This window comes from Bubalus kerabau, chromosome 6 (assembly GCF_029407905.1).
Source record: "Bubalus kerabau isolate K-KA32 ecotype Philippines breed swamp buffalo chromosome 6, PCC_UOA_SB_1v2, whole genome shotgun sequence".
NCBI lineage: Eukaryota > Metazoa > Chordata > Mammalia > Artiodactyla > Bovidae > Bubalus > Bubalus kerabau.
In genome coordinates this window covers 2935425-3007513 of record NC_073629.1, presented here as the reverse complement: position 1 = coordinate 3007513, position 72089 = coordinate 2935425, and the positions used below count along the sequence as shown (strand labels likewise).

At 39.8% G+C, this 72089-nt stretch overlaps 1 long non-coding RNA gene across 1 annotated transcript; it reads left to right on the top strand.

Annotated features, from left to right (window-relative positions):
- Nucleotides 1-30045: 30045 nt before the first annotated feature.
- LOC129655905 (uncharacterized) lies at nt 30046-63725 on the top strand. Its single transcript, XR_008716130.1, has 4 exons — nt 30046-30102; nt 58744-58873; nt 59419-59576; nt 62648-63725. It is a non-coding gene; the product is annotated as an uncharacterized LOC129655905 (long non-coding RNA).
- The last annotated feature ends 8364 nt before the right edge of the window (nt 63726-72089 follow it).

Below are 72089 nucleotides of genomic sequence, written 5' to 3'. Positions count from 1 at the left end.
ATCCAGTTAGTAAATGAGAATGAGAATAACAATGTCTCTGAGAAAGTTCTGGGAGAAAAGTGCTATCTGGACACAAAGTATTTATTCAGGAAAAAAAAATCCATCTAACACCAATGTGTGTGAAGTGTCCATTTACAGCGTTTTTGAGCAGGTGCACTGATAGGAGAAAAACACAAAGGGGGAAACAATCCACTCGTTTTGAATGGCCTAAGCTGTAGAGACAGCACAGGGCTTCAGCTGATGGTGGGATGGGGTGCTTGTGACAACTGCAGATGCTGAAAACATTAAGTCCAGGTGAAACCCATCCCTAGCTGTCACGACTTTCCTGGCTCAAGGGTTGGCATTAGCCAAAGCCAGGAAGAAACAGATCTGGTGGGATGTCCTGAGGGTGCTGTTTGACACCCTGTGTCCAGATGGCAGATGGACATTTACAGCAGAGCATGCTGCTGCAGATCAGATCAGGCAGCAAGGATGCAGTCTTGGAAGGAAAGGAACTCAGCACCTATCCTCTGTGATCCATAATGTGACTTTCCTCAAACTCATAAGTATGAGTGTATTTACATGACCTGGGCACACTAACCACTCACTGGACTTGAAATCATGTTATTACCAATGGCCCTGGAGCATGCCACACTGTAGACTTTATATTTGCTCTTGCAGCCTCACAGTGCAGAGAGAAAGGAAGGGGCTCACAATGTATAACAGCATTTGTGGTCCTCCCACTGAGAAGCAGGAAGGCATCAGAAGTCCTGGGAATACTTGATGGAAATCAAGCAGGTTGGAGAGGGAGTGACGTAGAGACAAAGACACTGTGAATGCAGAAGGCAGAAACTATCACTTAGAGTACAGGGTTAAACATTCAGGCTTGCATTCTGGCTTCTGACTTTAGCCATGTGACCTAAACGAGTCAATCTCTGGGATTGTCAGTTCTTACACCTCACATTCCTGCCTCAAAGAGTGAATGTACATTGAAGCACTTTGTGAACTACAAGTGCTATTTACACATAAGGTATTAGATTGTGGGGAAGATGGTGTTAAAACAGCTCAAGGTAGCAGACACCTGCCATCCCCATGTTTGCATGTCTAGCATCTGGGTCACCACCTGGCAGAGGGTGGGCACTTAATTATGCTTCAGGGACTAATGAAGCAAATCTTTGAACTGCAGGAGAGGAGACATAATGAGCTTGGTTGACCTGGAAGAGAGAATTACCAATGAGTCAAATTTGCCTCACATCTGGACAGATGAGAGATGAGGTTGAGGTCACTCTGATACGTGCAGCCCTAAAAAGCCAAATATACTCTGCTGCTCCTGCTGCTAAGTCGCTTCAGTCATGTCCGACTCTGTGCAACTCCATAGATGGCAGCCCACCAGGCTCCCCCATCCCTGGGGTTCTCCAGGCAAGAACACTGGAGTGGGTTGCCATTTCCTTCTCCAATGCATGAAAGTGAAAAGTGAAAGTGAAGTCGCTCAGTGGTGTCCGACTCTTCGCGACCCCATGGACTGCAGCCTACCAGGCTCCTTCGCCCATGGGATTTTCCAGGCAAGAGTACTGGAGTGGGGTGCCATTGTCTTCTCCAAAATATGCTCTAGATCAACATTTTTCTAAACTTTATCAGACAGGTATTTTTTTTAAAGGAAGAAAACCTTTTATGATCCAGAGAACTAACAAATTATTATTTTGTGCATGTTTTAAATAATGACTATATATGAAACTACTCTATATGCTTATTAATTTCTATACAATCATAAAACCAAAATATTTTCATAAGTGAAATCTAAATGAAGCTAAAATGCAATACAATTCAAATGGATATTACTTTATGTGATAGTTGTTGGTGTGTGAAACTAATTGGACTCTCTAAATGTGAATAAGGTACTGAGTGCTAAGGCATAATTCTTCTGAGTTTTTCATGCTTATGCTTTCATCTGCCATTTGATGATTCATTTCTGTCATTTTTAAAAATTCAAACCAGTGAGAAACATTTACCCTCTGACATCAAATATCATCTTTGTAATCAGTTCAGTTCAGTCACTCAGTCGTGTCCAACTCTGTGACCTCGTGGACTACAGCACACCAGGCCTCCCTGTCCATCACCAATTTCCAGAGTTGACTCAAACTCATGTCTGTTAGTTGATGATACCGTCCAACCATCTCATCCTCTGTCATCCCCTTCTTCCCTTCTTCTCCTGCCTTCAATCTACCCCAGCATCAGGGTCTTTGTAATACATCTTTCCTAAATTTATTTTCTTCTTGGTTTAGGGAAGATAAACTGTGTGTTTAGTCCCTCAGTTGTGCCCAATCTCTTTGTATTATTTAAAAATTATTTACTGAGTATCTATAGGCTACAGTTCAGGGGGTTGCAAGAGTCAGACATGACTTAGTAACTAAACCACCACTACCACTACTATGTTCCAGAGACTATCCTAGGAGCTCAAACTACATCACTGAACAAAACAAAACAAAACAAAAATAGCTTTGCTCTTGTGGAGCTTACATTGTAATGGGAGAGATAGTAACAAACAAGATTAATAAATATGAAAAATACATTGTGTGTTAAAAGCTAAGAAGTAGTATGAACAGAAAAAAATAAGCAAGGTACATGGACTGAGAATCAGGAGTGGGAAGGTGGGGCAATTTTAAACAGAATGGTGCCATTAGGACTCCTTGAGAAAGTTAAACTTGAGCAAAGATTTGAAAGAGGTGAAGAAAATTTGCAGGGAGAGGGAAGAGACAGTACTGAGGCTGTAAGTGCCTGTCAAAGGGGCTGGTCATGCCAGATGGGAGTGAGTAATGGGGGAAATTAGTCAGAGAGGTAACAGGGGAGCCAAATCTCCTGCACTCACATGAGCCATTGTGAGCACTCTGGCTTTTACTCTGTGAAGAATGGATCTCATTGGAGGACTATGAGTAAGTCGAGACATGAAATATCCAACCTGCCTTTAAGTGGTAGCACCTTGGCTTGTGTGTTAAGGTTAGACTGTGGAGAAAGGGCTGGATTAGAAGATTTTGCAAAGAGGTGTAAGAAAGACACCAGTGGTATAGGCCAGGATGGTAGCAGTTGAGGTAGTGCTAATGGTCAGTCTCCATCGTGTTTTAAAGAACCAAGGGATTTTCCTTTTGGTTTGAATGTGGAGAGAGAGAAAGGGTAGGACTAAGAGTTTTTGGGCTGAGAAACTGGATGGATTTAACTGCCTTTGACTGGAATAGGCAAAAGTAGGAAGTCAAGGTACCCCTGGAGTAACAAGCGCATTTGGCCTTGGAGTACGGAATGAAGCAGGGCAAAGGCTAGTAGAGTTTTGCCAAGAGAAGGCACTGGTCATAGCAAACATCCTCTTCCAACAACACAAGAGAAGACTCTACACATGGACATCACCAGATGTTCAACACAGAAATCAGATTGATTATATTCTTTGCAGCTAAAGATGGAGAAGCTCTATACAGTCAGCAAAAAACAAGACTGGGAGCTGACTGTGGTTCAAATCATGAACTCCTTATTGCCAAATTCAGACTTAAATTGAAGAAAATAGGGAAAACCACTCGACCATTCAGGTATGGCCTAAATCAAATCCCTTATGATTATACAGTGGAAGTGAGAAATAGATTTAAGGGATTAGACCTGATAGAGTGCCTGATGAATTATGGATGGAGGTTCATGTCATTGTACAGGAGACAGGGATCAAGACCATCCCCATGGAAAAGAAATGCAAAAAAGCAAAATGACTGTCTGAGGAGGTCTTACAAATAGCTGTGAAAATAAGAGAAGCAAAAAGCAAAGGAAAGATAAAAGATTCTGAATGCAGAGTTCCAAAGAATAGCAAGGAGAGATAAGAAAGGCTTCCTCAGCAATCAATGCAAAGAAATAGAGGAAAACAACAGAATGGGAAAGACTAGAGATCTCTTCAAGAAAACTAGAGGTACCAAGGGAACATTTCATGCAAAGATGGGTTCGATAAAGGACAGAAATGGTATGGACCTAACAGAAGCAGAAGAGACAGCAACAATACATGGGAGAACTGTACAAAAAATATCTTCACAACCCAGATAATCACGATGGTGTGATCACTTACCTAGAGCCAGACATCCTGGAATGTGAAGTTAACTGGGCCTTAGAAAGCATCACTACGAACAAAGCTAGTGGAGGTGATGGAATTCCAGTTGAGCTCTTTCAAATCCTGAAAGATGATGCTGTGAAAGTGCTGCACTCAATATGCCAGCAAATTTGGAAAACTCAGCAGTGGCCACAGGACTGGAAAAGGTCAGTTTTCATTCCAATCCCAGAGAAAGGCAATGGCAAAGAATGCTCAAACTACCGCACAACTGCACTCATCTCACATGCTAGTAAAGTAATGCTCAAAATTCTCCAAGCCAGGCTTCAGCAATACGTGAACCGTGAACTTCCAGATGTTCAAGCTGCTTTTAGAAAAGGCAGAGGAACCAGAGATCAAATTGCCAACATCTGCTAGATCTTGAAAAAAACAAGAGAGTTTCAGAAAAAATCTATTTCTGCTTTCTTGACTATGCCAAAGCCTTTGACTCTGTGGATCACAATAAACTGTGGAAAATTCTGAAAGAGATGGGAATACCAGACAACCTGACCTGCCTTTTGAGAAATCTGTATGCAGGTCAGGAAGCAACAGTTAGAACTGGACATGGAACAACAAACTGGTTCCAAAGAGGAAAAGGAGTGCATCAAGGATGCATATTGTCACCCTGCTTATTTAACTTATATGCAGAATACATCATGAGAAACACTGGGCTGGAAGAAGCACAAGCTGGAATCAAGATAGCCAGGAGAAATATCAATAACATCAGATATGCAGATGACACCACACTTATGGCAGAAAGTGAAGAAGAATTAAAGAACCTGTTGATGAAAGTGGAAGAGGAGAGTGGAAAAGTTGGCTTAAATCTCAACACTCAGAAAACGAAGATCATGGCATCTGGTCCCATCACTTCATGGGAAATAGATGGGGAGACAGTGGAAACAATGTCAGACTTTATTTTGGGGGGCTTCAAAATCACTCTAGATGGTGATTGCAGCCATGAAATTAAAAGATGCTTACTCCTTGGAAGGGAAGTTATGACCAACCTAGATAGCATATTGAAAAGCAGAGACATTACTTTGCCAACAAAGGTCCGTCTAGTCAAGGCTATGGTTTTTCCAGTGGTCATGTATGGATGTGAGAGTTTGACTGTGAAGAAAGCTGAGCGCTGAAGAATCAATGCTTTTGAACTGTGGTATTGGAGAAGACTTTTGAGAGTCCCTTGGACTGCAAGGAGATCCAACCGGTCCATCCTAAAGGAGATCGGTCCTGGGTTTTCATTGGAAGGACTGATGCTGAAGCTGAAACTCCAGTACTTTGGCCACCTCATGCGAAAAGTTGACTCATTGGAAAAGACCCTGATGCTGGGAGGGATTGGGGGCTGTAGGAGATGGGCACCTCAGAGGATGAGATGGCTGAATGGCATCACCGACTCGATGGACATGAGTTTGGGTAAACTCCGGGAGTTGGTGATGGACAGGGAGGCCTGGTGTGCTGCTACTCATGGGGTTGCAAAGACTCGGACACAATTGAGCAACTGAACTGAACTGAATTGAACTGACTGGAATAGGGAAAACTGCCTGGGGCCATTTTGTGGATATCAGTGTTCAGTTTGGACATGTTAAGTTTGGGAAGCCTTTCGGCAGTGTGATCATAATTTGCTGTCCAAACCAGGACATTTTTGAGACAAAGAAGACACTATTAATAACCATGCTGAAACAACAGGAATCGTCCAGAACTGTTCTGGTTAACCGAAGATATAAGGTCACTCTTTGGGATATCTAAGTAGAACATCAGTTGGGCTGATGTTCAGGCAAAAGATGTGGGCCAGAGGTATACAGTGCCTCTGGGTGTTGTCAGACTATATGTGATACTTAAAACCATGTGATTGAATGAGATCACTGAATGAATGAGAACATATGAAGAAGAGAAAATAACCAAGGAGCAGAGTCAGAGGCATTAACAGATTAAGGGTAGGCGACATTCTCTCTTTGAGAGTTGAAGGAGAAGAGGATGAACAAGCAAAGTCATTACATACAAGCCTACATGTGGGTACAGAGATCAAGGGGCAGGACTAGGTCATGAGGTTGTTTTTAGAAGGTTTTTCAAAAATGCTTAGAGTAATATTTATTTTTTAGATTAGTATCAAAATGTAAACAAAATTTAAAACTTCTCATAGAATCAGTTACACTGTTGAGAATACTCTTGGGTTCTGGTTTGAAAGACAGTGTCACATGAATTGAAGGCACACGTGGCATAAGATGTCTACTAGTGGTCCCAAGGCAATCGTTGGCTGCCTTCGTACATCGAGAAAACCTTGTGATCTTGCTGGATCCCGAAAATAATCCCTCAGTTGTGCAGGGCAAGCCAGTTCCATCTCACTTGACAGATGTGGGAACTGAAACAAAATTGAGTGAACTTCCTATTCTTAATTCTTTATGTGCAGATGTCTGCCTCCAGCAAATTAATTTTTATGTCTGTTATATTTTTCTTCTTCACACTAACCTTTCATCATACTCAGTTTATTTAAATAAAAAAAACACTGCAGGATTTTTAAGAATCTACTCTGCTTCCATTTTTTTTTTTTCTTTTTAAATTTCTTCGCTAGTACTCCATGTTAAGTCTATAGCTAAAGCTCCCACCCTCCAGACTCAGGAAACTGATTAGCCCCTCACCTCTGACCTCAGAATGATTCTCTTCCAAGGATCTCTTTCATGTGACCAATTTTCCTTGAATGGAAGCCACTTTCTCCTCAGAAGCAATGGTTCCCCAAATGCACCTGTTTTTAATGGATTACCTTAGAACTCAAGATATGGGTCCCCTTGTTGATGAAGAAAAGAGGATTCAGAATGAAAAGTTGAAAAGATTTTCCATGTTTTTACTACCCAGAGGAGTGCTGTGTCTTGGCTGAAGATGTTCTAGGTTGAGGAACAAGAGGCCTGGGTTCTCTGGGTTTGTGTCAACCAAGTTCCTTGGGGCCATCTTTCAATCCTCTGGTATGAAATTTAGAGCAATATACACCCTTATGGCATCCTGGAATTCTTTAAGAAATAATTTGAAAAAATCAAAGCTTATGAAATTTGATAACTGTGGCTTTGTAGTAGAGCCTAAAGTCAGGCAGGTTGATTCCTCCAGTTCCATTCTTCTTTCTCAAGATTGATTTGGCTATTCAAGGTTTTTTGTATTGCCATACAAATTGTGAAATTATTTGTTCTAGCTCTGTGAAGAATACCATTGTAGCTTGGTAGGGATTGCATTGAATCTATAAATTGCTTTGGGTAGTATACTCATTTTCACTATATTGATTCTTCCAATCCATGAAATGGTATATTTCTCCATCTATTAGTGTCCTCTTTGATTTCTTTCACCAGGGTTTTATAGTTTTCTATATATAGGTCTTTAGTTTCTTTAGGTAGATATATTCCTAAGTATTTTATTCTTTTCATTGCAATGGTAAATAGAATTGTTTCCTTAATTTCTCTTTCTATTTTCTCATTATTAGTGTATAGGAATGCAGGGATTTCTGTGTGTTGATTTTATATCCTGCAACTTTACTATATTCATTGATTAGTTCTAGTAATTTTCTGGTGGAGTCTTTAGGGTTTTCTATGTAGAGGATCATCTCATCTGCAAACAGTGAGAGTTTTACTTATTCTTTTCCAATTTGGATTCCTTTTATTTCTTTTTCTGCTCTGATTGCTGTGGCCAAAACTTCCAAAACTATGTTGAATAGTAGTGGTGAAAGTGGGTACCCTTGTCTTGTTCCTGACTTTAGGGGAAATGCTTTCAATTTTTCACCATTGAGGATAATGTTTGCTGTGGGTTTGTCATATATAGCTTTTATTATGTTGAGGTATGTTCCTTCTATTCCTACTTTCTAGAGAGTTTTTTATCATAAATGGATGTTGCATTTTGTCAAAGGCTTTCTCTGCGTCTACTGAGATTTGGATTCAAATTATTTGGAATTGAGATTTTAGTTTGCCTACTTACTTCTGTATATCCTTAGACAAATCCCATAATCTCTTAGTGCCTTAGTTTGTTTGCCTATAAAAATGAGTTTTTACAAGTAAAAATGGGTGTTTATAAATGAGACATCATAGAATGTAGGAAATAAGTGGGACAAGTGTGAAAAAACAATTAAAAATTATACAAATGTTACGGTTACTGTTGATATTATTTTTAATATGTTGAGCATAAATTAGTAGATTTGTTGTGGCTAGAGCTCAAAAAGTAGCTGGAGAAACAGAGGAGCAGAGTGCAAGGGTTTCTATTCTGTCATTTAGGAAATGTTAACCTAATAGCTCAATTCTTAGAGTCTGTACTTTTAATTTCCTTCTCTGCTGATAAACACAGGTATTTATTTATTTTCTGAGCTCAAGTAAAGTTCACTATTCATTACTTCTATTGTCTCCTTTGCCCTAATCCAGAACCTGGTTGATTTACCATTTGATTAGATAATGCCTTTCTTTGGAAAAAGGCAGCAAAAGAGACACAGATATAAAGAACAGACTATGGGACTATGTGGGAGAAGGTGAGGGTGGGATGACTTGAGAGAATAGCATTGAAACATGTATATTACCATATGTAAAATAGATGACCAGTGCAAGTTTGATGTATGAAGCAGGGCACTCAAAACTGGTGCTCTGGGACAACCCAGAGGGATGAGGTGGGAAGGGAGGTGGGAGTGGAGGTCAGGATAGGGGGACACATGTGTACCCGAGGTGATTCATGTCGATGTATGGTAAAAACCATCACAATATTGTAAAGCAATTATCCTCCAATTAAAATTAATTAATTAATTAAAAAAATTAAATGCACATAGATCAAACAGAAATAAATCAAATTTTAAAAGTCAGTCATTAAGGCAAAATGAAGCAAATGCCATAGCAATGGCTTCAATGATATGGCATGGTTGCTCACAACTGCAGGACTCCAGAAAAGTCTCACTGAGGAGATGATAGGGGCCATTATAGGAAACAGAGGGCAGAAGAATGGCATGTTAGGCTCAGGCAGACAGGTTGAAATAAGAAACTAAAAGTCAGAAGTCCAAAGAAACATGGCCTCTAGAGGTAAAGGACCCACATCCCAACGCAGAAGACATAAGAGATGCAGGTTCAATCCCTGGTCGGGAAGATCTCCTGGAGGAGGGCATGGCAACCCACTCTAGTATTCTTGCCTGGAAAATCCCCATGGATAGAGGAGCCTGGTAGGCTACAGTCCTTAGAGTCACAAAGAGTTGGACATGACTGAGGTGACTTAGCACAGATAGAGTACTGTGTGTATGTGCGTGAGAGAGAGAGAAAGAGAGAGAGAGAGAGAAAAGACAGGGATAGAAGAAGGAGAAAGGGCTAACTGGCAATATGCACAGTAAATAAATGAACACCAGAGGCAAGCTATCTTTCCCCTTCCACAGTTTGCTTTCTCCTGAGACTGATGATGCATTCACTTTTGCAAACTTCGTTCTGGTGCTGCCAGCTATATGCCAAGCACTGCACTGAATGCCAAGATTAAAAACAAGAATAAGACATCAGGGATAACAAGGTCATCCAAATCTCAATTTCAAGTACAAAGTTCTATCCTTTCAACTAATTTACTCAACCTTCTACCCCATTAAGATTACCAACCATTGGTACTACCAGTTTTTCTATTGTCCTTATCTTTATCATGTCATCATTTCCTCTTCACCAGGATTCCAGATTCTAGCACTGCTTTACAAAATATTTTAATTTCTCTCCCCACCCCTTATGGTAAACAACTGGCAAAGTTCCAACCTGGTTAAAATCAACCATCTATTTACTCTATGCCCACAGCAGAGAAGCTGAGCATTGAAGACAGAGAGACAGAGACAGAGAGATACAGAGAGAGAGAAAAAAGAGAGGGAGAAGAAAGCACGCATACAACTCTGCTTACTGAACTTCTTCAAATGTATGACCATAAATCTCAAAAGAATACATTAGCTAAGCAATCCATTTGTATTTTTCTAAATGTAGAAAGTCACCTTCCCATTCGCTGATGTGACTGTTTTAAACTTTCCTTCTTTCCCTCCAAACTCTGTCACTGTCCCCTACCTGATGATCTTTCTTCAGATACAGTTGGAGAAAAACAAGGTCCTCATTCGCCAATTCTTTCAAACCACTACATCTGTGGTCATACACCCTGCCTTCCAGCTTGTTGAAATGGAGGCAGTGCTCCTGCTTCTACTTAGGTTCATCTCTCCTGTCCATCTCTCCTTTGTTCTCATTCCCTATTACCTTCTCAAGAACTTTGAGAGAAAAAAGAATAGAGAATGATTTAAGTTTTCTAGTTTCAGTATGGATTGATGTGTTATTTTTCTAATAAGCCTTTCCCCACTTCAGTCAGTCAGTTCACTCGCTCAGTTGTGTTTGACTCTTTGCGACCCCATGGACTGCAGCACGCCAGACTTTCCTGTCCATCACCAACTCCCAGAGCTTGCTCAAACTCATGTCCATCAAGTAGGAGATGCCATCCAACCATCTCATTCTCTGTTGTCCTCTTTTCCTCCTGCCTTCAATCTTTCCCAGCATCAGGGTCTTTCCCCACTTGGGAGAGGCCTATGTGACTGGATAAGTGGTTTAGCCTCTGAGTCTCAGCTTTCTTACCTGATGGAGGATAAGAAATAGGGATAAAAACCCACCCCACCTACCTCACAGAGTCCTTGTGGGGCTGAGATGACCTCACAGAGTCCTTGTGGGGCTGAGATGTGTTGGAATTGGAAATACTCAGGAAACTGTGAAAACATTATAAAGGGAGATGAAGTGAAAAAGCAAAATGAGGGACCACATCCTCTGATTTGAGACAGAGTATAGAGGTATTCATCTCAGATGGCTTAAAGTAAGAAAGTTGAGTGAAAGGGCTATTTAAGGAGGTGTGGGCAAGGTTAAAACCACAGACAAGATAAATTGAGGCACCTGGAGATTACCCACAGTGGGAAGCTGTTACATCCCCAAGACTCAGGTGCAAAGGAACAAGACTCTGCTACTGGAGCTCAATGAGAGTCAGCAGGAAGGACCAGTAGCCCTAGAAGCAGGCAGTTCTTACTAGGTGACTGGGTGCTGCAGCAGGGTGGACAGGAGGACCTGGACTTCCCACTCTCTCATCTTGTGCTGCTGACCTCAGCAGAAGCCTGAGAAAAGGGAACCAGCTTCTGGGTCACAGAGCAGGGCAGAGGAGAGTGAAGAATGGACCTGGGGAGGCAGGCAGTTAGCAAACAGGGAATAACCAGCACAGAAACTATTATCTGAGGGAAGTGCTGTAGTTCGATAAGTAGACTACTATAGCAAAAACTCAAATTACAAATGGAAACATTGATAAGGATGAACTGGTCAACTTTCAGCCTTGCCATTATGTTCAGAGTATATTTTTTCCTGCCAATTGTGTGGCTAAGAGATGAGCCAGTAGCCCAGTAGGTCCCTAGGCTCAACTTGAAAGGCTGAGTTTCAGATTATCAGTTTAGTTCATGGATCTTGCCAGAAGTTTAGAGAAGAAAATAAAAGCATCTTTCCAACTTCCTGTTTTATTGCTCATCTTAAACCCATTCCTTTCTCTTTATTCCCATTCTTTTCTCTTTTTTTGAAACAGAGCTTAGTTATTGACTAATATTAGCACATAGACTGTATTTCATGCTCTCCCTGGAGATTTTCATCTTTTCTTGGTAACAGTCAATCAGAATGCTTCCCTCTCAATAATATTAACATCCAAGATGGTGAGATAAACAAGCTCATTAAGAAGCAAGTTGCTACATGAAGCAAACACCTTAGACTAATAAAGTTTGGCATCCTCTGTGGTACACCCAGGGAAACAATATTAGCAGCCTTGATAGCAGTCTTCATTTAAGAGAAAAGCTCAGGAGGCAGCCAGTTTATCCTGTAGAATTATTTAGGCAGCCTCATCCATTTATGACATCATGTGGAAATGCTAGGCTTACGTGCTCAGAGGTACAATGTTTAGAAGCCATGCTTATTGGAGAAATTTTTCATTCATTTAGGGGGACTTATCTCATTCATTTAACAAATATTTGCTGAGCACTATGACATGCACTGTGCTGGCTGCTGGGCGTACAAAAATGTATAAGATACCTTTCCAGAAAGGAGTTCATGTTCTGCTGGGTGGGACTGGCTGATGTGTGAATAGACCCAAGCTCTAGAAATTTAAATGCAATGACTGAGATGCCCAGAGCAAGCCTGGGTGAACACAGAGAGGGTATAACTAGCATAATTAGGGCTGGGATACTGGATATGAACAATTCTTTGGGCCATATGGCTTTCTTATTTATTTCAAGGAGAGGTTGAAATTTGGGTTCTGCGCATCCCCTACCTTTGAGACCACTGACAAAATCCACCCATTTGGAACCAAGTGATAACCAGTCTTGTGTTGTTTACTGAGTGCCTGTTATATGCCAGGCACCTCTCTATCACAGATAGGAAACAGATTCAGAAAGGGATTAGGTGACTTGCTATTAATAAGTTTCTGGTACAAGCATGATCACATTGATAGTAAATAATAGAATTGAGATTTAAACTCTAGTCACCCAATTCTCTTTTACCCAAGTTCTGCATTTCAGAATGACACTTTCTGAAGCCAGTTAAGGTCCTATTAGCAGAGAAGTGAGGCATGTTTGTTGGATGGGCGGTGGTGGGAGGATGTGGGACAGTGTTGCAGTTATTCTCTTGGTCACTCTCTTAGGAGGTAGAAGCTCCAGATCCCCTGAGAGGGTCATGAATACCAACTAGAGGAGAAAGACATCTTATCCCCTTATTCCTGAAGTTGACATCCCTATCTTCTTTCCAGGATGGCATCAGAGGGACAGACAGCTTCTCCTATCACACACTGCCTCTTCTTCCCTTTTTCTCCCTGCTGACACATATCATCTTTCACCAGCCTCTTCAGTTCAGAGTTATTCCTTGCAATTCACTAATGAAATTCCTGTTTCTTTTGTAATTGTATTTTAACATGGTTCATGCTCTGATACCAAACTTAAATCAAATTCTTTGCAGAAAGACTACCACAGGGTGACAAGCTCCTTTCTGCTAGTCTCATTACTGAAACATTTATTCAGGGCTTCTTGGATGACATGAATGGCTTCCTTTGAGTGCTGCAATGACTTAATATACTACAATCAAAGGATTTAATTTCCTCTGTGGTCTCCTTACTTTGATTTCCTACCTGGAGTTCTCCCTTATTTTAGATGCACAGCTGTGGTGAGGTGAGGGGCTTCTCTTGGGTATAGACCCTGGAGAGAACCTTGAAGCCTGGGGCATAGATCATAGAAGGAGCCTTCATGCCTGGGCTTGTACAGCTTGTTCAGATTCTGACTGACTGGTTTTCTCATTAGGGCACCTTCTCTCTCCAATGGCAGCTAAATATAAAATGAAGAATAAAGCTCTCAGAAAGTGGAGGGCATGATGAGAGCTTCAATCTTCTTGGGGACCCTGGTAAAGGACCCATATCCAAGATACTTTATGAATTTTTCTTCAACAGATATATGCTGGACTCATCAGGGACCCCAAACATGAAAACAGGGTCATGAGAATGAAATCAAGATAAAGACACAAGAATGATCTGGAGATGACCCAAGAAATATACATGTACATTATGAATGCTATGAATAAAACAGATGACTGATGACAGCGTACTATATAGCACCAAAAACTCTAACTTACTGTGGTGACCTGAGTGGGAAGGAAGTCCAAAAGAGAGGGTATGTGTAAATTCATGTTGCTGTACAGCAGAAACTAACACAACCTTGTAAAGCAACTATACTCCAATAAAAATTTAAAAGAAAAAAAATACAAAATTATGGACAGAGACTTTCCTATGGATATTTGTAATGGAGTAAAATATTTATTACTCAGGAGATGACCTTAGTAGGATATAGAAGTGGATTTTTCTTTTTGTTCCAGAATTGGCAATTGGGACTCAAAGAAGGTGATGTGGAAGATCGTGTCCATATATTCTAAGAGTTGGAGACAATTATAGCCATACACCTCTTAAGGCTTAACACAAGGCTTAATAAATGGCTTAATATTTGTCCTTGCTCTAATATTACATGTTACTGAGCAATTTGAACTCAACAACATATAAACATCAAACAAGTGTTTTTCTGATCATCTTCAAGTCTACTGTTTAGTCTCCCTTAGGTGGCACATTTGGTAAAGAATCCTCCTGGCAATGCAAGAGATATAAGAGAAGCAGGTTTGAGCCCTGGGTTGGAAAGATCCCCTGGAGTAGGAAATGGCAACCCACTCCAGTATTCTTGCCTGGAGAATTCCATGGACAGAGGAACCTGGGGGGCTATAGTCCATGGGGTCAGAAAGAGTAGGACGTGACAGAGCAGGCACATGCACACATGAGTGCACTGACCTCTTTAGCAAATCCCATAGTTGTCCAGACATCTTCAGTTATTAAAAAGCCCAGATTAGTTTAATTTAAGAAGCTCATCTCCTCTTTTTCCCTTTCTCCAACTCAGGCTTGATGTTTGGCCCCAATAACCTCGAGGAGAAGGGTCTTATTCTCTCTTCCTGTCCTAGTTCCAGCTTAATTGGGATTGAGAAATGAGAGGCAGGAATAAAAGAGAGGGCAAATGTCATCCTAGGTTGTTGGACATTGTATATAGAATGACCTTGGAGTCAGTGAGTATAGGGACAGATCAAGCCATGGAGAGATCCAGATTCAATTGAAGATCAATTAATTAAACCATCTGATTAACTTCTACAAATATAAGAATTTTATGGCCTAAAAGATTGAAAAAACCACACAGGAATGCACATAAATATTTTAAGGGCCAAGGAAATACAAATTTAGCTAGGTGAAGGAGCAGGTAGGTGGAAGCTTCAGATTTCCATGAGTCACCTGGTACCTGGATGGTGTAGGCTCAGTGGGTTATGTATCCTTGTCCCTAAGCTGATTGTCTTTCAGTCTTAACTATTGAGAGGGTATCCTTCAAAGTTGTTGGATGACCAAATAATTTTAGTAACGTGAAGGTACTTTTGCAGCCCCAAGATTTAGAATTATGTACACTAATGTTTGGGTTTCCCAAGTGGCACTAGTGATAAAGAACTCACTGCCAATGCAGGAGACATAGGGGACATGGGTTCGATCCCTGGGTTGGGAAGATCCCCCTGGAAGAGGGCATGACAATGCACTCCAGTATTCTTGTCTGGGAAATCTGATGGCAAGAGGAGCCTGGAAGGCTATAGTCCATAAGGTCACAAAGAGTTGGACACAACTGAAGTGACTTAGCACACATACACACTAATGTTTAAAATAATTAAATTTATAGTATAATATTTTATAAGGAATCTGTACACACTTATACAAAGGTACTTGCATTTTAAGAGAATTTGACCTATTAAAGTATCTGGTCTATTTGTGATTTTATTTCAAAATGGTAATTAAGTAATAAAGTTGAACTTGTAACTTTAAGTAAAAATCTTACTAAGTTTATCTATTTGCATTAGGACTATTTAGAAGTCTTACATTTACCTTTTTATAAGTATAATTTACTAAATTGGTAAGAGTTTTCTTTTCTTTTTTTGTCTTTCAGGGCTCTGTGTGTGTGTGTGTGTGTGTTTTTTCTCATTGATTTATTTTTATTTTTTTTTACTTTATAATATTGTATTGGTTTTGCCATACATCAACATGAATCGGCCACGGGTATACATGTGTTCCCCATCCTGAACCCCACCCCCACCCCCCGCCCCACCTTCCCTGTACCATCCCTCTGAGTCATCTCAGTGCACCAGCCCCAAGCATCCAGTATCATGCATCGAACCTGGACTGGCAACTCGTTTCATATATGATATTATACATGTTTCAATGCCAGTCTCCCAAATCATCCCACCCTCGCCCTCTCCCACAGAGTCCAAAAGACTGTTCTATACATCTGTGTCTCTTTTGCTATCTCACATACAGGGTTATTGTTAACATCTTTCTAAATTCCATATATATGCGTTAGTATACTGTATTGGTGTTTTTCTTTCTGGCTTACTTCACTCTGTATAATAGGCTCCAGTTTCATCCACCTCATTAGAACTGATTCAAATGTATTCTTTTTAATGGCTGAGTAATACTCCGTTGTGTATATGTACCACAGCTTTCTTATCCATTCATCTGCTGATGGACATCTAGGTTGCTTCCATTCCTGGCTATTATAAACAGTGCTGTGATGAACATTGGGGTACAAGTGTCTCTTTCAATTCTGGTTTCCTCAGTGTGTATGCCCAGCAGTGGGATTGCTAGGTTATAAGGCAGTTCTATTTCCAGTTTTTTAAGGAATCTCCACAGTGTTCTCCATAGTGGCTGTACTAGTTTGCATTCCCACCAACAGTGTAAGAGGGTTCCCTTTTCTCCACACCCTCTCCAGCATTTATTGCTTGTAGACTTTTGGATCACAGCCATTCTGACTGGCATGAAATGGTACCTCATTGTGGTTTTGATTTGCATTTCTCTGATAATGAGTGATGTTGCTCATCTTTTCATGTGTTTGTTAGCTATCTGTATGTCTTCTTTGGAGAAATGTGTATTTAGTACTTTGGCCCATTTTTTCACTGGGTCGTTTATTTTTCTGGAATTGAGCTGTAGGAGTTGCTTGTATATTTTTGAGATTAGTTGTTTGTCAGTTGCTTCATTTGCTATTATTTTCTCCCATTCTGAAGGCTGTCTTTTCACCTTGCTTATAGTTTCCTTTGTTGTGCAGAAGCTTTTGAGTTTAATTAGGTCCCATTTGTTTATTTTTGCCTTTTTTCCAATATTCTGGGAGGTGAGTCATAGAGGATCCTGCCGTGATATATGTTGGAGTGTGTTTTGCCTATGTTCTCCTCTAGGAGTTTTATAGTTTCTGGTCTTATGTTTAGATCTTTAATCCATTTTGAGTTTATTTTTGTGTATGGTGTTAGAAAGTGTTCTAGTTTCATTCTTTTACAAGTGGTTGACCAGTTTTCCCAGCACCACTTGTTAAACAGACTGTTTTTTCCATTGTATATTCTTGCCTCCTTTGTCAAAGATAAGGTGTCCATATGTGCGTGGATTTATCTCTGGGCTTTCTATTTTGTTCCATTGATCTATATTTCTGTCTTTGTGCCAGTACCATACTGTCTTGATGACTGTGGCTTTGTAGTAGAGCCTGAAGTCAGGCAAGTTGATTCCTCCAGTTCCATTCTTATTTCTCAAGATTGCTTTGGCTATTCAAGGTTTTTTGTATTTCCATACAAATTGTGAAATTATTTGTTCTAGCTCTGTGAAAGATACCGTTGGTAGCTTGATAGGGATTGCATTGAATCTATAGACTGCTTTGGGTAGTATACTCATTTTCATTATATTGATTCTTCTGATCCATGAACATGGTATATTTCTCCATCTATTAGTGTCCTCTTTGATTTCTTTCACCAGTGCTTTATAGTTTTCTATATATAGGTCTTTAGTTTCTTTAGGTAGATACATTCCTAAGTATTTTCTTCTTTTTGTTGTAATGGTGAATAGAATTGTTTCCTTAATTTCTCTTTCTATTTTCTCATTATTAGTGTATAGGAATGCAAGGGATTTCTGTGTGTTGATTTTATATCCTGCCACTTTACTATATTCATTGATTAGTTCTAGTAATTTTCTGGTGGAGTCTTTAGGGTTTTCTTTCTTTTTTTAAAAAAAAATTTTATTTTATTTTTAAACTTTACAATATTGTATTGGTTCTGCCATATATCGAAATGAATCCACCACAGGCATACATGTGTTCCCCATCCCAAGCCCTCCTCCCTCCTCCCTCCCCATACCATCCCTCCGGGTCGTCCCAGTGCACCAGCCCCAAGCATCCAGCATTGTGCATCAAACCTGGACTGGTGACTCATTTCATATATAATATTATATGTATATTTCAATGCCATTCTCCCAAATCATTTCACCCTCTCCTCTTTAGGGTTTTCTATGTAGAGGATCATGTCATCTGCAAAGAGTGAGAGTTTTACTTCTTCTTTTCCAATTTGGATTCCTTTTATTTCTTTTTTTGCTCTGATTGCTGTGGCCAAAACTTCCAAAACTATGTTGAATAGTAGTGGTGAGAGTGGGCACCTTTGTCTTGTTCCTGACTTTAGGGGAAATGCTTTCAATTTTTCACCATTGAGGATAATGTTTGCTGTGGGTTTGTGATATATAGCTTTTATTATGTTGGGGTATGTTCCTTCTAGTCCTGCTTTCTGGAGAGTTTTTGTCATAAATGGATGTTGAATTTTGTCAAAGGCTTTCTCTGCATCTATTGAGATAATCATATGGTTTTTATTTTTCAATTTGTTAATGTGGTGTATTACATTGATTAATTTGTGGATATTGAAGAATCCTTGCATCCCTGGGATAAAGCCCACTTGGTCATGGTGTATGATCTTTTTAATGTGTTGTTGGATTCTGATTGCTAGAATTTTGTTAAGGATTTTTGCATCTATGTTCATCAGTGATATTGGCCTGTAGTTTTCTTTTTTTGTGGCATCTTTGTCAGGTTTTGGTATGAGGGTGATGGTGGCCTCATAGAATGAGTTTGGAGGTTTACCTTCCTCTGCAATTTTCTGGAGGAGTTTGAGTAGGATAGGTGTTAGCTCTTCTCTCAATATTTGGTAGAATTCAGCTATGAAGCCGTCTGGACCTGGGCTTTCGTTTGCTGGAAGATTTCTGATTACAGTTTCAATTTCCGTGCTTGTGATGGGTCTGTTAAAATTTTCTATTTCTTCCTGGTTCAGTTTTGGAAAGTTGTAATTTTCTAAGAATTTCTCCATTTCTTCCACGTTGTCCATTTTATTGGCATATAATTGCTGATAGTAGTCTCTTATGATCCTTTGTATTTGTGTGTTGTCTGTTGTGATCTATCCATTTTCATTTCTAATTTTATTGATTTGATTTTTCTTCCTTTGTTTCTTGATGAGTCTGGATAATGGTTTGTCAATTTTATTTATCCTTTCAAAGAACCAGCTTTTGGCTTTGCTGATTTTTGCTATGGTCTCTTTTGTTTCTTTTGCATTTATTTCTGCCCTAATTTTTAAGATTTCTTTCCTTCTACTAACCCTGGGGTTCTTAATTTCTTCCTTTTCTAGTTGCCTTAGGTGTAGAGTTAGGTTATTTATTTGACTTTTTTTCTTGTTTCTTGAGGTATGCCTGTATTGCTATGAACTTTCCCCTTAGCACTGCTTTTATAGTGTCCCACAGGTTTTGTTGTGTTTTCATTTTCATTCATTTCTATGCATATTTTGATTTCTTTTTTGATTTCTTCTGTGATTTGTTGGTTATTTAGCAGCATGTTGTTCAGCCTCCATATGTTGGAATTTTTAATAGTTTTTCTCCTGTAATTGAGATCTAATCTTACTGCATTGTGGTCAGAAAAGATGCTTGGAATGATTTCAATTTTTTTGAATTTACCAAGGCTAGTTTTATGGCCCAGGATGTGATCTATCCTGTAGAAGGCTCCGTGTGTGCTTGCAAAAAAGGTGAAATTCATTGTTTTGGGGGTGAAATGTCCTATATAGATATCAATTAGGTCTAACTGGTCTATTGTATTGTTTAAAGTTTGTGTTTCCTTGTTAATTTTCTGTTTAGTTGATCTATCCATAGGTGTGAGTGGGGTATTAAAGTCTCCCACTATTATTGTGTTATTGTTAATTTCCCCTTTCATATTTGTTAGCAGTTGTATTACATATTGTGGTGCTCCTATGTTGGGTGCATATATATTTATAATTGTTATATCTTCTTCTTGGATTGATCCTTTGATCAGTATGTAGTGTCCTTCTTTGTCTCTTTTCACAGACTTTGTTTTAAAGTCTATTTTATCTGATATGAGTATTGCTACCCCTGCCTTTTTTTTTTTTTTTTGGTCCCTATTTGCATGGAAAATCTTTTTCCAGCCCTTCACTTTCAGTGTGTATGTGTCCCCCGTTTTGAGGTGGGTCTCTTGTAGACAACATATATAGGGGTCTTGTTTATGGATCCATTCGGTCAGTCTTTGTCTTTTGGTTGGGGCATTCAACTCATTTATGTTTAAGGTAATTATTGATATGTATGATCCCATTGCCATTTACTTTATTGTTTTGGGTTCGAGTTTATACACCCTTTTTGTGTTTCCTGTCTAGAGAATCTCCTTTAGCATTTGTTGGAGACCTGGTTTGATGGTGCTAAATTCTCTCAGCTTTTGCTTGTCTGTAAAGCTTTTGATCTCTCCTTCATATTTGAATGAGATCCTTGCTGGGTACAGTAATCTGGGCTGTAGGTTATTTTCTGTCATCACTTTAAGTATGTCTTGCCATTCTCTCCTGGCTTGAAGAGTTTCTATTGAAAGATCAGCTGTTATCCTTATGGGAATCCCCTTGTGTGTTATTTGTTGTTTTTCCCTTGCTGCTTTTAATATCCGTTCTTTGTGTTTGATCTTTGTTAACTTGATTAATATGTGTCTTGGGGTGTTTCGCCTTGGGCTTATCCTGTTTGGGACTCTCTGGGTTTCTTGGACTTGAGTGATTATTTCCTTCCCCATTTTAGGGAAGTTTTCAACTATTGTCTCCTCAAGTATTTTCTCATGGTCTTTCTTTTTGTCTTCTTCTTCTGGGACTCCTATGATTCGAATGCTGGGGCTTTAACACTGTCCCGGATGTCTCTGAGATTGTCCTCATTTCTTTTAATTAGTTTTTCTTTTTTCCTCTCTGTTTCATTTATTTCTACCATTCTATCTTCTGATTCACTAATCCTATCTTCTGCCTCTGTTATTCTACTATTTCTTGCCTCCAGAGTGTTTTTGATCTCATTTATTGCATTATTCATTATATATCGACTCCTTTTTATTTCTTCTAGGTCCTCGTTAAACCTTTCTTGCATCCTCTCAATCCTTGTCTCCAGACTATTTATCTGTGATTCCATTTTGATTTCAGGATTTTGGATCATTTTTCCTATCATTATTTGTAATTCTTTATCAGGTAGATTCCCTATCTCTTCCTCTTTTGTTTGGTTTGGTGGGCATTTACCCTGTTCCTTTACCTGCTGGGTATTCCTCTGTTTCTTCATCTTGTTTATATTGCTGAGTTTGGGGTGTCCTTTCTGTATTCTGGCAGTTTGTGGAGTTCTCTTTATTGTGGAGTTTCCTCACTGTGGGTGGGGTTGTATGGGTGACTTGTCAAGGTTTCCTGGTTAGGGAAGCTTGTGTCAGTGTTCTAGTAGGTAGAGCTGGATTTCTTCTCTCTGGAGTGCAATGAAGTGTCCAGTAATGAGTTATGAGATGTCTATAGTTTTGGAGTAACTTTGGGCAGCCTGTATATTGGAGCTCAGGGCTGTGTTCCTATGTTGCTGGAGAATTTGCATGGTATGTCTTGCTCTGGAACTTGTTGGCCCTTGGGTGGTGCTTGGTTTCAGTGTAGGTATGGAGGCATTTGATGAGCTCCTGTCAATTAATGTTTCCTGGAGTCAGGGTTTGGACTTAAGCCTCCTGCTTCTGGTTTTCAGTCTTATTTTTACAGTAAAAACTTCTCCTTCTATACAGCACCGTTGATAAAACATCTAGGTTAAAGATGAAAAGTTTCTCCACAGTGAGCGACACCCAGAGAGGTTCACAGAGTTACATAGAGAAGAGAAGAGGGAGGAGGGAGTTAAAGGTGACCTGAATGAGATGAGGTGGAATCAATAGAGGAGAGAGCAAGCTAGCCAGTAATCACTTCCTTATGTGAACTCCACAACTGGACTGCTCAGAGATGTTCATGGAATTATATAGAGAAGAGAAGAGGGAGGAAGGAGACAGAGGTGCCCAGGAGGATAAAGAGGGGGAATCAAAAGGAGAGAGACAGATCCAGCCAGTAATCAGTTCCCTAAGTGTTTTCCACTGTCTGGAACACACAGAAATTCACAGAGTTGGGTTGAGAAGAGAGGGGTTAGGGAGGAGACACAGGCGACCTAATGGAGAAAAAGGAGAGTCCAAAGGGGGAGAGAGCAGTCAAGCCAGTAATCTCACTCCCAACTAAAAATGGGTAGTGAAGATTGGGTTCTTAAACGCACAAAATTGATAACAAATGCCAAAAAGCAAAGATTAAAAATCTAGAGTTTGGAATTTCAAAAATACAATATTAAAGAAAAGAAGAAAAAAAATACAGAGGAAAAAAAGTCACAAAAATTATTTATATGTATATATATATATATATATATATGAAGTTTGCTTTTAAAAAATAGGGTCTTTTTTTGCAAAGTAATATAGGTTATAAAAGTGAAAATTAAAGGCATAATAGAAAACTTAAAAATTAAAAAAATTAAAAAAAAAGAATGATCGTAAAAATAGTAAAAATATATCTAGGACTTTCTCTGGTGTTGTTGTGGGCAGTGTGGGGTCAGTTCATTTTTGGATAGTTCCTTGGTCCGGCTTATATTTCTCAAGAACTATAGGTCCCTTCCTATGTAGTTGGTACTAACGACAGGGTTTTAATCTATTGCACCTGTAACTTCCAAGGTGGTTCCCTCTGTTTTAGCTTCTTCTGTTTGCTGGTCTCTTCAGTGTCTGATTTCCTCCCTGACACAAGGGGGCGGTGGTGGACACTTTGTTTTAGGCTCACTTGTTCAGTCGCGCTGTGGGGAGGGAGGGACGCTGCAAAAAAAAACACTGGCGTGTGCTCACAGTATCTCAGCCACACTGGGCCTGCCCCTGCTCATGGCACGTGTACCCTCCCTGCCCACACTGCTCAGGCTCTAGGTTGCTCCATTGAGAACCATTCCAGCTGCATGCACCTCCCAGGTCTAAGCCGCTCAAGTTCAGGCACTCGGGTAGTCCTCAGAGGCACAGACTCGGTTGGGCCTGCATTTTGTACGCTTCCCAGGTCTGATCAGCTCAGGTGATGAGGTGTTAGGCGAGCGCGGTCGTTGTGACTTTTCACCTCCCCCGTCCCTGCAGCTCGGTTTTCTGGGTGTACAACGAGCGCACCTTCTCAGGCGGATGTTGACCATCCAGAATCCCAAGAAGTCTTAGTTAGCAAAGAAGCCTGCTTACAGTTTTGTAGATAATGTCTCCCTGGGGCTGAGATTGCCCCCTTCCGGTTCTGGCTACCTGTCACCATAGGGGGATGGTCTGCAGCCGGCTATCTCTGTTCAGTCCTTTGTTCTGTGCACGGGCCTGGCAGTGTCTTAAGTTAGGGCTGGCTTTTCACATGGTAGTTATCCCACAGTCTGGTTTGCTAGCCCAGGTTAGTTCGCTCAGTTTGCGCTCGGGCATTCAGGCCAGATCCTTACTCTAAGCAATGCAGCCCGCGCCTCCCTGCCCAGCCCCCACTTGCTAGTGGCAGGTGCAGGCGTCTGTGCTGCTTCTCCACTGGGGGAGTTACCGTTGGGCTCATAATCTGTGGGTTTTAATTATTTATTTATTTTTCCTCCCTGTTATGTTGCCCTCTGTGCTTCCAAGGCTCACCACAGACTCGGCAGTGAGAGTGTTTGCTGGTGTTTGGAAACTTCTCTCTTTTTAAGACTCCCTTCCCGGTACAGAGCTCTGTCCCTACCTCTTTTGTCTCTCTCTCTCTCTCTTTTTTTTTTTTTTTTGGTCTTTTATATTTTTTCCTACCTCCTTTCGAAGACAATGAGCTGCTTTTCTGGGTGCCTGATGTCCTCTGCCGGCATTCAGAAGTTGTTTTGTGGAATTTACTCAGCGTTTAAATGTTCTTTTGATGAATTTGTTGGGGAGAAAGTGGTCTCCCCGTCCTATTCCTCCGCCATCTTAGGACTGCCTCGCCCGTAAGAGTTTTCAAGTACATGGAAAGGTATTTTTGTTTTGTTGAATCAGACACCTGAGGAACTTAGGGAAATAAAGTATATTTAATAATTTAATGTATAAATGCAACTTAAAATATTTGAAGGAATTGAACTAAGTTTGTAAATGTGTTAACTATAGCTTCTTAAAAAGCAATTGTTAATTATGGCTACAACTATAAATAGAATCATAAGATCTGTAGGCTAAACTTAAAAGCTTCAGAAAGAACTGGAGTTTTGAATAAATTGAATATTAACTTCAAAGTCAAAGAAACCTCTGAATAATCTTTTCTCTGCACCCAATTTCCCTTGTCAGCCACCTGTCAGAGGCCTCTTTTAGTTGCTGCTTCTCCTCTGGCTCACAATGACAGTCCACAAAAGTCCTGTGTGTGGCAGGCCTGAAGGCATCCTTTGGGGTCCCTGCATGAGATGGAGGGTGGATGGGGGGGCCCTACTACAACATGGAACAGTTCTCCAATATGGAACAGTTAACTCTCCCTTAATATCTTCCAAGAATCTTTTGCAATTTCTGGTTGCAGGGGGTACCTTACTGCAGCTCAGCCTTCTTAGTTGGGGTAAAAACAAGATGCCTCAAACCTTACTCAAACTTTCTGTAGCATCTGTATGGCTCACAGGAAATTCATGCATCCATGCTGTAATCAACAGTGGCAGCACAGGCTGTTCTACCATCACTTGACCTAACTTCATATTCATCACTCTCAGTCTTCTGCTCAGATAGTTTCAGTTGCTAATCAGCAAATCTGTCCCTTACAAAGATGTTCAATCTGGGGATAATATGCCATTTTTACCTTTCTACAGGTACCTATAATTTCAACAATTGGTTTCCTTGGGACTTCCTGCATAGTCTGGGGTAGAGAAAACCACCCACAAAAACACAAGCTTATGACTTAAGACTTCAGTGACTCCATCAATCTCTTTCTGCAATGCCCCGAGTTTTAAACTAGATTTTAAAAAGTGGATAGGTTCTGTATTGTTGGTTTGTATTAGAAAACAGTTTGGCTCCCTCTCAATCAGCCTGAGAGAGGTTTTTGGCTATCCTTGTAGGCTATATTTATAAGAAACCTTTTTGTCTAGTCTTGAGATCAGGTAGCCAATTTCTTGAGCTGCATGAAACATCCAGTCAGCACCCTATAATTCTGTTTATAGCCCCAGCTGTTAGTTTAAGTAAGCGTTATAAACAGGAGGTAAGATGACATGTAAGGTTCCAATCTGTCTTTTCCACGGATGACTGTCATTCCTTGGAAATCTGGAATGTTCTTATTAAGCATGACTGGAGTTATTGCTGCCCACTTAATTACACCATGTAGGTTTTGGGGGCTCTCGTGCAGGCACACCTGACAATCGGGCCCAGGATGGAAACCTGGCTGCCAGATCATGTTCAGGTTCACCCCAGCAGGATTTACTTTTCAAGTATCCCTGGAATTGCCTTACCACACAGAAGCAAGAGTTGAAACCTGCTGTTGTTACTGAATAATGTTCTCTCGCTTTGTTGAACCAGACCTCACTTGTGTTCAGAGTCACAGCTGGATACCTGGCTGTGATGATGTTATGCATAGGGATTCTGAGGAAGCTGCTTTATTTTTACTCAAGATGCTGTTTTGTACCTTCTAAGAGCAACAACTTTTGTACAGTCTCGCCTCTCTCCCCACCAACCCCCAGCCAGCCCACCCAGGACAATTAGGTACTGTTGGGAATGACAACAGTGACTATCACCATAAAAGCAAGTTGACTAATGGTATATGTATTTATTGAGCACAAATTCAATGTTAGTGCTGTCACAGGTGTTTTACAGGTGCCAACTCACTTGGTTTTTATAGCCATTCCACTTCCATGAGGTAGGTATTATTGTTACACCCATTTTGTAGATGAAGAAACTGAGGCATAGTGAGGTTGAGTAACTTACCCAAGCTCTCACAGCCAGGATTGGAGTCAGAATGAAATCTGAGCATTCTTTTTGATTTTAAATATTTTTAACTTCTTTATTGAACTTATTACAGTACTGCTTTTTCTATGTTTCAGGGTATTTTTGACCTCAAGTCATGTGGAATCTTAGCTTCCCAACGAGGGATTGAACCTGTACCCCTTACATTAGAAGACAAAGTCTTAACCACTAGACTGCCAGGGAAGTCCCTGGAATCCAAACATTCTGACTATCACATGCTCTAGATATAGCAATCCTCATACTTTGCCAATATACCTAAGTCTCAAAATTACTGGGCTTTCTCTAGTTAAAGTGTTTACAGGGAATCTACTTGGCCCAGACATCTTGAGAGGACCCCAAATGTTTAAATTGGAACTTGCCAATAAGAAAAAGAAGTCTTCCTCATTTTATCACCATAGTACTCCTGACAATAGACGATTCTCTCCAAAGGCACTGAGAATGTTATTTAATTAACCAAAATCTAATTTACCAACAATTTTGCCCCAAAGCTGTCTTAAATAGAAGCTCTCTTTCTCCATAGAAAGAGGAAATTCTGTGGTGAGGTCCCACATGAATTGCTGGTGAATTCGAAAGATTCAACCTATCTTCAGTTCTGAGTGCATTTAATAAATATCCGCCAACAGCATAAGACAGGAAGGCAGACCTTTAAATATGCTGTTTTATGGAAAGACAAAAGTCTAGGATGTTAGGTTGTTTTGGAGAGGGAAATGGCAACCCACTCCAGTATTCTTGCCTAGAGAATCCGTGGACAGAGGAGCCTGGTGGTCTGCTGTCTATGGGGTCTCACAGAGTCAGACATGACTGAAGCAACTTAGCATGCATGCATGCATTGGAAAAGGAAATGGCAACCCACTCCAATGTTCTTACTGGAGAATCCCAGGGACGGAGGAGCCTGGCGGGGTGCTGTCTATGGGGTCGCACAGAGTCAGACACGACTGAAGCAACTTAGCAGCAGCAGCAGCAGTGGGTGGTTTAGTTCATCTAAAACAATTCTTTCTCTAATATTCCATGTAAGTAAGCTGAGAGTTTTGTAAAGTTAATTCGTTTAAGTGCAACCTCAAGTCATTGAAGCTAATTTGTCACTTTCACTTAAGTCTTTTCACCATGTTTGTGAACAGGAGTTAAGAAATGTGAGCCAATAGCTTGTCGAAATTCAAGAGAGCTTTCATGAGTTGTGTTTGGATCTACAGCAGTCAAGAGCCATTGTTGAGGCTGACATTATTAGTAAAATCTTCACAGGATGGTCAGAAAGACTTGAATGGACACAAGGATGGGAACTAGATTCAAGAGAGTGCTAAGCAATTTTAGATAGTAATCAGTGTTGAGCATGGTGGTTGTTTAACCAGGGAGAAACTTACTGTTACTCCTGACAAGAAATATGGTAACTGGATGCATGACGCTTGTGTTGACATGTGAGTGGGGTAGAATGGTGCAGTCTCTGAACCTGGACTCCTAGATTCTTTTTTTTTTTTTTTTCTTTTTTTTAAAAAAATTGAGATAAAATTGACATATAATACTGTGTAAGTTTAAGATATACAAAATATTGATTGAATATTTATATATTTGCAAATGACCATCACCAGAGCATTAGCTAACACTTCTATCATATCACATAATTATTATGTCATTTTTTGCCGTAAGAAGAATTAAGATCTAGTCTCTTAGCAACTTTGAAGTTTATAGTATAGTTTTGCTAACTATAATTTCTATGCTATCCATTAGATCTCCACGATGGACTGCTAGATTTGAATCCTGGCCCTTCCTCTTAGTAGCTGTGTGATTTGGGGCAAATCTCTTAACCTCTCTGCCTCCATTTCCTTATTTGTAAACTGTAGATAGTCTTTTAGGGTTGTTGGGAGGATTTAATATTAATGCATATAAAGTACTTACAACAGTGTCTGGCACACAGTAAATAATATGCAAATATGTAGTTATTATTATTGTTAAAGATAGTTTAAAAAAAGTCACCGTGGTTGTTGTTGTTTGTTTAGTTGCTAAGTCTGACTCTTCTGTGACCCTGTGGACTGTACCTGCCAGGCTCCTCTGCTCATGGAATTTCCCAGGCAAGAATACTGGAGTGGATTTCCATTCCTTTCTCCAGGGGATCTCCCAACACAGGGATTGAACCCGTATATCCTGCAGTAGCATGTGATTTCTTTATCATTGAGCCACCAGAGAAACCCATCTCTGCACTATTGCCTTTGAAAATCTCTAGCAGTGGCATGGATCCTGATCTACCGAGTATTTTGGAATAGTCCATCTGATAATTCTAGACATCCACTCTAACTTATGTTCTAATGGCCAGTCCTGCTCTGGGATTTTAGACTTTTGGAGCTTCTCTTTCATGAGGCTTGAAGGTGAGACTTAGAGACAAACACTTCTCAAATAGATTCAATTACTCAAGGTTATGGCACCCTCTAGTGTATGCTGAATGTTGATGTTTTCAAGTTCTCCGCATCTCAGAAAATCTGAGCCACCAGAATCAGAAATCTCTTGGTGCTGGGAAAATCAGCAGCTCATGGGTGCTGGGAAAATCAGGCTGTTGGAGTTGACCTCTCCGGATCAATTTTGAGACTTCAATGTATATCTAAGCTCCTGGACTCTTCACCGTTAGCAACTGCAATGGAGGATGAAAGCCTCTCTAGTCATGATAGCCTTTGTTCTCTCAAGTCCTTTCCCTGTGTTGTTGACAATGTGGGAGAGGGACACCATGATCATGAGTCAGCCTATGAAGGACATGCTGACAGGCAAATTCCAGACAAATGCTGCAACTAAACAAAGTCCAGACATTGGTCTAGTAAAGATGTAACTGCATTTAAGTAGGAAACATGAGTGAGGATGACTCCCTAGGTGTTTAGAAAGGAAGAGACCAAGGGAAGTGCTTCTCTTTCAGGACAAGATAAAAGGTTACACACAGGAGGCAACATTTCAGAAGCTGCTTGGATGACTGAACAGAGAATCTTTTGCTCTGGAGTGGGTGGGATTTGGGGAAGGCAGAGGCTGAGGTGTGCCTGGGCTGAGACAAAGATCTGTGTCCTGCTTTTAAATTATGAACATAGTCTTTCCTGAATACCTTCTTTACTGTGCTGGTCCTCATGGCCTTAGAGGTGACAGGAAATTGAGAGTGTAGTAGGCAGTGGAAGAGGCAGAATGACTGAGCACAGGCACATCTGCCTGTGGGCTGAGCAGAGTTCTTGAGTGGGGGCCTGGATCCCTTCTGGCTTGGACATTTTCCCTGGATGGTTTCCTTCTTGTAAATGGGATGTGGTTCCCTCCCCCACATGCATCCGGGTACGAGGTGCAGTGACTTCTGCTTTATCTGGCCACCTTGACTGAGGATGGTGTTGCCAGTAAGTCCACCCTTCCATATTTAACAGTGCTCACTAAAACTATGAGAAAAACTGTGTGTATGTGTGTTAGGAGAGGATGAATGTCAAAGCTTACCATACAGCATCAGTTCTAAAATGTAGAGGGTTTTATTCACATTTTCCCAACTCTGAAATTGAGATGCTTCTTATATTTAAAATTGTGTTTCATAATTGCTGATAGTTTTATTTCTTTAGTAGTATATAAAGTAATAATAAAATTGAAATTATAATCATTGACATCCTGATGATTATAATTGATGAAATGTGGTAGCAACGAAACAATTTTTTCACCTAAGACCAACCCTCTTCCAGAATTCTGCTTTTCCCAAGACCACCTCAAAACTTCCAAATGCAAAATTTACTCTTCAGATTTATTGCATCTCAGATCAAAAGCATTGGTATTTTTAGTGGATGTCATTGTGATCTGTGCAGGCCACCCCTCCAGGGGACACATTGTTGGTCAACAGCTCTCAGATGAAGAGAACTTCCTGAGACTTAATCCCTATCCTGGGTCCAGGCTTCATCCAATGGCTTGTTGGTATGGAGATACGAAGGTTTAGACTGTTCCCTCAACTGGGAATAATTTTGAAGGGCCATCCAACTCCAGAGCCTCCTATAAGATTGACTGAACTCTTTGTTGCAACTGCTTTGCAGTTCAACTTTTCTCTTTGCGCAGTTGTGCTTCCTTTACTTACTTACAGGTGTTAATTCCAAGAGTATTTCCCTGTATCCTCAGCTCTGTAACAGAGCCTGCTTTTCAGGGAACCAACCTGTTGGTATTAGGGGAAGTTCAAGAAACTCTAATACGGGGTTTTGAGGCTGGATCTCCTGCTGATGGGCCATCAGTGAGTTGCTGATGGCTCACAGCCTTCACCTGAGTGCCTCCTGAAGACTTACCTTCAGCTGATTAACATGAGGCCAGACTTGCCCAGGATTAATATGAGGTCACACTGCTGCCAGTGACTGCTCAATGTTAGGTAAGTGCCTAGCCCCCTTTACGCATGTATTTGTGCTTTAATAAACAGTTAAAATATACATTATTTCTAGGATGTTCACACCTTATAGAAGCAAGGTGGAAGCTGAATTATGTTCAGCATCATCACCAAAAGAAGAGATCTGAGAAGTTGATATACTGGGAGTGGGGGCAGGGGCAGGGGAAATCCCACAAAAGAGAATTAGAAAGTTTAGAGGCAAGATTTTGGATGTCACTGAACTTCGTTCCAATTCCTCAGGCCTTCTCGGGTTTCTCTAGTCCCTAGAGCACTAAGCAAAGGGCTGATTTTGGCAGCTATCATTGACATATGCAAACAGGCTAAAAGCTTTCCCCTGGCTTTCCCAAATGTGTTAACAAAGCTGACTTAAGAGCAGCAATTCATTTTTTACCAACTTTTTAAAGCTTGATTGTGTGTATGATGTTAAAGATGATAGCATGTTGATGAGCCAAGATACTAGGCTTGAGTGTGAGTTGGAGAGAGAAGAGGTACCTAGAGAAAGCACTCTATAGAGCATTCTACTGTGGTAAATTCTCTCTCCCCTTCTTATCATTGTCTTCATCCTCTTGTGAGAAACCTGTCATATATCTTAGCTTTTGTTCCATCAAGGGCTGGTTACTGTTCTTCCTCACCATCTTCAAGATTCCTGGTTTCTCCAACTTAAAAAGTGACACATATATGACAGCAATTATCAGTGGTCAAAGTCGAAGTGTCAGCCTTTTGAAAACAAGAGTTTCAGTCCCCTCTGGAGGGGCTTTGCATCAACTCAGAGATTCTGCAATTTCCCTCCTGCATCCAGAACTGGCCTGGGCATCACCTGAACTTTCATTTATGTTATCTTCATGGATATTGACCATCTCATAAATTTATTTCTAAAAAGTGTATCTCTAAGAAAACTTCCAGCACATTTTTTAGGATTCAAGTATAAGGCCAGAAAATGATAGGCTAGTGCCCTCTTTTTGAGCCCAGGTCCTAGAGGCAGCTGCTTCTATGTGAAAATCAGAACAAAGTGTATTATTAGTGGGCTCTATGATCTCCCTTGCTCTCACAAGAGCAGCCATCAGAATCCCTAAAGTTCACTTTGAAAATGGTTAACTCACTAGAGCATATTTCTAATGAAGAGCTCAACATTATATTTGTTAAAGAAGAAAAAGAAAATGATAGAAAGTTCCTTTTCTATATAAAGTCATTGTCTCAAATGCATCTGACTGGGAAAAATATCACACAAATGCTGTCATACCATCATACCTGCAATATTTCTTCCAAAGCACTCTTATCACTTATCTTAAGCTTAATCACCCAATCTCACCACTGAATTCCTATGATATCCATCATGCCTTCTGTGTTTCTCTTCCATGAAAGGCCAGGAGAGCTGGGAATTAAAAAAAAAAAAAAAACAGACTTGGTGTTTTGAGTTTGATTCCATGAGTAGAAATTTTCTTGGTCTTTCATTCAAATATTTTAAAACCAGTGTGTAAACAGAATTATTTACTACAATCTAGACAAGATATAACAGTGGCAATATAGTGGCAAGAGCATGTCTTAGGCATCAGGAAGCCTGGGTCTTGTTCTGGATCTTCTTTTCATGAGTAATGTGATCTTCAGTCTTCACTCCATTAGACCTTAGCTTTCCCTCTCTGGAAAAAAAACAAAACAACCTTTTTCTACCCTATCTCACATTTTTTTGAGAATTTCATGAGAATGTGAAAGTGATTTATAAACTGGAAAGCTCTAACCAAATGAAGGGAGACTGTTAATATGTTGATGCTTGTCCCACCAGCCCCTTGCTCCTTCACTATCATTTCTGCCTCCATCACTTCTTAGGGAGAAAAAATGATTATGGCTAAGAGGGAAAGGGAACACTGGAAAATCCTAATCTTAATCTTTTTGCCCTTTTACATTCAAGGTCATTCATCAATATGAAATTTTGATCTTTAAACAGGATAGTCCCAGGAGAAAGGAAATATTTCTTTTGTCCTTAATTCTGCTTGTTAGAGAGCACAGACTTCCACATAACAATCGAAATTTAGGAATCCATATTCTCAGAATCGTATTTTTCCCTAAACAGCCTAAACATTCATTAACACAGGCCTCCTGTTCTCCATGATTGGGAAGACTCAGAATGAGGCTTATGTTATGTAATTGCTAAATGATAGTCTCTGAAACTTCCAGGGCCATGAATCCCTTATGTTTCAGGATACTACATGCTATCATGATGTAACATTTATTTTAATGCCCCAGAGATGCACTGAGTAACAGTGTAGCAAATCAACCCCATCTTTCTGCTCACCTGAAACTCTTAGGCAATTTAAACCACGTTTGGTGTTTATAATTATTTTGTGATTCAATTTGCAGAGCTGAAACAATTATTAGGTATGTAGGTAATATATAAAGCTTAAAAAGAGATTTTGATTTTTTTTAAATACATACATACCCACTTGGTCACTAGTAGAAGGAGGAATATTTACCTGACTCTGCTTGACTACTTCTTTTGGCTTCAGGAGAGTAAAGAGACAGGATATTCTACATATATGCATCTCAGGAGCAAAAACTCATTGTAGAGATAGATGCTCACTTTGGTTATTAGGACTTGTAAGGATTTTACCCATTGAAGACTATACTTGAGTTTCCAAAGACTTAGATCAACTGAAATCCATTCCAGAACAGCCTCTGATAGGAGCTGCCTTCAGAAATGATTGAATCTTTCAGTAGCTTCTCTTGCTGAGATAGTGGAGTAACCAGATAAAAGTGCCCTGGATCAATAAGTGCTCACACTAAAAAAATTTTTCTTTGTTGGAGGATAGTTGATTTACACGAAGAAGGCAATGGCACCCCACTCAAGTACTCTTGCCTGGAAAATCCCATGGACGGAGGAGCCTGGAAGGCTGCAGTCCATGGGGTTGCTGAGGGTCAGACACGACTGAGTGACTTCACTTTCACTTTTCACTTTCATGCACTGGAGAAGGAAATGGCAACCCACTCCAGTGTTCTTGCCTGGAGAATTCCAGGGATGGGGGAGCCTGGTGGGCTGCCGTCCATGGGGCCGCACAGAGTCGGACACGACTGAAGTGACTTACCAGCAGCAGCAGTTGATTTACAATGTTGTATTATTTTCAGGTTTACAGACAAGTGAATAAGTTCTGCATATACATATATCCATTCATTCTTAGATTCTTTTTGCATATAATCTGGGCTTCCCAGGTGTTGCTAGTGGTAAAGAAGCTGCCTGCCAATGCAGGAAACGTGGGTTTGATCCCAGGGTTTGGAAGATCTCCTGGAGGAAAGCATGGCAACCCACTCCAGGATTCTTGCCTGGAGAATCCAATGGACAGAGGAGCCTGGTAGGCTACAGTCCATGGGGTCACAAAGGGTTGGACACGACTAAAAAGACTTAGCATGATCATATAGGCCATTACAGACTGTTGAGTAGAGTTCCCTGTGCTATACAGTAGGTCCTTATTAGGTATCTATTTTATAGATAGATATGTATATGCCAATTCCAGTCTCCCAATTTGTCCCTCCACCTTTACCCCTGGTAACCATAAGTCTGTTTTCTACATCTGTGATTATTTCTACTTTGAGTGTTCACACCAAGGGCCATTGTTCTATAGAAATTGCCTGGTACCACAGAACTCTGCATGAGCAGGAAATACATCTTTGTTGCTTTAATCCTCTGAGATTTTTTTAGAGGGTGGAGGGTTGTTTGTTATAGCAGCATAACCGTATTAGTCTACTCAGACTGCCATAACAAAATATCATATTCTGATTATCTTAAGAGAAATGTATTCTCTCACAGTTCTGGAGACCAGGAAGTTCCAGATCAAGGTGATGGTTGATTCAGTTTTTGGTAAGAGCTCTCTTCTTAGCTCATAGGTGGCATCCTTTCCTCTGTGCCCTCAGAGAGAGGGAGGGGCAGGGATTTCTGATCTCTTCTTATAAGGACACTAATCTGACCATAAAGACCTCATTTTCATGAATTCATCTATACTAAATCACCTTCTAAAATCTCCATTTCCAAATACAATCTGGGCTTCAACACATGAATCTTGGGAAAACCAGTTTAGTCCAAAACAATAATCTAGCCTGTGCTGATTAATTTAGTAATGATTTTAAGATTTCTTAGCATCTTAATATCTCTTTTATATACAATATAAATTTGGGAATATAAAAATGTCAACATAAGTTTTATCTCTGCAAATATTACCGTGTCTTTTTTGGCTATGCTGGAAATGACCTCAGTGGAACTTGAATCTTCTAGTTCTTGAGCTTCTAGTTCAAGAAAGCATGTCACTGACTATCTCCTAAGGCTTCCTAAAGTTCCTGGGTCCTTCAGGACCCAGAAGGTTACTATAATATTTTCTCCTCTTGGGTTCTATGCTGAGTGGGGAAAACTGGGACATTCATGTTTACTCAGTTCACACTCTCTTCCTCTCCTTCTCTCAGTAATCAACTAGGATGGGTAAAGTGGATTTCCACTTTCTTTTACTGTCTAGCAGAATTTCCCACTCTTCTTTCCAAGAAGGCTTTGTTTTTCTCTCTTTCTCTGGGAAATAAGGGAAGAGGCAGGGAGGGAAACTGACTTATTGATAAGGGGAAATAGAAGTATGATATCCATGTTCCCACTTTGTGTTTAATAGAATTATTTTATCAATAGTATATTCACTGCTAAGTGATGAGGTACATGAAGAGAGGAATTGGGTCTATTTTTCTCACATCACTCCTTGGAAGAAAAGCCATGACAAACCTAGACACCATACTAAAAAAGAGAGACATTACTTTGTTGACAAAGGTCCATATAGTCGAAGCTAGGGGTTTTCCAGTAGTCATATATCGATGTGAGAGTTGAACCATAAAGAGGACTGAGCACTGAAGAACTGATGCTTTTGAACTGTGGTGTTGGAAATGACTCCTGAGAGTCCCTTGGGCAGCAAGATCAAACCAGTCAATTCTAAAGGAAATCAACCCTGAAAATTCACTGGAAGGACTGATGCTGAAACTGAAGCTCCAATAATTTGGTCACCTGATTCAAAGAGCTGACTGATTGGAAAAGACCCCAGTGTTTGGAAAAATTGAGGGCAGGAGGGGAAGAGGGCAACAGAGAATGTTTGGTTGGCATCACTGACTCAATGGACATGAGTTTGAGCAAACTCCAGGAGATAGTGAAGGAAAGGGAAGCCTGGTGTGGTGCACTCCATGGGGTTGCAAAAAGATGGATCCAACTGAACAGCAATAATCCCTAGACTAGCACATTGCCTAACACAGAAAAGGAGAGCCATATTCATCCTTCAGAATGGAGATGATTTGATACCAAGCAGATGTTCTTGACCTCATGCTTCTCTCTCTCTCCTTTCCAATGCCTCCTTCATACTTCTCCAAAGCTTGGCTCCAATGCTACTTCCTCCATGAGCTCAATAGTTAGAATGAATAACACATGAATTAGTGTGATAACACTCTGTTCAGTTGCTCAGCCATGTCCGACTCTTTGCGACCCCGTGGACTGGCATGCTGCAGCATTCTAGGCTTCCCTGTCCATTACCAACTCCCAGAACTTGCCCAAAATCATGTCCATTGAGTCAGTGATGCCATCCAACCATCTCATCCTCTGTCGTTCCATGTGATAGCACTATCTTGACTTAATTGTTTCTGTGATTATGTCCCTTACTAGTTGCGGAGAGCAGACTGCTGTATTATTAAACTTTGTGTATCCCTCACTCTCCTTACTATTCTCAATTATGCCTTGTTTGTTGATTTTAGTAGGTGTTTAGTGAACATTTGTTGAATTAAAATGAGTTCTCACTCTCGTTCTCTCTCTCTCTTTTTAACTTCCTAGGAATAGATTCTATAGAATTCCACACTATTTCTACATCAATTTGTGTGTGTGTCTTTGTTCATCAGCAGTATCTTCGATCTGTTTGCCTATCTGACACCTGAGGTTGTCTAGCATAGTTTTAGTATGGGAAGGGCTCAGCAAATGCTTTGTGCTGACAAATGGATAATGAAGCACACAGGGACAAGAAACTGGCCTGGGGTCCCACCGTGGCAAGGTAGAGGTTGAACTTCTTGTGTAGAGTTTAATTCTGGTTCCATGCCTTCTTCTCATTTATCATTCTTCAGCTCAGCAATCAATTTCTTAACTTAGCTGAACAGAGAATAATGCTAACGAGGGCAAAGCTGTAAAACTGGTTCTGTAAGAATGCTTGGCCTGGCTCTGTTTACAGCCATAGGCTGGAGTACCAGTGATAGCCACAGCTATCTTGGAAATGCAATATCCAATTACAAGGGGTTCAGGCAACAAAGTGACACCTCCAAATGCATACACTATGCATGTGCCCACAGCATTACTTTTGTAAAAGAAGCAATCTTCTTTCTACTAAATTTATTTAATTCCCAAGAAGAGCATTGGCTGAAAATCCATCCAACTTCCTATTGATTGATCTTGGAGTGCCTGAATCCCTACTGTACAGTTGAAGTCTGGTCTTCATATTCATATCTGTGCTATCAAGAGTCTCTGATTTGTCTCCATGAAAATGGTGACACCATTCACCAAACTACCCTTCACCCTGACTCCAGAATTTTCCCTGAAAAACAAGTGAGCAAAAGATTTCATGCACCTGATTATGAAAGTAATTCTATTCATGGTAGAAAATGCAGGACCTCAGAGTTGGAAGAAATTGCTAAGGGTGCTTAATTTGATCTCTCACTTTACACTATGGAACCTACTTTATGACTATTCTTTCCAATGGGGATTTTCCATTGAGAGAAAACTCTCCACTCCCTGAGATAGCCAGGCAGTACTTTCCATCTTTGGGAAAGTATTCAAGATACAATTAAGAAGAAAATATAAGTGTGTGGTCCAGTTAATGCAAAGGTTCTAAAATAGGAAGGAGGTGGCCTTCCAGAGAAAAAGAAGCAAGATCAATGGGACTGCAGAGTTGGGGTTAAGGCAAGGCAAGAGAGGCAGGCTGGGGATAGAACATACAATCATAATCCAGGGTTAGGAGATAGAAGGTTATTCAAGTTGCAGAGAAAGTCACTGGAAGGAAGATTTTAGGTAGGAGGGTAACAGGATCTGAGCTATGCATTGGAAAGATCATTATGACAGCCCTATAGAACGTGGACATGGGAGGGGGACATGGCCTGTTTGGAAATGGGGAGACCTGTTAAGAGGCTACTGTAACCTGTTAGGAGGCTGAGTAACCGGGCGAGAGATGATGGTGATTTGGATCAGGGCTACAGGATGAAGACAGATATGGGTTCCAGATGTATTTTGGAGAGAGAGCAGAAGGGATTTCCAATATATTGAAAGTGGAAACTTTGGGTCTGAGCAGCTGTGTGAAAGATGGTATACTTTGGTGAGATGGCAAAGACAGGGTGAAGAGCAGAGTTGGGTGGGGGTAGGATGCCCTGATGTTTTAATCATTATCCCGGCCAAATCTTGCATAATAACCTCCTCGTCTTCAGCTTCCCGGCCTCCACCCCTACTCCAGGGGGAAATCCTTGTTCCACCCGCTTTGCTCATGGAAGCATCTCTCTTCAGCCTTTCCACTACTGAATTTGATCCTTTACTGAATTAAGGAGCCACCACTGCTGTTCATTTCTAGAGCCTCTAAAGTGGGGTTTGTGCAGAGCAAGTGTGTCCCCTCTTGGAACATAGGGTGACCACTGTTTCTGGAAACCCCACAGACACCCTCCCACTTGCTGCTCCAGATAAACACACCATGGGATAATTAAAATAACAAGGTAACCCTGCAAACACTTGTGCCCCCCCCCAGGGTATACTTTCATTTCGTGACATCATAAGACAAGACAGATAAGGCAATAGGTGCCCACAGTTAAGTTTAGGTTACTGTTTACACTAACACTAATCAGAATTCTGGAGCCTGTAGGCCTAGTGTAACCCTTTTATATAGAATACTCCCCAATTTTCCATGAATATCTCATCCTGTGTATGCTACTCTAATCCCTTCCAAACTTTGGCCCAGTAATTCCCCTTATGAAAAATAGTCATAGTAGCTAATATGCTTTGAGTGTTCATTCCGATGCTAAGCATGTTACATGGATTATCAATTCATTTCCATGAAAAGTCATGAAGATCAAGTACCGTTCTTTTCACCATTTTACAACGAACGTGACTGGAGCTTAGAAAAGTTAAGTTACTTGCTCAAGGTCAAACAGCTGGGGGGTCACGGAGCCAGAACTTGGACCCCATTCTGTCCTCAAAGCCACAGAAAAGTTGTTAAACATAAAGATATTCATTGCTACATTATTTATAGTGATGAAGAATGGAAGTAAAACATCTGATAATCTGGGAAGGGTGAACTAAATTATGTAAAACGTATGATAGAATAGTTTTCAGCATTTAAAATCATGAGTTGGAAGTAAATATTATATTGTAATATGAAGTAAATATTATGAAAGTGAGAGTGAAGTCGCTCAGTCATGTTTGACTCTTTGTGACCCCATGGACTGTAGCCTACCAGACTTCTCTGTCCATGGAATTTTCCAGGCAAGGATACTGGAGTGGGTTGCCATTTCCTTCTCCAGGGGATCTTCCTGACCTAGGGATTGAACCCAGGTCTCCTGCATTGTAGGCAGACACTTTACCCCTCTGAGCCACCAGGGAAGCCCTTATGAAATAAAATATTATGAAGAAAATCTATTATATCATAACTTAAAAAACAATTTATATAACCATACTTAGTGTTGGGCAACATTTAAAAAATATCTGTCCTCATATGTACACTTTGATAAAGGAAAGGCATACACTGAAATCTCAATAGTGCTTTATCCCCAGGGTGATTGGATTATGGGTGATTTTAGTTTGTCTTTTCTATATTTTCCACAATTTATATAGGGGCTTCCTTGGTAGCTCAGATGGTAAAGAATCTGCCTACAATGAAGGAGACCCTGGTTTGATTCCTGGGTCAAGAAGATCCCCTGGAGAAGGGATAGGCTACCCACTCCAGTATTCTTGGGCTTCCCGGATGGCTCAGCTGGTAAAGAATCCAGCTGCAATGTGAGAGACCTAGGTTCAATCCCTGGGTTGGGAAGATGCTCTGGAGAAGGGAATAGCTACCAACTCCAGTATTCTGGCCTGGAAAACTCCATGGACTGTGTAGTCTATGGGGTTGCAAAGAGTCGGAAATGACTGAATGACTTTTATATATTTTCCATAGTTTATATAATCACCATCAATATGAGTACCTACCACGTACAAGGGCAACAAATACATCATTTAATTCTCATATCAACACTATGATTTGACGTTAACAGGTAACTTGCCACAGTCCACAAGTAAGAGGTGACATAATTTTAAATTATATTTTAAATTAAATTTCATATTTAAATTAAAATTTTAATTTTAATTTAGACTGAAATCAGAGCACAAGACATGAACTGTTATTATATGCTGTCTCTAAATTACGTTTATGGTCAGGACAATAAAACCACAAATGAGAAATGACACCAATGGGAGCTAACTAACCGTATAAAGAGAATGGTTGTGACACCTGGGTCGATTGGGACTTGCAATAACAAAAGTTGACTTGAGCTGGCCTTGAAAAATGGATTAATCTTTAATATTCCTTGAATAATTTAAAACATGATAAATCCTTCTTAGATATAATTTTTGTCAAGCTTTTGGCTGTTGAGGTGGAATGGGGTACTCCAGAAGAAATCTGAGGATCTTTTTGTTGGGGGCACAGGGCTTGGTCTTAACACAAGTTCAGTCTTTGACTAAAATTCATTATGGTGGCTTTTTTGTGGCAGTTTAGAGATGAATCAAAATCATATTCCACAAAGTCATTGACAAAACACCACAGGAGTGTGGAGGGTTCTAAGCTTTATTTAAATTAAACAGCAAATGTAAACATAGTTTCAAAATCAGGCTAAAAGTCCTCAACATTGTGACTCCAGTGGATAAAAATGTCTTAGATGTGGCTGAAAAAGTACTGCCTATACATAGAGTTTTGGGGAAAGTTATAAAGAAAATTTTATCTGTAAATATTCTTTGAGTTGTAAGTTATTTTTTTAATAATTATGAAAATGACTCATCCTACCAGTCCAGAAAGAATGGATAACTATTGCTGTCTTTTCCCACTTTATAGTCATATATGTCTATGCTGGTCATTTATCTAGAATTATACAGTTTCTACTTCCAGGTGAAATCTCTATGTTTGCCCACAGAATGCAGCATTATGCTCTGCTTAGCTGAGCTGTGTAATTCCTCAGCCAGGAATCATCAACATAAGAATCTAACATGTGCAGTGTATCATAAATACTTAAAAATGTGTATTGAGGAGATGAATGAATGAGGCACGTTTATAAAACATTTCATATACACCTTCACCCCTTCACACAGGCCATGGCCAGGGTTGCCAGTAGGTCAGTGGATGGTGATTCTGTGTCTTATGGTGCAAAATATCCTTCTACCTTTCTGGTTGCCTTTTATTATTTATCATGTTTACAGGTGGCTTGTTTGGTTAAGACAAAGCCTGTGCCAAAATACCCAATCTAGGAAGATACTGTTTGTTTTTGAATTTATTACTTATAGATAATGACTGAACTGGAACTGGTGCTCACTTCTCTAAGGCTGCAGCTCAATTACTCTTGGATAGATATCCATGGTGTTGCCCTGAAGAAAGTGTGAAGCAAGTGGTCTGGGGTCTATTCTTTAATCATGCTCTTGCCCTTCTTATATATGATAGTAAGTGTCATTCACAGAACTCCAGGGAGGGTGGCAAGGCCACCTGGGATTTTCCAGAAACCATATTTATGTTTTTTTCCTCCCCTCTGCAAGTCTTGTTTTTCCCTCTTTTTGCTCAACAGCTGTCTCCAGAGATGAAAGGGTTAGCTACTTCCTTAAAGTTCTGTTTAAAATTTTGTATAATAACAAGACATTGTACTCAAATAAAGTTTGAAGATCATCATTACCCATGCTTCTTTATCTTGCATCAGCAGTACATCCCATTCAATGAGTAATTTATGTATACTAACTCTTTTGTCACAACAAATCCTATTACGTATATGTAGTATTATTATCACCTCTGTCTTACAGATGAGGAAACCAATGTACAAAAAGATTAAACTCTAGGGGTCACATAGTAAGTGATGGAGCCCAGATTTGAATCCAGGTAGGCTAGTTGTAGTAGAGAAGGCAATGGCACCCCACTCCAGTACTCTTGCCTGGAAAGTCCCGTGGGCGGAGGAGCCTGGTAGGCTGCAGTCCATGGGGTCCCAAAGAGTCGGATACGACTGAGCGACTTAACTTTCATTTTTCACTTTCATGCATTGGAGAAGGAAATGGCAACCCACTCCAGTGTTCTTGCCTGGAGAAACCCAGGGAGGGGGGAGACTGGTGGGCTGCTGTCTATGGGGTTGCACAGAGTTGGACACGACTGAAGTAACTTAGCAGCAGTAGCAGCAGGCTAGTTGTAGAACCTTCACTTTTAACTTCCATGTTACACTGCCTCTTTTAGAGTTTTATTATAACATCTATGAGGATTATCCAAGTAAGTTTAGTTTCAGGTATGATATCTTTCTGTTGGTTAGCTAATGTGGAGTTGGCTGATTGGACTTGGCATAACTCCAACAGCAGCCTAACTGGGAAGTCACAGACAGGAAGACACATGAATAGGCATCTTGATTCTCTAGTTCTGAATTTATTTTCAGGAGAATAAGAAAAATAGACTTACATGTTAACCCTGCTGTCTCTTTTCTTTCCACAGTGAAGATCTGCTAGTAATCTTCTTTTTTAATTTGTCTCCCCCATTATTAGAAGTAGATCAGCCTTTCCAAGTGAGAAGTGTCCTGCCCCTCCTGGCTTGGATGGGTCTCATTCTGTTTGAAATACCTTCCTTTGATGTTTCAAGGTTGCCATATCCTCACTACATCCATGTTCAAAGGAGCTTGCTCAACAGTCTGCTTTGGCCTCTCCATTTTAAAACTCTCATGATGCATAGCTAGACACACTGACTTTAAAAAGTTTTGACATTGAGAATAAACAAGTGAGATGTGGATGAAATGTTAGGCCAAATAAAAATTCTTATTTAGAACCTTCTAAATAAAATTCTAATTTGCACATTTACCAACTTAAAATGGAAAGCTTGATCATGTGGCCAGAATGATATCTCAGAATCCAACAAAACTACAAAATGCCCATGCATAGACTTGGATTGATTGGCTTATGCCACTTCAATGAAAGTGCATTAAAAGGAAAACAAACAAAAAAGCAGAACAACAATATTACGGCCTTTCTTTGTTCCAGGTATTTCTACACTCAGTCTCCTCTTATTGTCATAATAATCAGATTTCATGCATGCTAAGTTGCTTCAGTTGTGTCCAACTCTTTGCAACTCTATGAACTATAGCACGCCAGGCTCCTCTGTCCTTGAGATTCTCCCAGGCAAGAATATTGAAGTGCGTTGACATGCTCTCTTCCAGGGGATCTTTTCAACCCAGGAATTGAACCTGTGTCTAAAGTCTCCTGCATTGGTAGGTGGGTTCTTTAAGCCCAATAATCAGATTAGGTAGGTATTACTGTCAACATATTACAGATGAAGAAAGTAACAATTATTGTTTAAGCAGCTGTTCAGACTTACAAACTTAGCTGAGGACAGGCAAGATTTGAACCTGGGTTTTTGACCTCTATTATAGTAATCTCTTGCATTCATAATTGTTCGAACAGTGTGCAAGCAAGTACCAAATTTTTCAAGTGGGTTTACTTAAAATGCTCTCCAATCAGATAGCATTTTTAGATGCAATTATTTTCCATGAAGAGTAGATTAATCAAATATAATCACTGGATAATCTACCTGATTAATCTTATCCTTCCCAACTTTAGATAAGCTTTGGTGGAACTCTCTTTGCCCATCAAACTGACTTTCATGATTAAATACAATGCCAGTGAACCGCTCTGCTTCAGAGAATCTATATTTGCTGAGCTCCTGATCTAGTGGAACATCTATGCTGCCTAGTTTTTTCTACCCTGTATAGTGGGATTCATGCCAGAAAGCCTTTGAGGCCTATTCTAATTAGCTTTCTTTGGAGACAATTATCTTGCCAATGTCTCCTTCTTTCATCAGTAATCCCAGTCCAGTCTCATCTTTGTCTAGTGCCTAATTTCCACTTGCCTATTCTAGTAACCTCCCTAATGGTCTCTATAAACTTTCATGCTATTACTTTTGTCCAAAAACTCCCATCCCCAATCCCAAATCATATGCTATACATATTGGAAAAGATTAAATTCCTTGCTCTGTATTTAATACTCAAATTTCTTGCTTTAAGAAAATTTTCTAGACGTATTGCTTTCTATTCTTGCTCAGGATACTTGTTCTAAGCAAACTGTTCTTTTTCTTTTCCCAGCACATGTCTTATAATGCCTTTCTCTCTGCCCCTTGCTACATGCTGGGCCTAAAGTGACTTCATCCCCTTCTTTGCTTGATGTCATCTTACAGCTTCCTGGCCCACTTTAGATTCTGCCCTCTTTGTGAGACCTTTCTTAGGCTTTGCAAGTCCAACTGCTCTTTTCTTCATTTTGGCTTCCCTAGCATTTTGAGTTTCTTACTACTATGCATTTGATAGTTTCAGCCTTAAATTATAGCTGTTTGTAAATATATGGCTCTATCTATATTCTATAACTTTCCTAAGGGAAGGACCTTTTCTTAATCATAGTTGTATCCTCTGCAAAGCTTAGCACAGCATCTTGCTATTATTATGTGTTAAGTAAATGCTTAATGACTTAAGTACATTCTAATAAATTTAGTTTCTGAGTGTGTGACATAGGTTATGAAACCATTAAAACTAGATGTTTAAGAAGGAAGAACTAAAATTATTTTTAGATTCTGCTGTCATATTGACAGAATGGTATGTTTGATCAGATGCCTTCTTTAATGTTACTCCTGAAACATCCAATATATTCATGCAAAGGAATTCACTGTAATCTGCTTCTTATTCTAGATGTCACACATTGCCCTTTACTTGATGATTATTTCAGCAGCCTTTGGATAAAAGCAGAATAATTTGCTCTAACCTGCATCCATTGCTGTGCTTTGCTTTGATCTTATTGGTTTGTAAAAAATATGATTTGTTCTCTCACAATAATAGAGTTGTCTTCTTGTTATTCAGTTGCTCAATCACATCCAACTCTTTGCAACTTCATGGACTGCAGCATGTCAGGCTTCCCTGTCCTTCACTGTCTCCTGGAGTTTGCTCAAACTCATATCCATTGAGTCGGTGATGCCATCCAAACATCTTATCCTCTGTTGTCCCCTTTTCCTTCTGCCTCCAAACTTTCCCAGTATCAGGGTCTTTTTCTAATGAGTGGACTCTTTCTATCAGGTGGCCAAAGTTTTGGAGCTTCAGCTTCAGCATGAGTCTTTCAAATGAATATTCAGGGTTGATTTCTTTATAATTGACTGCTTTTATCTCCTTGCAGTCCAAGGAATTCTCAAGAGTCTTCTCCAACACTACAGTTTGAAAGCACCAATTCTTTGGCGCTCAGCCTTCTTTATGGTCCAACTCTCACATCCATACATGACCACTGGAGAAACCATAGCTTTGACTCTATGGACCTTTGTCAACAAAGGAATGTCTCTGGTTTTTAATATAACTGTCTAAGTTTGTCATAGATTTTCTTCCAAGGAGCAACTGTCTTTAATTTCATGGTTGCAGTTACAGACTGCAGTGATTTTGGAGTCGAAGAAAATAAAGTCTCTCACTGTTTACATTGTTTCTCCATCTATTTGCCATGAAGTGATGGGACTGGATGTTATGATCTTAGTCTTCTGAATGTTGAGTTTTAAGCCAACTTTTTCACTCTTTTCATTCACCCTCATCAAGAGATTTTTTAGTTACTCTTCACTTTCTGCCATAAGGGTGGTGTCATCTGCATATCTAAGGTTATTGATATTTCTCCTGGCAATCTTGATTCCAGCTTGTGCTTCATCCAGCCCAGCATTTTGCATGATGTACTCTGCATAGAAGTTAAATAAGCAGGGTGACAATATACAGCCTTAATGTAGTCCTTTCCCAATTTTGAACCAGTCCATTGTTCCATGCTCGGTTCTAACTGTTGCTTCTTGATTTGCATATAGGTTTCTCAGGAGGCAAGTGAGGTAGTCTGGTATTCCCATCTCTTTAAGAATGAGCTACACAGTCAAAAGCTTTAGTATAATCAATGAAGCAGATATTTTTCTGGAATTCTCTTGCTTTTTCTATGATCCAGTGGATGTTGACAGTTTGATCTCTGGTTCCTCTGCCTTTTCTAAATTGAGCTTATATATCTGGAAGTTCTCAAGTCACATATCGTTGAAGCCTAGCTTGAAGAATTTTGAGGATTACCTTGCTAGCATATGAAATGAGTGCGATTGTGCTGTAGTTTGAATATTCTTTGGCATTACCCTTCTTTGGGATTGGAATGAAAACTGACTTTTTCCAGTCCTGTGGCCATTGCTGAGTTTTCCCAATTTGCTGGCATATTGAGTGCAGCACTTTAACAGCATCATCTTTGAGGATTGAAATAGCTCAGCTGGAATTCTGTCATCTCCACTAGCTTTGTTTGTAGTGATGCTTCCTAAGGCCCACTTGAATTTTCACTCCAGGATGTCTGGCTGTAGGTGATAGACCACAGCATCATGATTATCTGGGTCATTAAGATCTTTTATGTATATGGTCCTTCTGTGTATTCTTGGCACCTCTTCTTAATATTCTTCTGCTTCTGTTAGGTCCATACCATTTCTATCTTTTTTTTTTTTTTTTTTTAATTTTATTTTATTTTTAAACTTTACATAACTGTATTAGATTTGCCAAATATCAAAATGAATCCGCCACAGGTTTACATGTGTTCCCCATCCTGAACCCTCCTCCCTCCTCCCTCCCCATTCCATCCCTCTGGGTCGTCCCAGTGCACCAGCCCCAAGCATCCAGTATCGTGCATCGAACCTGGACTGGCAACTCGTTTCATACATGATATTTTACATGTTTCAATGCCATTCTCCCAAATCTTCCCACCCTCTCCCTCTCCCACAGAGTCCATAAGACTGTTCTATACCATCTTTGCATGAAATGTTCCCTGAAGAGATCTCTAGTCTTTCCCATTGTATTGTTTTCTTCTATTTCTTTGCAATATTCATTTAGGAATGAAGTGAAAGTCACTTGGTCGTATCCATCTCTTTGCAACCGCATGAACTATACAGTCCATGGAATTATCCAGGCTAGAATACTGGAGTGGGTAGCATTTCCCTTCTCCAGGAGATCTTCCCAACCCAGGAATCAAACCTAGGAAGGCTTTCTTATCTTTCTTTGCTCCTCTTTGTAACTCTGCCTTCAGATGGGTATATCTTTCCTGTTCTTTGCCTTTCACTTCTCTTCTTTTTTCAGCTATTTGTAATGCCTCCTCAGATGACTATTTTGCCTTTTTGTGTTTCTTGTTCTTGGAGATAGTTTTGATCACTGCCTCCTGTACAATGCTGAGAACCTTCGTCCATATTTCTTCAGGCACTCTATCTATCAGACTAATCACTTGAATTTACTTGTCACTTTCACTGTATAATTGTAAAGGATTTGTTTTAGGTCATACCTGAATGCCCTAGTGGTTTTTTCTACTTTTTTCAATTAAAGTCTGAATTTTGCAATAATCTGACTGGAATTCAGATCATGAACTATCTCCTGGAGCTTGCTCAAATTATATCCATTAGTTGATGATGCTATCTAACCATTTCATCCTCTGCCACCTGCTTCTATTTTTGCCTTCAATATTTCCCAGCATCGGGATCTTTTGCCAATGAGTCATCTCTTGGGATCAGGTGGCTAAAGTATTGGAGCTTCAGCATCAGTCTTTCCAATGAATATTCAGGGTTGATTTATTTTGGGATTGATTGGTTTGATCTCCTTGCAATCCAAGGGACTCTCAAGAGTCTTCTCCAGCACCACAATTTGAAAGCATCAATTCTTCAGTGCTCAGCCTTCTTTATGGTCCAACTCTCACATCTGTACATGACTACTAAAAAAGACATAGTGTTGATTATACAGACATTTGTCAGCCAGGAGAAATATCAATAACCTCAGACCTCAGATACACAGATGACACCATCCTTATGGCAGAAAGTGAAGAAGAACTAAAGAGCCTCTTGATGAAAGTGAAAGAGGAGAGTGAAAAAGTTGGCTTAAAACTCAACATTCAGAAAACAAAGATCATGGCATCTGGTCCCATCACTTCATGGCAAATAGATGGGGAAACAATGGAAACAGTGAAAGACTATTTTTAGGGGCTCCAAAATCACTGCAGATGGTAACTGCAGCCATGAAATTAAAAGAAGAAAAGCTATGACCAACCTAGATAGCATATTAATAAGAAGAGACATTACTTTGCCAATAAAGCTTCGTCTAGTCAAAGCTATGGCTTTTCCAGTAGTCATGTATGTACGTGAGAGTTGGACCATAAAGAAAGCTTAACGCTGATGAATCGATGCTTTTAAACTTTGGTGTTGGAGAAGACTCTTGAGAGTCCCTTGGACTGCAAGGAGATCCAACCAGTCCATCCCAAAGGAAATCAGTCCTGAATATTCATTGGAAGGACTGGTGCTGAAGCTGAAACTCCAATACTTTGGACACCTGATGCAAAGAACTCATTGGAAAAGACCCTGATGCTGGGGAAAATGAAGGTGGGAGGAGAAGGGAACGACAGAAGATGAGATGGTTGGATGGCATCACCAATGCAATGGACATGAGTTTGGGTAGTCTCTGGGAGTTGGTGATGGACAGGGAAACCTGGCATGCTCCAGTCCATGGGGGTCACAAAGAGCAGGGTATGACTGAGTAACTGAAATGAACTGAACTGAACTTGTCAGCAAAGTGATGTCTCTGCTTTTTAATATGCTGTTTAGGTTTTTCATGGCTTTCCTTCCAAGGTGCTAACGTCTTTTAATTTTGTGGCTCCTGTCACTGTCTGCAGTGATTTTGGAGCCCAAGAAAATAAATCTGTCACTGTTTCCACTCCCCCCCCCCATATATTTGTCATGAAGTGAAGGGACTGGATGCCATGATCTTAATTTTTTGAATGTTGTGTTTTAAGCCAATTTTTTCATTCTCTTCTTTCATCCTCATCAAGAGTCTCTTTGGTTCCTTTTCAGTTTCTGCCATCAGAGAGGTATCATCTGCTTATCTGAGGTTGTTGATATTTCTCTGGGCAATCTTGATTCCACCTTGTTATTCATCCAGCCATGGTTTCTCCTTGATATTCTCAATAAAGTGAGAGAATCCTATTATATAAACCATCAGTGAGCTACAATTTATGTCACCAAGTTGATTACCTCAATGCTCACCTTTTGCTTTTTTCCAAAATTTTTAATTTTTTTATATTTTTTAGTTACTAAAAAGAAAGCTTGTACAAATGATAATGTATATATCATTTATACACATTTATTATATATTTTGTATATGGTACATATATCAGCAATGGGAAAACTCCAAAGGACGACAAACTTTGAAAGATAGTAATAGCATTTTTAGTGCAAAATGATCTTAAATTGAATGTGAAAATGCTATGCAAATCATTTATAAAATTAATTTATAGTCTTTTTGCCAAATTGTGCCAGACTGAAGTCAAGAGAAAAGTGTCCTTCAGTAAGGCATGTATTATGTTTGCATTATGTAACTCACCAGTTTGGTCCTAGGCTAATGAATGAAGAGGCACATGGACAAGTTGAAATGTGTTCTGAGAACAATAGTGAAAATGACACAGCTCTTACAAATATGAAAAAGAGGTTACCAAAGTGGATTAAAGAGCAATGAAAGGGCTTCCCTTGAGCAAAGTTTTCAAAGTTGTACCTCTGTTGGCAACCAGCTTCCTTCTCCAGCCCAGTAGTCGGATATGTCTTTCCAACATCAGGTACTCACCAACAGGTGGTGAGCCATCATCTCCCCTGCACAGTCCCTCTTGGATTGGACATTGACCTCTTCTCTATTGAGACTTCACACACTAAACCCTACCCTTCCCCTTCTTTTGTCTGTGATCATGTGACACTTGCTTGTGACTATTATCTCTGTCTCGGTGGGCTTTCATCTTTTGTGCATTGGTGATTAGAATCAGGTAAAGGTTATTTACCCTGCACTCTGAAAAGTACACATACACCCCCCACCCCGCCAAAGCTTTACATGTAATTTTTGGAGTTCACAGACTCCCTGATCCCAGTCCATGGTATCTAAGCTTATAATTTCTTCTCTATACTATAAACTCTAATTGAGCACAGATTTTACTTTAATCATATTTGTATTCCCATGAACATGGCATGTCATAAATATCAATATTGGTGACAGCTTGATGAGCTAACAAGAATAAGAAATTTGGGCAATTATTTTGGAGAAGAAGAAGGGAAGATCTGCTTAATTAGTTATAAGAATTTCTATTACATTAGCTTTTATGGCTGTTGGTCTCTAGTATCATTGAGTATACATAAAGGAGAAAAAGGATTACTTCTACTAATTTAATTTGACATTTGAGCCAGCTATGAAAGAAGCCTTCCAGTAGAAAAGTTGGTGCCTTCATGTTGACGTAGGTTTAAAAAGCAGGTGAACTTCTCTGGATTGCTTTTAGAGCAGAGTTCTACATGGTGGAACAGAGGAGCATGAAGGCAAGGGAGCTGGGTGACTGAAGGACCAACCTGGGGATTCCACCATGGATATTACCTTCACATACTTGGGCTCTGCAAAGCACCAAACTTCAGAATGGACTCTCTGTCCCTGAGAGCTTAAAGCCCTAATCTGAATCCAAACACCAGGCTGAATAGGTTCCCAAATCAAATGCACACTATGTAACCACAAATACAGTGGAGGCATGGGGAGAAATCCACTTGGAGGGGTGAGGTAGGGGCTAGATTTACAGGAGTTTGATGACAGGGACTTGGAAGTTTGGTCCTGGCAACAAGGAAAAGAAGATAACAGGGAATAATAGGAAGAAAAAGGCATCTGCTGCAGTCACAACTTGGTAAATTTCCACTTGCAATTAACTTCTCCAGCTCAAAGTCTATCCTCAAGGTTAGGAGGAAAGAAAATCATTCCAAACACCCAAGTTAAAAAATTATTTTTTTTAAAGGAGAAAGAGGATTACTCCTACTAGTTTAATTTAACATTTGAGCCAACTATAAAGGAAGCTGTCCAGTGGTAAGGATTTTGCCAATGTTGTTCCAGGGCTTACATTTTCCCAGAAGCATTGTACTGTGTATAATGCAACCAAAGAATGAGTGGGGTCTCAAAGAGAGAATGTTGTTGGCAACTCTTTCCTTGTTTTTCCTTCTCATTTCCTCTCTAGTTTTTTCTTCCTCTCTTCACCATCTTTTTATTTCTTCCCCTTCCAAGTGCTTTTTTGTTACTTTTCTAAGTGTGTGGTTAATTGGAAATAGAAACAAGCTGGTGCTTCTGCCAATTGTATGGCTCAGGGAAAGTCACTTCATCTCTTTAGTCATGTTTTATCATCTGCCCAGTAAGGGCACTGAACTATTCTAAGTTGTGATTGTCTCTGTGTGTGTTAGTTGCTTAGTCATGATTGACTCTTTGCAACCCTTTGGACTGTAGCCTGCCAGGCTCCTCTGTCCATGGGATTTTTCAGGCAAGAGTACCGGAGTGGGGTGCCATTTCCTTCTCCATGTGATGGTCTGTGGATGGCTAGTACTTACCTTCCCTTTCTCTCTTCTCATTTCTCTTATCTCACCTTTTGGGCCCAGCAGGGCTAACATATTTTTATGACTATTAGGGTATAACTTTAGTAATAATAATAACTATGCTAGGTTGTATTTTCCAAAGATGGCCACCACCATACACCACACCCACATGATCTCATTATACACCATGCCATTGATATCCTCATATTAGGTGGTGATGTCTATGTCCCTTTCCCTTGAATTTTGGAGGAACTTGTGACTGCTTTGACCAGAAGACAAAGAAAGTAATGCTGTGCCAGTTTCTGGGCCAACATCTTCAGAAACTCTCAATTTCCAATTCCTGTCTTTTGGGATACTGAGTCATGAAAGCCAGCCACCATGCTGGGAGAAACCAAGTACCCACTCAGAGAGGCCCTGTGTGGGTGTTCAGACCAATAGCTCCTGCTGAGTTCCCAGCCAATACCCAGCATAAACCGCCAGACCTGTGAGTGAAGAGGTCTTCAGATGATTCCAGCTTCCAGCTACTGAGTCACCCTTCACTTCCCAACCAAGGCTTCAGACATTGTGGAGTAGAGATAAGCTGTCTACATGACACATTTTCAAGTCCCTGATCCACAGAATCCAGAAGCATAATAAAATGGTTCTTGCTATATATCATTAAGTAAAGTGGTTTGTTAACACAACAGTGAATAACCAGAATGGTAACTAACCTTTACTGAATGTTTGCTGTGTGCCTAACACTATTCTAAAGGCTTAATTTAACCCTCAGAGCAATCTGATGAGGTAGGTACAGCTATTGCTGTCCTTCACTAAAGGGAAATTGCAGCATAGAGAAACTGAATAACTTGTTCATATTTACCCAGCTGGTAATCCAACAGAGGTGGTCAGCTCTGGGGTCCTATACACTTAATCATTATACTATTATACCACTCAAATACAGGATATTTTAGAAGATGCAAATATATTTCAACCATGGTTTTTATCTAGAGAAAATCATGGGATCAGATTGATGATCAGCCAAATAAAAAAGTTAGGGAAAGGGCTTCATAGATGTTAACTCATTTAAATATCAAAGGAATGCTGCCAGAGAGGCATGGTTATCTTCCTTCTCTTATAGATGAAGAAAGAAGATCCAAATAGGTTATAGATAACCTGCTGCTTTACACAGACAGGTGACTGGGGGAAGAGGCGTGTCGAAGTCTAAAGGCTGGCTTTTCCTGTTAAACTTCCCACCTTCCCACTAGGTCACATAAGGCGATAAGGACTGGAAAGATGAAGAAATAGGAGAATAACATAAAGAGTACATTCTTTCTTATTATAAAAGTCTTAATATTAATTAATTACTATAATGAAAATGAAACATCAGGTGACTAAGCTCCTTGAGGGATGACATTGTGCCTCACCTTTGATACCATAATTCCATAGAAGCATTTAATCAGTATTTGCTGGATGTATAAATGTGACTATTTTGTAGTTGTTCTATGCTAATGTAGATTCCTATTATTCATATTCATTATTTGTTTATTATTTATCATTCAAATTTGTTACCATTAAATTATTCAAACATTATTTGCCACATCTTAATAGTCTAACCCTGTTAGGAAACAGTTTTCAACAAGAAAAACAAGGTTCCTGCTCTCATGAAACTTAAAGTTTAGTTGACAAGCAAACAAAAAGTTGTTCTTGTGAGGAGCCTGGTAGGCTACACTCCATGGGGTCACAAAGAACAAGGGGTCTTTGTGACCATGTGATCATTGGACTGAGAGACTTCGCTTTTTCATTATAATATACACAAATTATATTTATAAAATATGATACTGACATTTAAGTTGAAGACTGAATGTCTACGAGATGCCTATGTAAAGTCTAGAAGGCAAAAAGCTCTAGGCACTGAAAACAACTCATGTGAAAACATCTTTAAGGGATGTAGGAAAGCTAGGGCTCTTAGAATTGGACACAAACTCAGAATGTTTGAGGAGCAGTAAGAAAGCAAGTGGGATGGAAAAAAACTGGGAGGAGTGGTATCAGGGTCAGAAGGATAGCAGGGGCTGGATCCTGCAGAGGCTGGATTTTATTCCGAGGATGGATATGGAGCCACTGGTGACTTCAAGCCAAGAGTGATGTGATTCGATTTACATTTAATAAAGTCACCAGATGCCGTGTGGAGAATGTATTGAAGGCGCCCAGGTGGAAACAGGAAGACCTGTCTTGAGGTCATTTTAGAGAATAGGCAAGAGAAACCGTGTTTGGGAGAGGGTGATGGCAGCAGTGATAGAGAGAGACAGAGGCTAGATACTGTTGAGAAGCAACCTCAATATAATCTGCAATTTTATTGGTTATGCGGGAATGAAAGGAATCCTGGAAGGCTTCTGGTTTGGGGTGAAGTACTTATGGGGATGAGGGTGCTATTGAATGAGGTAGAAAAGATGGTACCAATGAAGAGCAAGTTGGAGGAGAAAATAAGAGACATATGGTAAAAACATGCTCAAGAGACTAAACGAGTACTTAATGACAATGGCTGTCATTTAACTAAAGTATGATCATGTGTATGATAAACTATAGTCCTTAGAATGACCCCACGGGGCATTATTTAGCATCCACATTTTATTAATGACCTTACTGAGGCTGAGATTAAGGAAAGCATGAGAGACCACTCAGGTAAGAAGAGGAGAAGCCAGGATCAGAACTCATATTGCCTGACAGAAAGATTTTCATTAAACCACGTTCGTGAGTGCCTGCTCAGTCGCTTCAGTGGTGTCTGGGTCTTTGCGACCCTATGGACTGTAGCCCTTCAGGCTCCTCTGTCTGTCCTATTCACTGGGCATTAAACTACACTGCCTCCCAAGACCAGCATACACAGAGAGAGAGAGAGAGAGCGCGCTGGATTTGCTGTTTGTTGCTGTTCGTTCTGTGTAATCATTTGTAGTTCTGAACGATTATTCCAAGAGAAAAGTAAAGTGAAAGTTGCTCAGTTGTGTCTGACTCTTTGTGACCCCATGGACTATACAGTCCATGAAATTCTCCAGACAGGAATACTGGAGTGGGCAGCCTTTCCCTTCTCCAGGGGATCTTTCCAACTCAGGGATCAAACCCAGGTCTCCAGCATTGCAGGTGGATTCTTTACCAGTTGAGTCACAAGGGAAACCCATTCCAAGAGAGGTCATGTTCCATAAAGCTCAACCAAATCTGCTGGACACCAACTAATCACAAGCTTTGTGGAAGACTTCTTGGGGAATACACACGAAAAGGAGACAGGCCCTGCCCTCAAGGCACTGTAGAAGTGACAGAAGTTTCTTGAGCAAAAGAGTGAAATGCCTTAGCGTAAAGGAGGGAAATCCTAAAGGCAGGTGAGAGGAGTAGGGATTAGAAGACTTCTGAGAGGGAGGAGCATTTGAACTGGGTCTTGAAGGATGGGTGGAGGTTGAAGGAAAAATGGCACTCCAAACCAAAGAGACTGGCAAGGGCAGACGGGCATCAGCAAGTCACTGGTACACAGGAGCAGTGGACAGTCATGGCAAAGCCTGAGCACCATGGAGAGAAGCCCTCCGCCAGCTCAATCATTGTCTTCTTGGGTGACTTCTACAGGTTATTTAATCTTTTTGAGTCTCAGTATACTTTTCTGTAAAATATTGATAATAAGAGCATCTACTTCATAGGGTTCTTATGAACTATAAGTTGAAGGGCTTAACACAAGCCCTAATTCATAGGAGTGTTACAATTCACCTGTGGATAATTGTAGGGGAAGGAAAGTCAGAAAGCTGGAACCAAATCTTGGAGGGCCTTAAGTGCCATATTAAACATTTCAACTTTATCTGTAGCCCACAGAAATTCCATCAAAAGTTTATGAGCCAGGACTGACATGAGTACAGTTAGCCTTTTTATTAGCAGATTCTACATCTGTGGATTCAGCCAATTGAAGGTGATGGAAAATATTTTGGGGAAAAATTCCATAAAGTTCCAAAAAATAAAACTTGAATTTGCTCCAACTATTTACATAGCATTTACAGACTATTTACAGCTTTTTATATAGCATTTATATTGTGTTAGGTATTACAGGTAATCTAGACATGATTTAGAGCATATGGGAGGATGTGGCTAAGTTATATACAAGTATTACATCATTTTATACAAGGGGCTTGAGCATCCATGGGTTTTGCTATCCATGGGGAATCCCAGAACCAACCCACCACCTCTCCCTTCCCCCCTACCCCCAAGATACCAAGGGAGGACTGTAATCTTCCAAAGATAATTCCGGCTTATATATGTAAAGAGATAGGAAGCAAGTGACCTATTAGAATGCAAACAAGTTGCCTAAGTGTACAAAAGGTGTGAATGTCTATTTTATACCTTGTATTTTCTTTCCTTCACAAATGTTATAAATATAAATTCAAGTGAGTCAAAGGCTGACTTAACATGTTCTAAAGGTCTGTGACTAGATATGTTTACTAAGGAATATATTTTAATTTTTCTAGAAATATTTCAACAGTGGAAATCTATGTAGTATAGAAGATTCACAGTAAGACTGGGATTCATTGAATAAGACAAATTCCTATTCAAATGTTTTTCCAAAGTAGAAATAAGAAAATAAGTCACTCTCTTGTTCAGAAATGAGGACAAAATGATATTAACAGGGCCAAATAGAAAATGTCTTTCTTGGTTTCACTGAACAAGCAGATTAACTCAGTAATGATCCCCCAACCCACGCAAAAAACTTTACCTCAGGTTGCCCTTAAAAGGAGTTAAACACAAAGATGAACAAAGTAATAAACATTTTCTTTTGAACTTAAGAAAATTTGTTTCTTTTGCCACAGTTGTTCTTTCAAAGAATTAATTTTTTAACCTGAGTTAGTGAGGTTATCTGTTCATAAGTATTTTGTGAGCAACTTCAGTAATAGCTTAAGGAAAATTGAGTTAGCAAAAATTAAGTAAACTGATTTAAGAAAACAATATTTGATATATGCAAAGAAATACACAAAAGCTGTTTGCTTTCTTTGGGTGTCACAGAGTCGAAGTAAGTGTTCTGAGTTCGAGAATTTATAGAATCACCAAAGCTGAGAAAGTTGTGAACAGAGGAAAGAATTACTGCCAAGACGTGTACCTGTTTGACCTAATGACAATGATTAGACTTAATATAGCACCTGAAATGAATGTTTATTTTCATTATTGTAACAGGTTTTGTTTTAAATCAAGCATTTACTGTCTTCTGTTACGTGCATCCTCACAATTTAGTCTCCTGTGCAGAAAAAAATCTGTGGCTTGATACATTCATCAGGCTGAGACCTAACCTTGGGTGAAAAATGAATCTTATACCTCATAAAATTCTACCAGTAATTTCTTGGTTTAATTTGAATGCAAAACATGCAAATTGTTCCAAGAGGACTGCCTTTGAACAACTGTATTGATATGTGGTGCCTGATTTGAAAGACTTCACCACTGCTTGAAATCACTGACTTTTATTGCCTTGATGAATATAAAGTCCCAACGGTGGTGACTTCTTTGCAGTCTGCTTATTTAGCACATACCTACACTTAAAAAAAAAATGTTTTCCTGTTTATTTGTCCTCTGTTATCACAGTAAGAATAATAACCTCTGTTTTACCACTCCATTTCTGTGTCTGCGATCTTAAAAAGCCTGATGGATCAATATGAGGCTTTTAATGTACTTTTTCTGCCTTTCTCATTATAGGTTTGCAGTCAGAATACTAAAATGTCATTGAGACACAGTCTCTTTCTAGTGTTTGGTTCCCAGGAAGTGCCTCCAAGGAAAATGAGGGTCCACACATGGTGTCTTTCAAGAAATAAAGCCATGGAGTTTCAGTTCCAACAATTCTATGGGACTCTTCTTCTCAGGCATTAGAGATTGTTAAGCAGATGTTTGTAGCATCCTCCTTGTGCATTCTAAAGTACTGTCTTTATTTGAATGTCTAATTCTCACTGTGAGGTGAGTAGATCAATAAACAAGTGTATTCCAGTGCACATAAGTGGTATTCTGGCAAATGGTCAACAACCGTTTCTGGGGGGCAGGGGATAGCCTTGATTTGTAGCATTTACTGATTTCTGAAAGTGAAAGTGGAGACTGAAAAATTTGGCTTAAAGCTCAGCATTCAGAAAATGAAGATCATGGCATCTGGTCCCATCACTTCATGGGAAATAGATGGGGAAACAGTAGAAACAGTGTCAGACTTTATTTTGGGGGGCTCCAAAATCACTGCAGATGGTGACTGCAGCCATGAAATTAAAAGATGCTTACTCCTTGGATGAAAAGTTATGATCAACCTAGATGGCATATTGAAAAGCAGAGACATTACTTTGCCAACAAAGGTCCGTCTAGTCAAGGCTATGGTTTTTCCTGTGGTCATGTATGGATGTGAGAGTTGGACTGTGAAGAAAGCTGAGCGCCGAAGAATTGATGCTTTTGAACTGTGGTGTTGGAGAAGACTCTTGAGAGTCCCTTGGACTGCAAGGAGATCCAACCAGTCCATTCTGAAGGAGATCAGCCCTGGGATTTCTTTGGAAGGAATGATGCTGAAGCTGAGACTCCAGTACTTTGGCCACCTCATGCGAAGAATTGATTCATTAGAAAAGACTCTCATGCTGGGAGGGATTGGGGGCAGGAGGAGAAGGAGACGACAGAGGATGAGATGGCTGGATGGCATCACTGACTTGATGGATGTGAGTCTGAGTGAATTCCGGGAGTTGGTGATGGACAGGGAGGCCTGGCGTGCTGCGATTCATGGGGTCGCAAAGAGTCAGACACGACTGAGCGACTGAACTGAACTGAACTGAACTGAAGGTATAAATAATGCCACCAAGACCAGTTTCAAGCTACCAAATTATACCGTTGAATATGGAATTGGAAAAAAGATGCATAGCAGTACATAATTATGTAGCATGGTACAAATACAGTAGATATGAAAAAACCTCATTAGTATGGATAATAGTAAAATGTAGCAAAATGAGTAGGAAGTGATGGGGGCTGACTTTTTATTATCTTTGTTTTTAATAATATTCTTTTAGTTGTAAGTTTGCATAACTTTTACTAGTAACTGTGTTTAACAGTAGGTTTGCAAAATTCCTTATGGGTCTGACAAGCTGATTTCAATGAGCTGATGCACATGCTTTTCTGATCAAAAATTACCTTTTCCTAAATAAATGATCACTTCTACAATGCCTCTGGCCCTTAGTGGAAAAATCCCTGCAGCCATTTCCTGGAAAGTTGGTTATATTTACAGAAAGCAAAGTCAGTTGTGGTAGCAGGCGAGGCTCATGATTCAGAGCACACCATCTGGGCTCAGCGCTGGGAAGGCTTCAGGCAGAACGGCTATAACTGAGTTAGCACTGTTGTGTAGTTGCTCAGTTGTGTCCAACTCTTTGCATCCCCATGGACTGTAGCCTGCCAGGCTCCTCTGACCATGGAATTTTCCAGGCAAGCATACTGGAATGAGTTGCCATGCCCTCCTCCAGAGGATCTTCCAGATGCAGGGATCAAACCCGGGTCTCTGGCTTGGCAGGCAGATTCTTTACCACTGAGCCACCAGGGAAGCCTCAGCTAGCACTAGTGTTCTTTTTTAAGAAAACAAGGACATTGTGTAATAGGGTTCAACAATTCTGCCTTGCAATTAAACTTGATGACATGAAATAGATTCAGTATGCCTATACCAATTACTTAACCTATTCTTTTAATGAAGATAGGGGAGGGAATTGGACTTTAGATAAGTAGTAAGTTTTTCACATTATTCTTGCTTTGAGTATATTGGTACCATTTGTTGAGGCAAACTATCTTTGGTAATGTGCTCATTCATGCATTCATTCTTCACATACTTATTGGCTCCCTGTGGCAGGCAAGGTGAGGCATGAGGCATAGTTTGTTTAAGGAAAAACAAACCAGTCTCCTTTGCCCTGGGAATCACAGTCTAGTGAAGAGATAGTTATATATATAAATCAAAATTCAGCAAATTATCATTTTATTACAGAAATTAATTAAGTGAGCCATAGGGATGAACAACTGATTGGGACTCTTCATAAACTTGCTGCTTGGATGAAGGACTGGGGCCCCCCTGCTTGAACAATGTGACCCTGGAGGACTGACTGTGGAGAATCCAAGTAAGTCTCAATGTTCTTGGGATGGAACACAGTGCACATCCAACCTGGAACTCACCAAAGCAAGAATCTACTGGGAGCTGGAAACTGTGTTCCTTGTGGGGGTTAGAAAGATGAATAGGAACAATTCCTGGCTTTCAAAGTTTATGACAAAGAAGTAAGACATGGGTACAGACCATTATGGGACAAGGCAGAGATTACTTAGGCTGCACCAGGTGTCCTGGAGGTGCTGTGGGCACACAGGTTGGATGCGGAAAGAGCAGCCCTAAAGCAGGAAATGGCCCTGGAACAGGAGACTGCAACTCACAGCTGGGCAAGTCTTCGAGCTCCAAATCTATGAGAAGAAACTAAATGAGATTGTAAAATCTCACTAAAGATTTTTAACCATAGGAATACCTTCAAGAAAATGGTTATGCAGGATTAACTTTCTCTGGAATCTGGGAAATAAACTGGGTGACCTCTATTAGGTTCCAATCCAGTCCTCTGGTTTCAGGAAAAGGTGGAAGGAGAGGGCCAAGTAACACCTGTACTTGTTTTTTTGTTCTCAGGCAAAGGTGTACAGCATGAGAAAGCATCCTGATTTTTCTTCTACTGGCCAATGAGATGTTGTGGTGGAAGCTGAGAGGAAGCAAAGTCATCTGCTTCTGACAATTATGGACTGCAGTGGCCACCACACTGATCTCATTTGCCATTTCAGTTTTCCCAGGTATGTAACTTTCCCATTTCCAGGAACCCTAAGGGTGAATGGTCTACTTATTGGTTAAGTAGAGTGGATTTAAAAATCTTTTGATAATGGCAAATTATAATTCATTAATCCAAATAATACAATTAGAAGAAAACCTAACTTCTCTCAGTTTTTAAGTTTTATAAAGGAAAAGCATGTTATCATCAGAATGTCTGAGGTCAAGTCAATAGCACTTACATCTCAATAGAAGAGGGGCATCTATTTTACCCATGTTTCCAGGCCACATCTGGAGTGCTGTGCTCTGTTCTGGCATCCTCTCCAAGAGGAATGGCAACTGAAGTGAAGATAATTAAAGGAGAACAACCAGCATGATAAGCAGTCAGGCAAATACAGCATGAATGTTCATAATCCATTGAAGCTGTTTAGCCTGGAGAATACTTGTTGGGGGAAGAACAGCAGCATGAACACCATCTTTGACTATAATATGATCATCATATAAAAGATGGAGCCAATGCTGTGTGTGTTCTTGTTGGGCAGAAAGAGACTTGAAAGGCAAAAGTTACAGTGGGAGACTTAGCTCCAAAGAAGAAAATTACCAAAAAGAAATGGTCCTAAAATGAAGTGATCTGCCTTGTGAAGTAGTGAGTTTCCCAATTCTGGTGGTGTTTAAGCAGAAGCTAATAACCATGAATGAGGAGTTTTTAGATCAGTGGATCTCAAACTATGATAAAGTAGGAATTGCCTAGGGACTTTGTTCAAGCACATTACTAGTTCTAGCTCCCAGAGATTATGATTCAGTGTGTTTGGAGTGGGGCCCATAGATTTGCCTTTGACAATGTTCCCAGGGGATGCTGCTGCTGCTAAGTGAGTGATAATTGCTCCAGTCATGTCCAACTCTTCGCCACCCCATGGACTGTAGCCTACCAGGCTCCTTTGTCCATGGAATTCTCCAGGGAGAATACTGGAGTGGGTTGCCATGCCCTCCTCCAGGGGATCCTCCTGACCCAAGGATCAAACCCACATCTCTCACATCTCCTATATTGGCAGATGGGTTCTTTACCACTTGTGCCACCATGTGCAGATATCAGAAAGATATTCATTAAAAACAAACTATAGGATGGTGTGCATTTGTGATGGCAGTTTTAGGAAAAAAACAATACTATGGCACACATGTGTATTCAACTTCAGGAAGATGCAATGACTATTAATAATGGCTTTCTCAAGGGATAAGGAGTGTGTGTGTGTGTGTGTGTGTGTGTGTGTGTGTGTGTGTGTGTGTGTTTGGGGGGTGCATATGTAAAATAATAGTGAAGCAAACTAGGCAGCAACAGGGATAATTAATTCGGTCTGTCACTTTGCCATCCTGACTGGCCTGGTTTAGAAATATTCCAACACCTGCAAAAAAGAATTGAGCAGGGAGTGAGGGAGGATCATATTAATAGAATGATTTAGATAGATGATTTAAATAATACAAATTTTCCAAATAGGTATTTAATATGCCACTCACTTTGAGGTCTGTGAACAATTTTTACATATGTATAGTTGCGCCCATTTAGTATGGTTGCTGCTGCTGCTAAGTCGCTTCAGTCGTGTCTAACTCTGTGCGACCCCATAGACGGCAGCCCACCTGGGATTCTCCAGGCAAGAACACTGGAGTGGGTTGCCATTTCCTTCTCCAATTCATGAAAGTGAAAAGTGAAAGTGAAGTCGCTCAGTATGGTTCAGTTCAGTTCAGTCGCTCAGTCGTGTCTGACTCTTTGCGACCCCATGAATCGCAGCACACCAGGCCTCCCTGTCCATCACCAACTCCCTGAGTTCACCCAGACTCATGTCCATCGAGTCAGTGATGCCATCCAGCCATCTCATCCTCTGTCGTCCCCTTCTCCTCCTGCCCCCAATCCCTCCCAGCATCAGAGTCTTTTCCAATGAGTCAACTCTTCGCATGAGGTGGCCAAAGTACTGGAGTTTCAGCTTTAGCATCATTTCTTCCAAAGAAATCCCAGGGCTGATCTCCTTCAGAATGGACTGGTTGGGTCTCCTTGGTCCAAGGGACTCTCAAGAGTCAGTATGGTTGCTGCTGCTGCTGCTGCTAAGTGTGTTCTCCAGGCAAGAGTACTGGAGTGGGTTGCCATTGCCTTCTTCACAGGTGCGTATCAGTTGTTGGAAATGCGTTAGGTAATTGCAGAATAATTGAGTCGTACACTGAGGGGCGCTAACGCACCAAGGGATTAATAACTCATCTGAACCAACGCGCCCTCTGCTGGACATTCTTAGAAAGTAACACCTATTTTAAAGCAACTGTGGAGAAGGCAATGGCACCCCACTCCAGTACTCTTGCCTGGAAAATCCCATGGATGGAAGAGTCTGGTGGGCTGCAGTCCATGGGGTCGCGAAGAGTCGGACACGACTGAGCGACTTCACCTTCACTTTTCACTTTCATGCTTTGGAGAAAGAAATGGCAACCCACTCCAGTGTTCTTGCCTGGAGAATCCCAGGGGCGGGGGAGCCTGGTGGGCTGCCGTCTCAGGAGTCGCACAGAGTCAGACACGACTGAAGCGACTTAGCAGCAGCGGCAGCAGTGTCTTCTCTATGGTCCAGATCATTCATTCATTCCAACAGTACTGATCACCTACCATGTGCCAGGTGCATATGTATCATCATACATGATATTTGAATGTCTGTTGTATGATTCTATTTACTTTTCTATATGTTTAAATATTTCTCTTTAAAAACTATCTATGTTAAGAGGAAAAAGGGTCAGAAAAATAATATGATAAAATTTCATATCTTAAATTCTGATGGTAGTTCTTTGGACCAATTAAATGAAGTCAAGGCATGTATTAGATAAGATATCAAACCATTTTAGAACTGGGTATGGCTTAATAAATTATTTAGTTTAACTCTGTTTTAGAGCCAAGAAAATTGAGGTTCATAGACATTAACAGCTAGTATAGAGGCAGGCAGAAAATTAGAAAAAAAAAAAAAGCCTGTACTAAAATTTCAGTCACCTTGTTAGTGGATTTGTCACATTCAACCTAATAATAACATAATAATCAAGTTGTGTGTGTGTGTCTGTATTTTTTGTGTTTAAGCAATGAGCACTGGTTTGACAGAAGAAGCACCCAATCCGTCTATATTGAGGCGTATATTTAAGGTTAATCCACACCAAAGTAAATAGCTGACATCAGAAGAATGGATGACGTCATCAGGTGGTGAATTGAGAAGAAAAAAAGAGGAAAGTTGATCTTAGCCCTTTGCAAGATGTAAGATTTGGGAGCTCCAGCTGAGAAAATGCTTGTACTGCTCCAGGGCTGGAAACTTGCAGAGTTCAGGGCACCCAGAGGACACAGGCACTGCTGGGGAATTTGATATGTAAAGGATGAAAGCCCTTGATCCTGAGAAGCCTGTAGATTAGCAGGAAACATATACTACATCAATCCAAAGACTGAAAAGTCCTGGTTTACTAAGGCCTTTTATAAAGAAGAACACACACTAGAGTTTGGGGAATAGTTGAAGGCATTTGTCTTTTTCAGCCCTTCTGCCAACTCACAGGCCACCATTTTCAGCAGGATTGCCAAAGGAGTGAGGAGGCTCTCCCAAGAGTAGGTAGTAGGTATTGAAGTGATGAGAAGGGGAGAAATTCTGGCTTATGCATAGTTTCTAAATTTTTCCATCCTTTACTTGGTGAAGTAGATCATATGGTTCTGTTTTTACTGAAGGTGTCAGAATGTCTTTGCCTTGACCCACAACTGCTTGACTACTCCAGTTTGAACACCCTCATTATTTTCCAAGTTCTGAGAATCACAGAGCCTGGATATTGGACCATGTGTGGGATGAAGTGTATTGCAATGGACACTGTCCTTTTCACTCACTTAATATCATCAAGTAGACTATGGAGGCATTTATGTTGAAGAATTGAGCAGAAAATAAATTATTTCTGTTTTTATTTCCATTACTCTAGGAAACAGATTGAAAAAGATATTGCTGCAATTTATGTCAAAGACTATCTGTCTGTCTTTCCTTGAAGAGTTTTAGAGTATTCCACCCTAAAATCCATTTTGAGTTTATTTTTGTGTGTGGCGTTAAAAAATGTTCTAATTTCATTTTTCACATGTAGCTGTCCAGTTTCCCCACACCACTTATTAGACAGACTGTCTTTTCTCCATTGTATAGTCTTGCCACCTTTGTTATAGATTAATGAACCACAGGTACGTGAGTTTATTTCTGGCCTTTTTATCATGTTACATTGATTTACTGGAAAAGACCTTGATGTTAGGGAAGATTAAGGCAATAGGAGAACAGGGTGACAGAGGATAAGATGGTTGGATAACATCACCAACTCAATGGACATGAGTTTGAACAAACTCCAGGAGATAGTGAAGGACAGGGAAGCTAGGCTTGCTGCAGTCCATGGGGTCTAAAAGAGTTGGACACTATTTAGCTAGTGAATAACAACAAATTGAACTGAGTTCGGTGCCAATACCATACTGTTTTGGTGATTGTCACTTTGTAGTATAGTCTGAAGCCAGGGAACCTGACTGCTCTAGTTCTGTCTTTTGTGTCTCCATACAAGTTTTAAGACTTTTTGTTCTAGTTTTGTGAAAAATGCCATTGGTAAAGGCTCTCCAGGTGACTCAGTGGTAAAGAATCTGACTGCCAATGCAGGACACATGGGATTGATACCTGTGTTGGGAAAATTCCCTGGAGAAGGAAATGGTAACCCACTCCAGCATTCTTGCCTGGGAAATCCCACTGACAGAGGAGGCTGGTGGGCTACAGTCCATGGGATTGCAGAGTCAAACTCGATTTAGTGACTAAGCATGCATGCACACCACTTGCAAATTGATAGGGATTGCGTTTAATCTGTAGACTGCCTTGGGAGGTACTGTCATTTTGACAATATTGATTCTTCCAACCTGAGGACATGGTATATCTTTCCATCTGGTTGGGTCATCTTCAATTTCTTTCATCAATATCTTATAGTTTTTGGAGTACAAGTCCTTTGCCTCCTTAGATAGGTTTATTCCTAAGTGTTTTATTCTTTTTGATATGATGGTAAATGGGATTCTTTCTTTAATTTCTCTTCCTGATCTTTCATTTTTAATGTATAGAAATGCAACAGATTTCTGTGTATTTATTTTGTATCCTGCAACTTTATCAGATTTATTGATGAGTTGTAGTAGTTTTATGGTAGCATCCTTAGTATTTTCTACGTGTAATATCATGTCATCTGCAAACAGTGACAGTTTTACTTCTTTTCCAATTTTGTTGTGTTTTTAGGCACTAAGTTGTGTCTGTCTCTTTTGCAACCCCATGGACTATAGCTCACCAGGCTCCTCTGTTCATGGCATTTCCCTGGCAAGAATGCTGGAGTGGATTGTCATTTCCTTCTCTAGGGAATCTTCTAATCCAGGGATCGAACTCATGTCTCCTGCTTGGCAGGTGGAGACATAGAAAGAATTTGGAAGTGTTATTTCCTCTTCCATTTCTTGAAATAGTTTCAGAATATAGGTGTTAACTATTCTCTGAACTTTTGATAGCATTAGCCTGTGAGGCTATTTGGTCCTAGACTTTGGTTTGTTGAGAGTTTTTAAATCTTTGGAAAAGACCCTGATGCCAGCTGGGAAAGATGGAATACAGGAGGAGAAGGGGATGACAGAGTATTAGATGGCTGGGTGGCATCACTGACTCGATGGACATGAGCCTGAGTAAACTCTGGGAAATGGTGAAAGACTAGGAAGCCTGGCATGCTGCAGTCCATGGGTTGCAAAGAGTCAGACATGATGGAGTGAACAACAACACAAATCATAGTTCAATTTCAGGTCCGGCCATGGGACCTTCTTTTCAGGGATCTATTGGCAACCATAGGTTACGTCGAGATCGAAGAATCAGAAGGGATTCATTTTTTATAGACATGGAGGAGTTAAGACAAGTATATAGTTTGCAATATATACAAGGTAAAGAAAGTAAAGTCTTATTAAATTGTAAGTTTTCTATAGCTACAACAAAAGGAAGGGGAACACAAACTTGTATAAGATATGACTGATTATAATGAAAGGAATAATGACTAGAACTATGACTAGTCTCTGAAATATCCAGTCCAAGTTACAAGTTCTTCAGTGCTCATGGCAAGTTTCCAAATGTCCCATTGTTCAGGCCCAATCCATTTATTGAGGATGATTCGAGGGTGAGGGGGTGCCATTCCACTGTCAAGCCAGCCAAGAAGTCCTTTGTCATGGTAATGTTCCATCATAGTATTGGTAATCTTCCATGATACTTGAGTAGCATAATTACATATAGTGCTGTTAATATTATCTGAACAGTCAGAGAACCACATACTATGGGGTCCCCAATCGACAATGGTATAATTGGCCACAAACATTAATTTTCCTGATTTGGCTTGACATCTGTCCCAATGAACAGGAGTATATTTAAAGTTCTTATAAGTAAACCCTTTCTGTAATGATTTTTGTCCTTTCCCTAGAGTTTCAGTAGTGTTGACGTGGTTCTCATAAAAAGAAAGATCAGTAAATAATCCAAGCAATGTCCAAAAGTCCTTTTTTGGAGGCAGGACAAAAGCCCAAGTTTGTCAGCTAACGTTTATGCATAATTCTGCTGGGCCCACGCATAAAGGAAGGATTTCATAACCTAAAGAAATATTAATTAGTCTGCCTTCTTCCTCAGGGTGTGAGGGCCCCTCCAGACTCCAGGGAGGAGGCATATGTATTGAGTCATTGGTAGATACGATTGGTCCTCTTTTTGTCCATTCTACAACCTGTAGTAAAGGGGGGGTTGGGTATATAGGCCCAGTAAGTATGACTCATCAACTCTGCTTGAGCAGGGGAAGCAAAAGCAAGCAAAGCAAGCATAGCAACAAAAATATTTTCTGGATTCCGAGGCATTCCCTGTTGAGAAACCAGATTTTCAGCTTTATTAGTAAGGATTTTTATGTGTCCCCAAGTAGGGAGATCATGAGGTAGATAACATTGAGTGCGGCATTTTTTGGAAATCTCTAAAGCCGCCATGGCTTGTACTGGAACCTCCTCTTCCTGGGGATTTCGTTTTTTCCTCTCTGTCTTGAATGTCGGTGGTTCTCTGGGGGCGGATCTTCTGAAGAAGGAGCCAACTGACTTCATTAGATCTATCTGGAAAAATGTAAGCATACCTTTTTTTCTGTAATATGAATTTTCCAGATTTCCATTGTTTAGTCAGCCTATCTTGATACCAAATGGGCAGAGGAAGAGAAGTGTCTTTCAATTTCTCAAAAAAAAAAATTTTTTTTTTTGTTTTTGTCAAAATATCTCCTTGCAGTAAGTTTAAAAAATTTAAAACAAATAAAGCTGTATTAACAATAGTTATAGGCTTAGAGAATAGCTTGCATTGGAATCTAGTAAAGTCTGTTTTAGATAAGGAAGATAGTAGTGTTCCTGTGTATTCCCCCCTTTTTAATTTTTTTATTTGTAGTTTCAGCATGTGATGTGTTTGTTTGATTATACCTTGTGTTTGTGGATTATAAGGAATATCTGTAACATGTTTAATAGAAAATGATTGTAAAAATTGTTTGACGTGTTTAGAAATATAGGTAGGGCCATTGTCCATTTTTATGGAACTAGGAGTTTTCATTATAGCAAAACAAGTTAATAGGTGAGTTATAACGTGTTGTGTAATTTCACCTCAAAGAGGTGTGGCCCAGGTAAAAGAAGAGTTTGTGTTGATATAGACATGTAAGAAAGAAGATAGAGAGAGTTCAGGGCAATGAGTTATATCCATATGCCATCATTTATTGGGTTATAATCTTCGAAAATTGATACCTTGTGTAATGGGTTGAAGATGTAAGGGTTTAAAAGTAGAGCAATTATTTATGATTTCTTTAGTGGCAGTATGGAATTTTCTATATTTGGTGTAAGGAGCAAGCATTATTGTGTAATAAAGCATGTTGTTTTTTGGGAGTAGCAAAAGAAACAAGTTTATTAGCTTGTTCATTACACGAGTCATAGGGCTGGGAAGGCAGGAATGTGTTCCAATATGAGTAATATAAATGGGAGAAGTGCGTTTTCTAATAATAGATTGTAGTTCGAAAAAAAGTTGTTGAATAACAGGATGATTGGAGTTTATAGTGGAGGTTTTTATATTTTTTAATATAAAAACTGAATATAAGGAATCAGAGACTATGTAAGTAAGTAAATAACTTGAATGAGAATATACTTTGTTTTGTTGAACAGAATGAAATTTAGTATAAAAAGATTTTATATTCTTTGAGAAACCAGAATGAGGCTTTGGCATTTTTGGTCCCATTTGTATAGAAAACATCAGCTTGAGGTATAGGCTGTGAGCTGACGGCATGGGAGATCATAAATTTAGTATTTTTGAAGAAATTTCAGAGCTTGTTAGAAGGATAATGAAATGAAATTTTGCCAAAATATTTCAGAAAGGCTATTTGGAAATCAGTAGAAGTTTGTAATGTGTTCTCCAATTGAGACTTATTAACAGGTATTACAATTTTACGAGGATCGGAGCCAATTAACATCTTGGTTTTATATCTTTCATTGATAAAGATTAGAGCGATTAAATCAAGAGAGGGTGTAAGTGAGTTTGTCCCTCTAAAATGGGTGGGTATACATCCATTCTATTGGGTGTTCTAGTTGGGCAAGAAGTCCTGTGGGGGAATGAAGAGAAGGGAGTATAAATAATTTTAGAGGTAAATCAAGTCTAATATGTGTAAGAAATTGCTTTTGCAATTTATTTTATATTAAATAGAGTTTTTCTCGTGCCTCTTGTGAAAATGAACTAGGGCTATTTAAATTGGAATCTCTTATCAAAGTATTAAATAAATTAGTCAGTTGATAATTAGCAATGTCTAAAGAAGGTCTGATCTAATTTATATCTCTTAAAAGTTTTTGAAAACCATTCAATGTTGATAATTTGTCAGTATGAATCTGTGTCAGTTGGGGAGTAATACATTGTCTATTAATAATAAATCCTAAGTAATGGTAAGGTGTAGAGGTTTAAATTATTTCAGGGGCAATAATTAATCCAGAGTTTTTCAAGCATTTTTGGACTATATTAAACATGTGCTGAGTTTCCAAAACAGGTGGAGCTGAAAACAATATATCATCCATATAATGAATAACAAGAAAGTTAGGAAATTGTTTTCTTATAGGTTCCAGGGCTTTGGCTACATAATATTGACACATGGTGGGAAGATTCATCATTTTTTTGAGGAAATATAGTCCACTGGTATCGCTTATGAGGCCCAGTGTGATTAGGATAAGGAAGAGAGAAAGCAAATCTCTTTTGGTCTACAGGGTGTAAAGGTATATTAAAAAAAGCAATCCTGTAAATCAATAATAACAATATGCCAGTTTTGAGGAATAATGGTAGGTGATGGGATTTTTTATTGCAATGTACCCATAGGTTTCATAGATGCATTAACTTTTCTAAGATCTGTTAAGAGATGTCATTTGCCAGATTTTTTTTTATAACAAAAATGGAGAGTTCCAAGGGGAATAAGATTTTTCAATATGTTTTAATTTTAATTGTATATCTATAAGTTCTTTAGTAGCCTGTAATTTCTCTTTTGTAAGGGGCCATTGTCTGCCCAAATAGGCTCATCGTATTTCTAAGTTATTTTAATAATGGTATTGTTTGTTAAATGAGCAGTGGGCCCTAAGAAAAATGTGGAATGTATATCTGAATTTGCCATTGTATAAGTAAATCTCATTCTATAGATTAAGGGGTGCATCTATTATGTAAGGTTGTAATGTAGCAGTCTGGCCTTCTGTTTTCTCACAAGGATAAATTTGAATATTTTGATAAACTTTTTGTATTTTAGTTTGAGAAACTCCTGTAATTTGGCAAGAAATATTTTGTATAAGCCAAGATTTGGGCCATTAGTGTTTGGAAATAATAGTGATGTCAGATATAGTATCAAGGAGACCAGAAAAATTTTTACCACTAATTTTGATATTTATGTTTGGTCAGGCATATTCAGATACCAATGTTGTCCATAAGGATTGTTTTTGATCTGTATTTTTTTTTAACTATCTGTCTGTATATCATTAGAGGAATTAACAGAAATGTAAGGTAAGGTTGTATATTGTCACCCTGCTTATTTAACTTACATGCAGAGTACATCATGAGAAATGCTGGACTGGAAGAAGCACAAACTGGAATCAAGATTGCCGTGAGAAATATCAATAACCTCAGATATGCAGATGACACCACCCTTATGGCAGAAAATGAAGAGGAACTAAAGAGCCTCTTGATGAAAATGAAAGAGGAGAGTGAAAAAGTTGGCTTAAAGCTCAACATTCAGAAAACTAGGATTATGGCATCCGGTCCCATCACTTCATAGGAAATAGATGGGGAAACAGTGGAAACAGTGTCAGAATTTATTTTGGGGGGGCTCAAAAATCATTGCAGATGGTGATTGCAGCCATGAAATTAAAAGATGCTTACTCCTTGGAAGGAAAGTTATGACCAACCTAGATAGCATATTCAAAAGCAGAGACATTACTTTGCCAACAAAGGTCCATCTAGTCAAGGCTATGATTTTTCCAGTGGTCATGTATGGATGTGAGAGTTGGACTCTGAAGAAAGCTGAGTGCCAAAGAATTGATTCTTTTGAACTGTGGTGTTGGAGAAGACTCTTGAGAGTCCCTTGGACTGCAAGGAGATCCAATCAGTCCATTCTAAAGGAGATCAGTCCTGGGTGTTCTTTGGAAGGAATGATGCTAAAGCTGAAACTCCAGTACTTTGGCCACCTCATGCGAAGAGTTGACTCATTGGAAAAGACTCTGATGCTGGAAGGGATTGGGGGCAGGAGGAGAAGGGGACAACAGAGGATGAGATGGCTGGCTGGCATCACTGACTCGATGGACGTGAGTTTGAGTGAACTCCGGGAGTTGGTGATGGACAGGGAGGCCTGGTGTGCTGCAATTCATGGGGTCGCAAAGAATCGGACATGACTGAGCGACTGAACTGAAGGTAAAAGAAGTAATTGGGCAATTTTGTCCCCTTTTTAAAATTGCCATGGTATCTGAGATGACATCATAATTTCAATTTCTCCCTTATAATCTGAATCAATTATTCCAGGGTGAACAGTAATTCCCTTAGAAGTCAAGCTAGATCAGCCAAGTAAAAGGCCAAAGGTTTGTGGAGGTAGGGGTCCAAAAAGTCCAGTAGGTATTATAGAAGGGATTGCTTGAGGAAAAAGGAGAAAATCATTTAGGGCTGATATATCAATGGCAGTACTGCCGGATGTTGAGGGTTTGAGGGAAAAGATGGCGTTTGCCTCTGGTTTTTGTTGAAGGGGACACAGGGAGTCCCCAGTTTGGAGTTTCCTGAAACAGGCTCTCTCTCAACATAATATTTAGGGTGACATTTTCTAGCCTAATGTATCCCTTTATGGCAATGAGGGAAGATTTTTTGAAAGTTTTTATTATTTTTAATTTTTTTTTGCATGTTTCTTAGGGCAATCTTTTTTTATATGGGTCTTATCCCCACATGCAAAACATCCTTCATCTCACTCTTTAAAAGCAACAGCCCTTGTTTCAGCTAACATTTGCATTTTCTGTTTCTTAGCCCCTAGATTGTGGCAAGCCTTCAAATAATCAATAACAGTGTTGGTCTCATGTATTGGAGTGATAGCCCTTTAACATTTTTTATTTGAATTTTCATATGCAAGCAGTTTTTCTAGGTGTAATCTGGCTTCTTCTCCAATTACACTAAGAGAAATAAAAGTTTCTAGTCTAGCTAGAAAATAAGTATAGGCTTCATTAGGTCCTTGAAATATCTTAGTGTAACTATCTTTAGGTTCTCCTTGAGGAGTAATTTGATCCCAGGCTTCAAGGGCAATTTATTTTAATTGTTCATGTAATAAAGGAAGGCCTTATATTCGAGCTTCTATTGCCTCAAATTGTCTTGTACCAGTTAACATTTTAAAAGTGATTTGGTTCTGGGGGGTGTCAGCTCGAGCATTAAAATTGGCATGATCCCAAGCCACATAGACCATTGAAGATATTTTCCTGGTTTAAGGAGAGTTGACTCTGGGACCAAAGATAGGTTTCAGTCATTCAAAGCTTGGTGTGCAAAATTTTATTTAAAGTGACAGAACAGAGAAAGCTTCTGTCATAGATATCAAAAGGGGAGTAGAAACAGTATTTGTCTCATTGATTTAAGTGGGACCTTATATTTTTCTCCTAGTTGCTGAGACTAGATAAAAAAGAATACCTCAATGTTGTAAGAGTTATATTAGGCCTTTTTCCAAGACATACATCTTGAGATAACTTTGGCACAAAATTAGCCGGGGAGAACAGGTTCCAGATAATGTCTCTGGGCAAGATATACTGTTGCTGTGTAATCAGGGGTACAAGTCTTGAGATACAAGTTCCCAGGCAAGATTGTTGCAATTATAGTCATTAACATAGAGCCTAAGAAAAGCATGTCCATGAGTAAGACATTGTGTTGTGTAATTAGAGGAACTAAAAAGCCTCTTGAAGAAAGTGAAAAAGGAGAGTGAAAAGGTTGGCGTAA